This window comes from Microcaecilia unicolor, chromosome 3 (genome assembly GCF_901765095.1).
Source record: "Microcaecilia unicolor chromosome 3, aMicUni1.1, whole genome shotgun sequence".
In the NCBI taxonomy this organism is placed as follows: domain Eukaryota; kingdom Metazoa; phylum Chordata; class Amphibia; order Gymnophiona; family Siphonopidae; genus Microcaecilia; species Microcaecilia unicolor.
Window position 1 is genome coordinate 214,377,111 of NC_044033.1, and position 72,089 is coordinate 214,449,199.

Consider the following 72,089-nt stretch of genomic DNA (forward strand, 5'->3'; position numbering starts at 1 on the left):
GTATTTTAGAGGCAGATGCACTAAAGCTAAATGAGCCTTTAATGACCCTCCAACGAGGAAAATTTGATCCGTTGCATGCATCAAAGGGCTTTTACCGAGGAAGCCAGCAGCTAATGAAAACGGAATGGAGATGAGCAATTAGTGTGAAAACCCCATTGAAACGACATGCACTAACCTTTTCCGATTGCCTTTACGCAGGAAAAAGGCAGGAAATCTAACGAGAGGTCTGGACCTCTCGTTAGGACAGCTCTGTGCCAGGAAAAATCATTAAGTGAAAAAATAAACAAACTTTGAGCCAATCCCAGCGCATTAGCAGAGCTAAAAGCGCTGTGATTGGTCCAAAGGACGTCAGAAAACACATCAAATAAAAAAATTAAAAAAGGATCGGGAGGGGGCAAGGGCGCTCATCAGGAGCGTCCTGTATGGACGGCCTTGCCCCCCCCCCCCGCTGCTCCCCACTTTCCGCCGCTCCCCCCCCCCCCGAAAAAGCAAAATTCTAGCAGCCCCGGCCCCCCCTCCCTTCCTCACTACTCTGTCTCCCCTCAGCTCCCTACGTAGGTTACCGACGTCAGACAGGGGCGGGCCCAGGAGGAGAGAGACGCGCGACAGAAGCTGGGCGAAGGCAGGCATCAGCTTTCTTCTTGCCCGTGCAGCGCCTTCAGACAGAGGAGAGAGGCGCTGCACGGGCCCGGTAAGAGGGAGGGGGGCCCGATGGAGGAGGGGAATGGCGGTGACGACCCCAAGAGGGGACGGGGCACAGGGCGGAGGATGTCGGGAGGCGGAGCTGAGGGGAGACAGAGTAGTGAGGAAGGGAGGGGGGCCGGGGCTGCTAAAGGTACGTTTGCTTTTCTTCTTGCTTAATTTAGAATGCAGGGGGAAGTGGGGCGGGGGGAACGGCGACCACGGGTGGGGGGGGCAAGGACGGCCATACAGGACGCTCCTGACCAGCGCCTTTGCCCCCTCCCGACCCTTTTTTTTAATTTTTGTTTTGATTTGGGAGCCATGTGCTTGTGATTTGACTGTGTTTTGACTGTTTGTGGCATGCGCAGAGCAGCTAACATAACGCTTGGCTGCTCTGCGCATGATTTGGGGGCCGATTAACGATGTGTATTGTGATACTTTGATACATTGTACGTTTCAATACCGATCTCAGCATGTGTGACTTTTTTTTTTGGTGCATTTTTCGTTATTTTAAAATCGTTAGGGACTTTAACGATTTAGATTTTTTTACGTTTGGTTGCTGCATCTGCCTCTTAGACCTTTACAGTTGGGGAAGTGAAGATTAAGGAACGTGCGGGATGATTTTTTAGCATTTTTAAGCATTTTTCCCCCCCAAACCCACCTCCCCACTCCCCCCGTTTTCTATTTCTGTTGATGGCTCTGTTTAAAATAGCGAGGGAATAGCGAGAAGAAAAGAAGATTTTAAACACAGAACACTGTTCACTGGGAGACATGGAGTAAACTCGGCCCAGGCATCTACTCAGTAAAGATAAGTGAAGATTTCTTCATCTTAAACATTGGTTATGGACTGTTAATAGACAAAGTGTATCTTACTGGGGCAGCACAAGATCTGTTATATTTAAAAACAAGGATAGGAAGGAAGGACTTGTGCTGTGATGTTTGGCAGCTGAGGTGGTCTTACCCCATATTTTATGGTTTAAAAGGCACTTCAGCACGACTGAGCACTGCAAATTTAAAAACAAAAAATGAACCAGTGTATGGTTTGATTGAATATAGGATATTCTGGTGTAATTAGTATCAGTCTATTAATAACCGACACCAGGTTATATTTAACTTTGATCCCTAATTGAGAAAGTGACTCTCCTGGTAGTGCCACAGTGATCAAAGAGCAGAGCCAAGATGGAGCAAAATGGCTTAATTAACTTTCCCAGATAGTTATCAGGGTGCCCGCACCAAATACCAGCAGTACACTGCTATTGAGATAGGCATAGGAAAGCCACTGTTTGTCCTGGGAATAGGGTGGGGAGAAATATTTATTCTTTTTAACTTTGTAGTATGAGCATTTTAATTTTCTAATCATGTTAGTCCCAGTTTCATTATTCTCTTTCATTTGTCAGATTTTGGGGTGGGGAGGAAGTTGCTGGTTGCTATGTGTACCGCCTCTTAGTTGCGAAGAAACATTCCTCTACTTATTGCCTTGTGACAGCGGCACCTTGTGATTTAAATGTAAAATGCATCCTTTGAAATCAGTTTACATAAGTTTACATAAGTAATGACATACTTTGAAAAGACCAAAGGTCCATGGAGCCCAGCATCCCATCCCCGACAGCGGCCAATCCAGGTCAAGGGCACCTGGCAAGCTACCCAAACATACAAACATTTTATACAAGTTATTCCTGAAATTGTGGATTTTTCCCAAGTCCATTTAGTAGCGGTCTATGGACTTGTCCTTTAGGAAACCATCCAACCCCTTTTTAAACTCTGCCAAGCTAACCGCCTTCACTACGTTCTCCGGCAACGAATTCCAGAGTTTAATTATGCGTTGGGTGAAGAAATATTTTCTCCTATTTGTTTTAAATTTACTACAGTGTAGTTTCATCGCATGCCCCCTAGTCCTAGTATTCTTGGAAAGCGTGAACAGACGCTTCACATCCACCTGTTCCACTCCACTCATTATTTTATATACCTCTATCATGTCTCCCCTCAGCCATCTCTTCTCCAAGCTGAAAAGCCCCAGCCTTGACTGTGACAGCTAATGGTTAGCTATATTTTTGCACTTGGTTTCATGTTATTCTTTCCAAACCAATGGAATGTTTAGGAACCATTTCATTCAAACCATCCCTTCATCTGCCTTCCAGGTCAAAGAGACACACAGAGACTTTATTAGAGACAGATACACACACACACACACACACACACACACACACACACACACGAACACACTTTGAAAGAATTCCATGAACTGTGCTGTGTTTGAATCACTTTTTTATAATACTTTTTTCTTTTCTTTTATTTAATAATGAATAACAGTAAGAAAAACTGAATATAAGAAATTAAGAATAGAATATACATAAATTGAAACAAAATATAAAAAAGAATCAATCATTTCTTGTATAGCACTCATTTGTTTCACCATAGAAGATCCAGGAAAAGAACATCCAGGAGCTTGAATTATAAGGGAAAACAATCCAGAAGAGCAACATTTTGGCTACTCCAGTGTAAACAGAGAAAGATTTATCCCTTTAAATACTTCACCAAACAAGAAACATTTTCAAATGTGAGGGCTCACAAAAATGCAGTTTATAAAGGTAACGTCCCAAAGAGATGGCTATATAAAATAACAGACATCTCGCTTACTATCAAAAGAAATATATTTCAGTGGACCGTCATATAAATAAAACCCCTATTTTTGGAGATTTCACAACTCAGTCTCCAAATACTGAGAAGTTATGGGCAGAAAAGGGGAACCAAAGTAGTGTTGAAAAGAAGTATCCCACCCTGATGCTCAGCGTTGCTCGAAATGTGATCCCGTCGGTGTTATCACTTCATTTAGAAATTATTTAAAATGCTGTTGGATTTTGAGGTCTTAGGGCCCCATTCTATATATGGTACCTAGAATCTAGGCTTGTCCAATAGAAAGTGCCTATAAGACATGCCTAAATTCAGACACGGTATATAGAATACACTTAGGCTGGGTGGACCTGAAAAGATTTAGGTGCGGCCAATTTACGCCAGTGAAAAGGTGCTATGAATGCCCATGCCTACAGTCAAATTCTACAACCGTGCATGTAGATTCGATTGATAGACCTACATTCTTAACCACGCAGGGCCGCCGAGAGACTGAGCTGGACCCAGGGCAGGGCCACTGCCACCCACTCCCCAATCACTGCCTCCCTGATTGCCGCTGCTCCTGCCCCCCAGGATCGCTGCTGCTGCAACTGAGGTAGGTACCTTGGGGCTGGCAGGGATCCCAAGACCCCACCAGCGGAAGAATCAGGCGCTGCTCTTCCCTTCATGCCCTGCCCTGCCCCTGCGGCTGCTTTTTTCTCTCCTTGCGCATGCTCGGTTTCAAAACCAAGCATGTGCCTGAGGGGGAAAAGCAGCCGATTGGCACAGCGGTAGAAGCGAGCGAAGAGCAGCGCCAGAGTCTTCTCTCTCCTGCTCCTGTCGGGACCCGATCGGGGCCTGTCAGGAGCAGGAGAGAGAGAGAGAGACCCTGGTGCCGGGCCTCCCTTGGAGGCCGGGCCCAGGAATGATGCCTCCCCGCCCCCTCCTCTCATCGGCCCTGTAAACACGTCCTCTTTATGGCTGCATGCATTGGAATTTACACACTTTGCTTTATAGCATACTCCTAGCAAACAGCGAGTGCAAATTCCATTTATATTATTATTATTATTACATTTGTACCCCGCGCTTTCCCACATAATGCAGGCTCAATGCGGCTTACATAGTAATTTGAAATACAAAGAAAACAATGTAAAGTTGGGCTTAGTAGTGTATGATAAGTTGAGCTAGATAATATATGACTAGGATAAAAGAGGGTAGACAGGATAGGATAGTGTAATTTGGGAGAAGGGTAAGGAGGGATAAAATTAAGGAGAGATGGAAAGAGAAGGATGGGAGGTTGGTATTTAAGTCAGAACAGAATTGGGATCATGTGATGAAGCTACAATGTAGTAAATTTAAAACGAATCTGTGAAAATGTTTCTTCACTCAACGTGTAATTAAACTGTGGAATTCGTTGCCAGAGAATGTGGTAAAGGCGGTTAGCTTAGCAGAGTTTTAAAAAGGTTTGGACGGCTTCCTAAAGGAAAAGTCCATAGACCGTTATTAAATGGACTTGAGGAAAATCCACTGTTTCTGGGATAAGCAGTATAAAATGTTTTGTACTTTTTGGGATCTTGCCAGGTATTTGTGACCTGGATTGGCCACTGTTGGAAACAGGATGCTGGGCTTGATGGACCTTTGGTCTTTCCCAGTATGGCAATACTTATGTACTTATGGATGTATCGTTAAGCGATGCCCACTACTTGTAAAATGCTATTAGTTGTGCACTTCGCATTGTGAATTTAAGTGCACCAACGTACACCAGGCCATTGCCCTGATGTCAGTGCCTATATTTTGCTGCATCAGTGTGGCTTTGCACTAGTATTTCTGTAATGGCTTAGGTGTGTCCTGAAACCGTTACAGAATTGGCACTAAGTGTGCCCCATTGTAGCACCTGGTGAAGAAGCAGGACAGTGAGTAAAAAATGACAGTAGCAACGAGTAAGCCAAAGAAAAAAGCACATAGGGGCCGATATTCAGACTGCGGAAGGTAGCTGGATATTTAATGCTATGCTGCTTCCGGTCACCAGCATTTAATATCCAGTTTAAATTTGGTCGGTTTCAACTTAACCAGCCAAGCCGATATTCAGCGCTGGCTGGTTAAGCTGGAGCCGACCAAAGTTATTCCACCAGTTCACACGGCCAAAGATGGCCGCCAAACTTAGCCAGCTTTGTGCTGACAATTATGAGCGGATAGCCGGTTGTATCATGTGATATCATATAAACGGTTTTCTGCTAGGAGCTAACGGTCGATATCCAGCTGTCCCTGGCTGAATATCACCAGATAGCCAACTAAGTGCCATTTAGGCGGCTAAATTGTTCTGAATATCAGAGGGAAGGCTTTAAAGATTATTCCAACTGAGAAATTTAATGGTCCAATGTAAGCAGTATAAATTCGTCCTGAAGCTACAGAGTCTGTGGCATAAAAAGAATCAGCCTCGACACGGCCGTGTATCAGGAGTCATTCAATGTCACTTTCACAATACAATATAAGCTTCTGCTAAAAGCATACCACTGATGCAGATCACGCTAACACCCCTTCACATAGCGCACACCTTCTCAGATCCGAATATTTTCGGTTGCAGAAGCTTACTATATTATGAAACTGACATCATTCATTGGATTGTATGACTCCTGATGCAGGCGTTTCTGCCGAAACACGGCCGTGTTGAGTCTGGACCACCCCCACCCCCACTCTTCTCTCTGCTAGCAATTGATTTATCTGGGCAAAAGCCTGCCTTGGGAGCCATTCAATTAGCACATCTGATAGGGCCTGTCCTAAAAGTTGGGCTCCAGGCATGTGCCTAGTTTGCCTATACCTTAATCCTGCCCTGAATGAGGGAGGGTTAGAGGTACAATAATCTAGTGGAGCTGAGGGTGTCAGAGGGAAAGACATGCCTGGGATGTTCCTTATACCCTGCGGAATATGATAGGTTGAGATGGAAGGGAAAGACATGCCTGAGATGCTCCTTATACCCTGCGGAATGTGATAGGATGGAATGGAAAGGAAAGACATGTCTGGGATGTTCCTTATACCCTGCGGAATGTGATAGGTTGAGATGGAAGGGAAAGACATGACTGTGATGCTCCTTATACCCTGCGGAATGTGATAGGATGGGTTGGAAGGGAAAGACATGCCTGGGATGTTCCTTATACCCTGCGGAATGTGATAGGTTGAGATGGAAGGGAAAGACATGACTGGGATGCTCCTTATACCCTGCGGAATGTGGTAGGATGGGATGGAAGGGAAAGACATGACTGGGATGCTCCTTATACCCTGCGGAATGTGATAGGTTGAGATGGAAGGGAAAGACATACCTGGGATGTTCCTTATACCCTGTGGAATGCGATAGGTTGAGATGGAAGGGAAAGACATACCTGGGATGTTCCTTATACCCTGCGGAATGTGATAGGATGAGATGGAAGGGAAAGACATGCCTGAGATGTTCCTTCTACCCTGCGGAATTTGAGAGGAAGAGATGGAAGGGAAAGACATGCCTAGGAATGTTCCATATATTGCAGAATGTGATAGGATGAGATGGAAGGGAAAGATATGCCTGGGATGTTCCTTTTACCCTGCTGAATGTGATAGGATGGGATGGAAGGGAAAGACATGCCTGGAATGTTCCTAATTCCCTGCAGAATAAGATAGGATGAGATGGAAGGGAAAGACATGCCTGGGGATGTTCCTAATTCCCTGCCCCTATTGGTATAGGCCCTGACTGCTGTCTCCAGATGCTTCATAAAGTGAAGGGTGTCAGCAGAAGAGGCTTCTGCTGGGTTTCTCTCTACATTGTTATAGCGTGTTGCAGAGGTCTGTAGTGCAGCACTCATGACTGATGTTGTACTTGACTCCCATGATACGGTCTTCCAGTGTACTGTTGCATTTCTCGGCTTTCAGGCAGCTCTGTTTCTGCATATTTATTTCACCTGGAAAAATCAAAGCAAAGCGATTTCAGAACCCAGACACAAAGTATGTGTGTGTGGGGGGGGGGGGGGGGGGGGGAGCATTTTGTTTTGGATCTCAGTGTATCTTCTGGACTGGATAAAGTTTGAGAGGGAAGTAAAGCAAAGTCCATTTTAAACTATGCTTCAGTTCTAATCCAGATGTGTGGGTCATACTTCTAAGACGAATAGGAAGAAGTATTTTTTCACTGAATGAATAGTTAAGCTCTGGAACTTGCCAGAAGATGTGGTAACAGTGGTTAGCATATCTAGATTTAAAAAAGGTTTGGATAAGTTCCTGGAGAAAAGTCCATAAATTGCTATTGAGATAGACATGGGGGAAACCACAGTTTGTCCTGGGATCAGTAGCATGGAACCTTGTTAGTCTTTGGGTTCTGCATGGAATCTTACTACTCTTTGGGATTCTGCCTGGAATCTTGCTACTCTTTGGGATTCTGAATGGAATCTTGCTGTTCTTTGGGATTCTGCCTGGAATCTTACTACTCTTTGGGATTCTGCCTGGAACCTTACTACTCTTTGGGATTCTGCCTAGAATCTTGCTATTCTTTGGGATTCTACATGGAATCTTGCTACTGTTTGGGGTTCTACATTGCATCTTGCTACTTTTGTGGGTTGTACATGAAATCTTGTTACTCTTTGAGATTCTACCTAGGATCTTGCTGTTCTTTGGTTTCTGCATGGAATCTTGCTGTTCTTTGGGGGTTCTACATGGAATATTACTAACCTTTAGGATTTCAGAACCTTGGTATTCTTTGGGGTTCTACATGGAATGTTCCTACTAATTTGGTTTCTGCCAAGTACATGTGAACTTGATTGGCCACTGTTGGAAGAAGGATACTGTGCTAGATGGACCATTGGTCTGACCCAACTTGGCTATTCTTATGTTCTTAACTCCAATGTGTTGCCAATTAATGTCAGTTATTGATTAACTTGAGCTTTACACATATAAATGTTTAGAATAGCAGCACATATGTGCAATGTGTGCACTTAAACACATATACATACAAAGGTGCTATTCTGAAAATACCTGCTGAACTTTCATACCTCTAGAGTCTATCAACTGCGCTCAAAGTTGCATATGATAATGAGTTGTGCATGAACTAAATTAACTAACGAGCCTATCAGTGGCAATAATTGGGTGCTAACAATCAATTAATGATGTTATTTGGCAACATTTTCGATATGCGTGTGCTTCTTGCTAAGTGCTATTCTACAAAGATCCACGCACAAATCTTATGGCGCCCAATTCAAAAATGGGTGTGGCCATGGGAGGGTATGGGCGGGTCAGAATTCTTGGGATCTGTGCCCAACTTTGGCACTGGCATTTATACCAGGTTTCAGCCAGCGTTAAGTCCAGCGCCCAAAGTTTATAGAATAGCGCTCCATGCCGATTTTTCAGTGCCCAGAATCAACCCCATAGCATTTATTTTATAGTTGGGCATACCCAGGGCAGGAGCACAGGCAGGACATGGGCGGGGCATGGGCGGGGCTTCCACTTATGTAAGCTGCTTATAGAATAGTTTAGTTCAGCTGCCATTGAGATACTGCCTTTGCTAATGCACAGCTCAAAACAGTTCTACTACATAAAGGGAAGACATAAGGGGCCTCATATTCACACAGCGGTGATGAGCGATCACTAAGAACATAAGTATTGCCATACTGGGACAGACCAAAGGTCCATCAAGCCCGCTATCCTGTTTCCAACAATGACCAATCCAGGTCACAAGTACCTGGCAAGATCCCAGAACAGTAAAACAAATTTTATGCTGCTTATCCTAGAATATGTGTTATTCTCGGAAAGTCAATGCCGGGTCGTATCTGCGCTCTGGCACTGAATTTATAGGTATTTATTTATTTTATTATTTATTTAAAAAACTATACTCTGCACTATCACCAGCACTGTAGGCAGATTACATCATTCAGATACACAATATATTACATAGACAAAACAAAACTCATTCTAACATATAAAGCATTTATACCACATCTTCCTACCTTACCTCCTTTCAATGTAAATTAATTCTCAAATCTCTTTCCATTAAAACTGTTTATATTCCTCTTATCTTTACACTCCTTTATATGTTTGCCTATGAAATCCACAGGCAACCATGTCCTGGCCTTACCTTCTGCAACTGTAGACACGCTACACAGATGTCCCACTTCACATTCAAGTTTCTTGGTGGACTCCTTTGTAGCTGTACAGATGTAGCTACAGTCGTAACATATGAGCGCTCGGCCTGGAAGAGAAGACCATGGATCAGGTGGGATGGGGGAGGGGGGGTTGGAGAGAGAAGAAACACATTTCTCAGTTCCCTGCGTCAGTGTAACTTTTGTATAGTTTGTTGAGCAAAGAAATAATTGTCTTGTCTTGTCTTTTTATATTTTTTATGTGATTTGCTCCCCGCTTAGACTTTTATAGATATAACGGGTTATAAATAAAGTTTTATTATTATTAGTGTGTAACTTTAAACTCTGGACCCTAGGGGAGCTTTCAGATATTTCTCACATTTCACATGTCAACTTTATTTAAATAAACCACAAATAATAATACAAATATCTAAGGTTAAAACAGGCACCTTTTTGAGGTTGGATAGATCCTCTGTTATTAAAGTGCAAAATGAGCTCACCCTTATACAAAGTAGCTAAGGGCCAATCAAGAGAAATAGATTAGGGCCAGAAAAGAATTGAAAAGCAAAATTGGAAGCCCAGGAGAAAGACAGGAGGACTGTAAGGTGAGATGACAAGCCAGAGCAACTACTGCAGTTGCCAAATGGTAACGAGTTATATATAATCTAATTATAATTATTACTATCTGATGCAATATCATTTAACATAATTAATTTTAGAGCCAGCCTAAGATGAGAACTGTAATGTTTCCTGGTTTTCCAGAAACTGTCTGGAGTCATTTTGAAGCTGCTTTCACAGGGGAAAGTTTTAAGGCTTCAGAGGCAGGGATTTGTTATAAAGTTCCCAGGTTAAGTGGCTCTTCAGACTCCTGCAAGTCAGAGGCAATCCCAGAAAAGGAGGTCAGATAGTTATGAAAAGGGAGGGGGGGGGGGGGCGCGGGGGAGGAAACATGCCAAGAAGGTAAGGGAAGAGGATGGAAAATTATTCCAGAGCATACACATGTTTATGGAGGTCCAACAAGTGGGGAAAGCATGCAGAGCATGCTTCACGGAATTCTTTCTAACCTGTGTGTGTTTGTTTGAGAGTGTGTGCTGGCAAACACACCTGTCTGTGTTTGGAGGGGGGGGGGGGTAATTTGTGGGTGCTGGAGTAGTTGTAGGGGGAGTAGGTATAATTTTGGGTGGGTTGAAACAATTTGGGGAGTGGAAACACCAATGTGCTTGTTTGTCTAAGACCCACCAATGAGCTAGTACTATCCTGGGCATAGGTGACTGGCTGTGGGCTCAGATAATAAATGCTGTGCAAGGACCCTGTTTTGATTCCCAGGTCAGGAATTCTGTCCTTGGCTTCCCTCAGGGTCAGAGATCCTCTAAAGGTAGCCCAGGGACAGGGGCCACTGCTGGGCATTATTGCAGGGGAGGGAAACCCAAATGCAAAAGCTACAGTTTTAAGGCTCTGAAGGGAACCAGGCTTACATGACCCCCAGCCCAAGGAGATCCCTGCAGTGCATTTAAGAATTATTTTTTTTTTTGAAGGGGGAGGGTTATAAATACAAATTCCCCATATGTTGTGAATAAAGGCTTGGCTGTACTAGATCCCAGCCCAATTCTGATTGAGCTGGAGAGAATTAGAACAGGACAGCATTTCCAAAAAGAAAAAAAGCAAGGAGCGGAGGAACAGCCTAATGGATCCAAAGATTCACCCCCCCCCCCCCCAACATCACATACAGTGATTTAGAGACAGAGCAGAGATTTGAAGTGAGACACCTGAGGTCACAGACAGACCTGGGATTCTGGGATTATGATTTATGGTTTATCATTCTTGATATAATGCCCTTCCAGCAGACATAACTGAGCAGTTTATTTAGTAAAATAGGAAACAGAATTGAAAGGAATACCAGTGCTTGACAGAACAGAGGATTAGAGCTCAAGGACATGTGCCACTCAGTAAAATAAAGAAATAAAAGTTATGAAAGAAATGTAACAACATACCCAGAATGAAGCAGAGCTGGACCGCAAGGATGGAGAGAAGAATTCTGTGCATCCTTCTGGCAAGTGTGATCGCTGGGATCCTTCAGCCCTGTGTCTCAAGAGTAGCTGCTGAGTGACTCCTCTCTCTCCAAGTGGAAGTGCCCTGGTGGGAGGAAGATGGAGGGCACAAAGCTAGCTGGACGATTCCATGAGCCATGACTACTGAATTAATTGGGGCAAACCAATTAGGGATGTAACAATACAAGGAACTACGTCCCTGGATTGGGACAGCGCCCAGAAATCTGTTTAGAAGTTGCTGGTCTGGTCGTGTCAGGTTCTGGTACTCTGGAGACGAATGACTGCTTACGTAGGAATTATTAGGATAGAGATAGAAAATGAGATAAAATGCTGTATTGCCTCTGTATCGCTTTAAGGTGAGGCCTCACCTTGAGTATTGTGTGCAATTCTGGTCACTGTATCTCAAAGAAGGTACAGCGGAATTAGAAAAGGGTCAACGAAGGGCAACCAAATTAAGGGGATGAAATTCCTCTTAGATGAGTAGAGGAGTATGGTAGCCGTGTTAGTCCACTCTTAAGGTTATCAATAGAAATCAAACAAAATAAAACATGGAAAAGAAAATAAGATGATACCTTTTTTATTGGACATAACTTAATACATTTCTTGATTAGCTTTCGAAGGTTGCCCTTCTTCCTCAGATCGGAAATAAGCAAATGTGCTAGCTGACAGTGTATATAAGTGAAAACATTCAAGCATTACTATGACAGTCTGACAGGGTGGGAGGATGGGGGTGGGTAGGAGGTATGCATCAATGATATGCTTTGATGTCCCCATGCATACCTCCTACCCACCCCCATCCTCCCACCCTGTCAGACTGTCATAGTAATGCTTGAATGTTTTCACTTATATACACTGTCAGCTAGCACATTTGCTTATTTCCGATCTGACGAAGAAGGGCAACCTTCCAAAGCTAATCAAGAAATGTATTAAGTTTTGTCCAATAAAAAAGGTATCATCTTATTTTCTTTTCCATGTTTTATTTTGTTTGATTTCTATTGATAACTCTTAGATGAGGAAAGGCTTAAGAGGTTAGAACTCTTCAGCTTGGAGAAGAGACGGCTGAGGGGGGATGGGATAGAGGTCTACAACAACCTGAATGGTGTAAAATGGGTAAACGTGAATCGATTGTTTACTCTTTCAAAAATTAATAAGACTGCTAGGGGACACTCAAGGAAGATACCTGGTAATACTTGTAAAATGTACAGGAAGAAATACTTTTTTCACTCAATGAACTCATTACCAGAGGATGTGGTAACAGCGGTAACTAGGTCTAAAAAAAAGTTTGGACAAGTTCCTGGAGGAATAGTCTGGCATTGAGGCTGACATGGGGGAAGCCACTGCTGTCCCTGGGATTAGTAGCATGGAATGGTGCTATTATCTTGGATTCTGTATGGAATCTTGCTATTATCTTGGATTCTGCATGGAATCTCTTTGAGATTCTCCATGGAATCTTGGGGTTCTGCATACAATCTTGCAGCTTGTTGGTATTCTGCCAAGTACTTGTGAACTGGATTGACCACTGTTGGAAGCAGGATACTGGGTTAGACGGACCCTCAGTACGGTTATTCTTATGCTCATATAGATGTCAGAACTTCTACATTACCCAGTTCCAGGAGGAAGATTTTAGGCCAGTACTGGATTTCTGCCAGCCTCAACCTGGTGCATTATGAGACCTAAAGCGCTAAATTCAATGGGTTGCATCAAGGATTACAAATCCCACATTGCTTTGGGATGTAATTTTAAACCCAGGACTGACCAAAAAGTCTCCCTCCTAGAACTGGGTAACTTGGCTGCTCTGCAGATGTATTACTAGGGAGCAGAGAAGGAAATTTCAGAGATTGAGCAGGTATTGAACAGGCTTTCTTTTCTTAATCTGAGATCTTGTGGGGGAGAAACCTTTCCTGCTATCTCCACTGGCCCCAGTGAAAAGCCTTTCTCACGATGATGATGGTCTTCAGCGCCGCCAAGAAAGGGAGGCAGGACAGCAAAATTCCCCAAACCTGGCCGCCCAGGGTCTGTCTCTCTCCTGCTCCTGTTGGGTCCCGGGTGAGTGCGTTAACGTGATTACCCAGTCCTGGCACACAGGAGCAGGAGAGAGATAGCTGCGTCCTGAATTTGGGGGGGGGGGGGGGGCTGCGGTGGATGCGTCCTGAGTGTTGGGGGAGGGCGACTGCCCCTGGGCCCAGCTCTGTCTCTCAGCGGCTCTGATGGTCTTACCCTAGCACATTGGTGGAGTCTCTTCTGTGACAACTATGGTGTGTTTTCATAAGACCAACCTGTTCAATGAGACTTACTACAAAGGTCCTTCATAATTGAACTGACACCAAAACATTTACCCAAACAAATTATCTATGATCTCTTATTATCTGTTTAATATATTTACTATGCTATTTGTTTACTATAATCAATATATCTTTATTGAATGTTACATATTATCCGAGTTCTCTTACACCTGAAATGATTTATATATCATTTATTCTAATTTATTTTATATTTCTCTACTTTAAATGCAATAATATTCTGTATCTCTCCTTTCGGTAATGGCGCTTGCTATTACAGCATAATGTAAGCCACATTGAGCCTGCAAAGAGGTGGGAAAATGTGGGATACAAATGCAATAAATAAATAAATAAATAAATGTGACAGAGATCAGGGCCGCCAAGAGACTGAGCCGGCCCCCCCCCCCCCCCAGGATCATCACTGCTGTCACCCCCTAAGATTGCCACCGCTGCCAACCCCCAGGATTGCCACTGCTGCTGCCCCTCCTCCGCCACACTTTCAAATACCTTGGCTTGTCTGGCGGGGATCGGCTAGGCCCTGCCAGCAGAAGTCTTCCTCCAGCGCTGCTCTTCACTCTGCCGCATTGCCTGCCCTGTCCCTGCCTGCCATGCGCGGCCTGAGGGGAAAAGCAGCCACTTGGCAGGCAATGCAGCAGAGTGAAGAGCAGCGCTGGAGGAAGACCTGCTGGAGGGGCCTGGGGGGACCCCTGCCAGCCAAACCAGAGGCCTTGGCCCGAAGCCCTGCTGTGTCTGCTTCTTCCCAGACTCCAAGGGGAGCCTGGCGCCGGAGTTTTCTTTCTCCTGCTCCTGTCGGGACATGATTACCCGGGTCCCGTCAGGAGCAGGAGAGAGAGAGAGACCCCGGTGCCGGGCCCCACTTGGAGGCCAGGCCCAGGGAATTTTGCCCCCCCCTCTCAGCGGCCCTGACAGAGATAATGTCTCCCTCTTGTGACACTGCCCCAATTTCCTCTAGCTGTCTCTATCCTGTGACCATTCTTCTCCTACAGGGTGTGAACAATGCATTGTTTGCAACCGTAATTACTAGTGCAGAGATACCAAGGGTGGCCCATCCCAGTGCTGGAAATTTACCCCCGCAATGCTGGAGATTGAAGATCAAATGAGTAAGATTTTTCTCACGGGCCCCAGCCATGTCTAAAATTAGTTCTGGCAGATTCACGTTCCAAAAACTGACATTTTCCAATCAATAAAGAGAAAATAAAATTATTGTTTCTACCTTTGTTGTCAGAGATGCCAGGGGTGGCCCATCCAGATGAGAGACATGTACCATTCCAATAAGTAAAATTGAAGGTCAATGAGTGACATTTTTCTCGCAGTGTATTCAATCTATAAATTTGAAATGGTGACGAAGGGATTGAATAAGCCCATGAAAGGGCTGCTGTCTACACTGATTGACAAGTAATGCCTTCATGAATGACACATTACATATTTTAAACACAATGATTTCAAACACTTAACACTAAACCACATACAAACCTATGGAAACAATTCAACTGTATTTAAAGATCCTTCATCATGCTGGAAACTCTTAAAAATTGCTCCCCTTTGGCTGCTCTGCACTAAGGATGCCAGCTATCAAACAAGGAACTAGTCCAGTAAACACTTTTTCAGGGTCCTGTTCATGAGATTACTTGTTTTTAAGTCCATCTTTAATTTTCCCCGCCTTTGTATTTCAGCATTTTTGGTTGTCCTGATTGCTTTTGCAAAAATATATATGGTTGTTAAAATAAGTCTGATAAAAATGAGCAAAAAAGGAGGTTCGGGACCCAAGATAATGGCTGCTAGAAGGATGACCTACTACTAATCATTTCTATAGTGCTACTAGACATATGCAGCACTTTATGCATTACATACAGGCACTTTCTCTGTCCCTAGAGGACTCACAATCTAAGTTTTTTGTATCTGGGACAATGGAGAGTTAAGTGACTTGCCTAAGGTCACAAGGAGCTGCAGTGGGAATTAAACCCAGGTTGCCAGGATCAAAGCCCCCCCTGCACTAACCATTAGGTTACTCCTCTGTGTTGCTCCCTTTTGAGTGAAGCCAAAACTTAAGTTGATATGGACAAGCGTGGGGGGAAAAACTAAGCTTTCCTTATCGAGTACTCCCACAGTCTCTCAGACTTCTGTGTTGCAATTGTTTCCCTCAGCTTCGGCTTCCATGGGGGCAGCGGGAGGCTTGCTTGCTGTGGTAGAGAGGGACGCTCTCCCACCCTTGAGGAAGGCATGTCGGTAAGTCCTCCAGCCCGTGCTCCTCCACAACCTGCCACTGTAAGCTCTCCCCTGTTGCAGGGGGATGTGCTGCTGGAAGCCGGACGGGAGACAGCAGTTGCATCAATGGGTCAGAGTTCCCTGCGGGAGGAAACATTTTGAGGAGCAGTGTTGCAGCTTCAAGCGCTCCATGCGAATGGACCCAGCAAACTCTGTTAGGGCTGCATAAAGGCGGTTAGCTTAGTTTAAAATAGGTTTGGACGGCTTCCTAAAGGAAAAGTCCATAGACCATTATTTAAATGGACTTGGGGAAGATCCACTACTTATTTCTGGGATAAGCAGCAGCATAAAATGTATTGATCTTTTCTGGGATCTTGCCAGGTATTTGTGACCTGGATTGGCCACTGTTGGAAACAGGATGCTGGGCTTGATGGACCTTTGGTCTGTCCCAGTATGGCAATACTTATGTAATATGGAGCCGTCAGAGACCCTGACGGGATTTCCAGAGGGGCCAGCAGCCCTGTAGAGTGGGAGTACTATGCCAAAAATGCCAGTAACCCTTGAAACTATCTGGCAGGCTATTACAAAGTTGGATTTATCTGTAAGTAAAATACTTTTTCAAGTAGAGAAGGATTTGGAGCGTATAGAATATGAAGGGACTTCATTGGGTGATTTAACCTCTAGGGAAGACCTAGGCAGGAAGATTGTTGGAGTACAAGAAGTTCAAAGGAAGATAATTCAGGACTTATCAGGATTGCATTGGAAGCATGAAACACTGGAAAAAAATATGTGGAAGTTAAATTTACGGTTTTTTGAACTTTCCTCGGATACCCTATATGACATCAAGGTATCTTTTTAAGAAATACTTAGGAGAAAATTTGAAGCTGCCACTTGAGGCATTATCTCCACTGGATAGGGTTTTCTATCTACCCTATAAGAAAAAGCAAGCTATGGGTGAAGGGACATCTGTGGTTTTGCCAATATGGAGGTCTGTAGATATTTCCAATATAACTGATACATTGGAGACCTCTATAGAAGTAACGGAGGACCGAGCAACTCTGCTTGTGTCATTTGTTTTTGAATCTGCTAGAAATCGTGTTCTAACATTATTTTTTCAACATAGACTTGAATTGTTTTGGGATCAAAATGTATGGTGTTTTCCAGATGTTTGCAAGGAGCCTCAGGAAAGGCGGAAGCAATTCCTGAGTTTGCAAACAAGAGTGATTCAGTGTTCTGACCTCTGACAGCCTCGCACTAGTTTATAATGTGATCCTAAAATGTGTTTAATGCTTTTACTGTTATTTTCACTTCTAAGGATTTTCATTGCTGCAGTTCTCACTGCAAAGATAAGTGAGCAATGCATTGTGTGTAATGTAGTTCACAGGCAATGTAGCCACTCCTGTCTGTCTGTACAAGAACTGTTACCATTGGTTTGTGCTGCTGTCCAGACCTCCTCTCTTTCTCAGCCAAGCTTGGCTCTTTTGTCTACCTGCTATCATTTCCTGGTCATTCTTACTATCTCTATCCTGAGAGGTCAGCCAGGTACAACCTTTCCCTCCAATCGAGGGCTGTCCTCTAGGACCACCCCTTGTTACCCGATGGCAGGCTCTGTCCCCATTGGTCTTTACCTCCTCCTCTCTGGGCCTGTGTGAGCCTTCTTGACCTCCCTGTCCCTCTCGCCATGAGGCATTCTCCATCTTACTTCAGACAGCACTTGTCCTGCTTCAAACTCCCTGGAACGAACTTGAATGAACCTTGAATATATATTCTTAATGAGATATTGCACTCTCCAGTCACCCAGCTCTGAGATACTTCTATCTGTTCAACTATTTCTTACCTCTGCAATAAAGCTGCCTCTCTTCAGATTTCTACCTCCAACCACTGATACAGCTCTCAGAATTACGGAGTCTCTGTGCCCTGGGGCAACACTTCTGAACATCATGACTGTGAGTAAATTATCTGTATTTATTCAATAAAAAGAAACTTCAGAAAATAATAGAGACTTCAGGTGTGCTCTGGTGTGCCAAGGTTATACTTCAAGATATTAGGACTTTACAGTAACAAGTCTTAAGAGGCTTGACATTCAGAACAATGGTCTTTTCTTCTTGAGATTTCCTGTAAACTGTATGGTGAAAGTTGATATATTTTTTAATGACCCTAAGCAATTGCAGCAGGGGCGTAGCCAAGCAACAGATTTTGGGTGGGCCTAGGCAAGAATTGGGTGGGCACCAAGTTTTCTCTCCCCCCCCCCCCCCCAACCAAAAAATATCTCAGCTGGTGGGAAAACGCTTCTTTCCACCTTGACAGTCTGCAGCAGGCATGTGCTGAAAACTGAGCATGCGCAGGTGCCAGTATCGTGGAGAGTTGCGTTTTCGTTAACATCAGGAGGAAGTCTTCAGCTGGCAGAGCTTGAGATCCCCACTAGCTACCGCTAAATGTGTGCTACTGTTGGGTGGGCCTGAGCCCTAAGTGGGTGGGCCCCGGCCCACCCAGGCCCACCTGTGGCTACTCCACTGAATTGCAGTCATTTCTTGACAATACATTTCCTCAGCTTGTAAACCCTAGCTAGTTAGGTGACAATGGATAATAATACGGGTTATATTTATTAGGTCTGGATTGGGGTCTTTTTCTTTTCCTGAGGGATTGAATTATTTAGTTTTTCTTGATTATTCCTTCCAAGTTTTCTGAGGTTCTAGGTAATGGGAAGGGAGCACTAATTGATTTGTTGTGCGGAGGGGGAGTTCCCCTCCTTCCTTTTTTCTTCTGTGAATGATGTAACTTTTGATTAGTTTCTGTGTTCATTCCTTTCCTGACTTCTGAGCAAGTGCATTCCTTGTATTATTTTGTTAAATTTACTATAAATAAAAAGAGAAAAAAAAAAGACTGGCAAAAAGCCAGAGACATTTCATTAAGCTAACAAATACATTTAAGAGGCAAACAGACATAGGAGGCAGAACTCCATTACCGGCTAAATTTAAACCATGCAGCCTGCTTGAGTTTTTAAATAATCCACATTTGCACAGTAAAGATAATTACCTGTAAAGTGATCTTTTGCAGGATTTCAGTGTCCCTTTTTCCTCTTGCTGCTGCTAGCGGCACAGCTTCAATTGAATTAACCCACCTCGGGGCTTTGGGCCTGTAATGCGACCCACCCTCAAGGAAGCAGAAAGTTGTGAGGGCAGGACGTGTCATAGGGAAGGCCCGACGCCCTGAGGCAGACTGATTCAATTGAAGCAGTTCTGCTAGCGGTGGCAAGGGGAAAAAGTGGCAGAGACCACGGAGAGAGAGGGAGAAGGACAGATGCTGGAACTGGGAAGGGGGGTAAGGAAAGGGGAGAGATACTGGAACTGGGATGGAGAGGGAAAGAGAGGTGCTGGTCTGGATGCAGGGAGAGTGATACAGGCAGATGCCAAAGTCACCTCCTCTCAATGGAGTGTGAACTAGAGTTGGGGACCCAATGCATATGTAACACACCAAATGCTTATGACTTGGTATGTCTGTTAGTGTGTCATTCTTCCTTTTTTGCAGACATACCAAGTCACACGCATTTGGTGTATAACACATGCATTCGGCCCCAGACTCCAGCTCACACGCCAAAGACCCCTCCTCTCAAACATTGGAGTCCCTGGACCTACTCAAACAATGCCCTGGTGGTCTAGGGTAGGTTGGACAGCAGCAATCCCCCAATCGTTGCATCCCGTGCTGGCTCCATTGTTCTAAATAGTGGCCACAAACCCTTGTGAGACTGCCATGAGGTCGCAGTGACATTTGAGACTTGGAGCCAGCACAGGCAGCTGCGACTGGGAATCAGTGCTGACCAACCTACCCTGAACCTCCAGGGCATCATGATTGGGGGGGCAGGGGGGAGAGAAGGCAAGGAGGGAGAGAGGTGCTGCATCGGGGGTCAAGGAGGAAAGAGGTGCTGAATGGGTGGGCAAGGAGGGAGAGAGGGGCTGCTACAGAGTGGGCAAGGAGGGAGAGGGGCTACATTGGTGGTGGAGGGGCAAGGAGGGAGAGAAGTGCTGGACAGGATGTCATATAGGGAAGGGCAGATACAATGAGAAAAGTGAGGCAGAAAGAGGACACAGAGAGGGGAAAAGGTGCTGGAGTTTGGGGGGGAGGACCTGTGGGAAAAGAAGAAAGAGGAGGAGGTGCTGACCCTGCAAAGAGGAGACAGAATAGGAGTGAGGGAAGAGAGAGGAACACTTGCTGGACCCCTGCGGGGGAGGGAAGATGGAGGGAGAGATGTTGGCCAGGAGAGACAGACAGGAGGGAAGGAAGAGAGAGAGAGAGAGAGAGAGAGAGAGAGAGAGGCTTGCACTGGGGGGGGAGGGGAATAGGTACACAGAGATGGGAGATGCTCAACATGGCGGGAAGACAGGGGTGATGCAGGGTCAGATAGATACGGATGCAGAGAGAAGATGGATGGTGGACATGGAGAGAAAAGAAGTGCCAAATGGACAAGGAGACTCTGGCAAGGTAGTTAAGAGAAGACAGAGGAAAGCAGAAACCAGAGACTGGGACCAGTGGCATAGCCACCCAGTTTGAACTGAAGCCCACCCAAAATTCTAGTACCTTTGTTATGGCTGGCAGTGATCCCCAAGCCCCGCCAGCTGGAAGAGGTACTTTGGTGGCCAGAACAGCTCATTCTCCTACTGCCTGCAGCCAACAGCACTGTCCATGCATTACCACTGTGCTACCACTCCCCCCCAACCCATGTAGGCTCATGCAAAAACTGAGCATGTGCAGGAGGGGAGATGCTGGCAGAATAGAAGCATGTGATCAATGCTGCCAGCTACAGCAAGTAAGAGAATGACTTGTTCTGGCTCCCAGAGGACCTCTTCCAGCCAGCGGGGCTTGTGGATCACTGCCAGCTCAGATATTTATTTGTTGGGGGGTCACTGGTCCAGGAGCAGGGGTGGGAATAGAAAACATGGGGGGGGGGGAGGTGGATCATGTGCCCACTCACTTTGGGCTCAGGCCCACCCAAAATATCATGTCTGGCTATGCCTCTGACTGGGACCAACACAATAAGAAAAATAAAATGACCAAACAACAAAGGTAGAAAAAAGAATTTTATTTTCTATTTATTGATTGAAGCATGTCAATTTTTGGAATGTGCATCTGCCACAGCTAGTTTTAGACATGAGACTCGTGAAAAAAACCTCACTCATTAGCCTTCAATCTCCAGCATTGGAATGGGCCACCCTTGGCGTCTCTGTTATTGGTCATTCCCTTGCATGTGACCTCCTCCCCCCTCCTCCCCCCCCCCCAGCAGAGCCTGGATCTGTCATCACTCCACTGCAGATTGTTGGCAGGTCTCTCATCAATGCAAAAGGAAGGAAGTCAAAGAGGCTTCTCCATAGAACATAGGTGTTAAAGATTTTATAATATATCTAACAGACAAATCTTGACTATACTGTGTGTCACAAAAAGATAAAATCAAAGGTTCTTGTATTCAACAAATTTCCCTTTGCTTTGTATCCAATAGATAAAGACAAGGACTTGATACCAGGCCATGTTTCAGTGGAATCGCCTGCATCAGGAGCCACACAAAGCAACGCTATCAAATAAGTTGCTCTGTTTGCTCTTTCCTTCTCTCTCTGCTGTCTTCTAAGTCTTCTAGTGAATAAAAAGGACAATTCTATAACATAACACCTCTTGTGCATGTACAGTTATAGAATACTAGCATTTTCAGAGGTATATGTACACTTGTCACCTAGACAAAGGTCAGGGTCATACATTTGATATACCGTCTTTCTATGATGTAGCCAAAGCAGTTTATTCTGTAAGGGCATAGAGGAAATTCTATAAATAGCTCTCAATAATGGGCACTGAAAAAGTGGTATTCTATAAAGGGCACACATCCTTTACAGAATAGCTTATAGCGTCAATTGTTGCACTTAACTTTAGAAGATAGACTTACACCCGCTGAAACCTGGTGTAAATACTGGCGCCCAAGTTAGGCGTGCCTACCCGGTATTCTAGAACTATGTGCGTAACTTTCCAGAATTGCCCCTGACACGCCCATGCCCCTCCCGTGGCCTTACACACTATGGGAGTTAGGCACCTTGCCTTATAGAATAGTGCCCAACCAGATGCACATACAAATTGTAATGATTGCCAATTAAAATCAATAATTGGTTGTTGGTACCCAATTATTGATGGTTAAGTGCTTGTTAACCAATTAATTTATGCCCTTATCTCGGTAGCACCTCCAAATTTGGGCACCATATATGGAATCCAGGGGTTGGCATATAAATGCAAGGGAGTGTAAACATGGGTGGAGAATGGGTGGGCAGTGGGTGGGACTACCACTTACAATATTCCGTAAGTTATTTGTGTTACACGCGTCCTTGCCACATTTACGTGACCGCAGTTATGACAGGTCTATGGCTGGCCGTGCTGAGGCTGGGTTACACTAGTATTCTATCATAGAATGCAGTCTCCCAGATGCCCTTATAGAATAGGCTTTCACTGCGAGGCATCGGGATGCCTAAATGTTAGGTGCACTGATACTGGATTACACTAATATTCTATAATGGAATCCAAGCACCCACTTACAGAATTACCCTCATAGGGCTTTATTCTATAACGGTAATTGGTCCTAAATATACGCTCCTACATGTTATGCTCCTAAATTTATGTGCATACTCTGTGCTCCAAAATAAATTATGCTCATCATTTAGGAACACAAATTTGAGTGTAAATTATGCTCATAAATTAGGAGCATAAATTTTAGAAGCGTAAATTTAGGAGCATAACCTTTATAGAATAAGGCCCATAGTGGGTCATACTGTAAAGTCCAGTGTTGGTGCTTCTGATTCAGCAGATATACAGAAGAACAAAAGCCTTCGCAGACTCAAGAACACACAGAAAACAAGCAAAGATGACTCAGAAATAAATAGACAATGCTTCAATGGTCCAAAAAGATTTATTGTCCAACAACAAAGACTCGACACGGCTGTGTTTCGGCCAACTGGCCTGCCTCAGGAGTCTCCTACTGTTGTCTGTATAGAGCTGTCTGTATCAAATGCTGCAGAACAATATGTAATAAGCTACTCTTTGTTGCTAGCCTGCAATTTGGAGGGAAGCACTGCTGAGAGCACTGCGCCCCAGAAAATGGTCAACCTCTAAAGCACTTCTCTAGATTGTAGGCGAAATGTCCATAGTCTGGTTCTGGAGGAGCCACCTGTGGAGGATCCCCGCTCAGAGGGAGTAGATTCTCTCACTTGGGGGTCTGTCTTTTATAGGGGAAAGAGAACCTTGATTTCATTTCCAGGACTGAACCATCATCTATGTAGGTGTAGCGAGAAGTGTGTTTCAGGTACCTATCCAGCAGGCATGAGGGTTGTAGATTTGGTTCCCATCGCAGATGCGATCCAGGCTGGCCCCCACCCCCACCCCACCTTTCCTAAAGACAGCAACACCGACGTTGATTCTTGCAACCTCCCCCCTCAACAGAGGAGGTGAAGAAGAGTGGACGACTGTGGCTAGGAAGGTGTTGCTGCTTCTGTTTTCTGTGCTATTGGGTAGAGAAAGAAGGAAGAAAAGAGTTTGTGGGGGGCTAAATTAAAGAGAATGGATTCTTATAGTCTTGGGGGGGGGGGGGAGAGAGGAATTGGTGACCACAGGGGTTTGGAAGGGACAGAGGGGAGGGAATGATACTGGGAAGAGGCTATGATGAAAGACCACTGGGAGTGGATGGTGAAGAAGAATGGGTAGAAAAAGAGGACCCTGGGTGTTCAGCACAGTTGGGTGGGGCTTGAGGACCACTGTGGAGCCTGAGATCCAATTTGCAGGAAATATGTGGTGACTGAAAATGGAGGACCTGCAAAGGGGGGGGGGGGGCGGGGGGGGTGGCAATGAAGGGAGAGGGGATACAGATATGATTTCTCTAGCTCCTAAAATGTCTAGTGAGGGCTGAGGGAGAGGAAGAAGCTAGACAGGAATGAGGATGTGAGAAGAAGAACCACACTAGTACTCACCTCCTTATCAATTCATATTTCCCTTTAATCCTGAATTCTGTCCCATACAGGTCCTAGAATCTTATCCCCTTCCCCCACCCCCGCCTCCTTCCCCTCCTCTTCCCACCCTCAGTCCTCTTCTCACCTCCCCGTCATTTTTAAAATTTTTTTTTATTTATAAGCATTTCAAATTCACATCATGTTTCAAAACAGTGATTAAAGAAAAAGTGAAAGGAAAAGGAAATATATCAATTCACAATTAACTACAAATTGCTCATCCACTCTAACAGGGGACAAGTAAGGAAACAATTTTAAATTGGGGAAAAAGTAATAACATGGTTAAGGAATACCAGGAAAAAGTCCTGCAGCTAGTATTCATAGAGCACCAATATTTTGGGATGATATTTCAAGAGATTTAACCCCTTCCTGTACTCTCACAAATTTCCCTGCAATTGCTTGGTTATATTTGAGGGTAATGCTTATTTGTTTTTCAATCCCAAACAACTCCCTGTCTTTAATATCATCCCCTTGTTGATACTTGAGATCCCTTTGCCCCCTCCCAAATAACATATTGTAAATCGTACACAGACAAGCAAGATTGGAAAACTACTTATAATGTGATTCCAAATTAACATTATTTAATATGCAAAAAGCTGTGCATATGGGGTTATTTTAATTAAGATATTTCCAAAAATTGCTTACCAGACCCCATGAGTAGCATGGAAAGGTTCCAGTGGAAAAGCTATGGGGAGCTCTGGGCCAACCTACTTTGGGCTTAGCCCCTCTTCCAAATTGTGGCACCATTGCTATGGTTTGTGGAGGTTCCCCCCTTCAGCGACCAGAAACTCCTCTATGATTGTAGTCGGCAGTGCTTTCCATGGGCCGCCACCGCACCAACCCCTCCCCCATACATGTATGAAAACTGAGCATGCATGAAGGAAGGGGGTGGGTGTGGTGGCCATTGTTCCTTCTAAGCTGAGCAGGAGTCCTCTATCTAGAGTCCTGCCAGTGGGGTGGGGGGGGGGGGGTGATGTTTCACTATCACATTTTCAATAGTGAGGGACAGGCAGGACTGCAGGGAACCTGCCTGTCTCTAGCAATTTCAAAGCACCGCCCCCTACTGACAGCAATGCAGTTGGAGGACTCAGCTTAAAGGGAACAGTGGTGGGGGCAGCCCATGGAAAGTGCCACTGATTGCAAACGTAGGGGAGTTCCCGACCACTGGGGAGGATGTCTCTTCTGCTGGTGGGGATGCCCGCCAGCTTTGGGGTGGGGACATAGAGAGCAAGGAGGGGGCAGAGAGCGGGGGCAGGGCTAAATTTTGTGCCCACCCGTTTTGGACTTAAGCCCTCCCCAAAACTACACCGCTGTAGTTAGACAATCCTGCTTTACATGTACAAAACCTCTGGCTAGATTATTTCAAAGACATGCATCCTACCTTCTTTTCCTCTTACTCCCTATTCTTCTCCATAATGTCCAGAAATACAAATACTAGAGCTGTGAAAAATATTATTCGGCCGAATACGAATATGAAGCATTGAGCTCTAACATAACAAATAATAAAAGAAGCAACGTGAAATCAGAGATCAAGTGTTTATTTCAGTAGGATTTAGCCCGGGATTATTCATATTCAAATTTAAATTGCTATTTGGCTGAATACGAATAATGTATTCAGGGCGCTATTTGGGGCTGAAACTAATCGAATACGAATATAAACACACACATAGGCATTCGTTTATTCAACGATTAGGTATTTCCAGAGGTTCTCGATTTAGACAGGCGATACAGAGGACCAGGTTTGTCTTTAAGTAAGAGTCAGCAGCCACAAGCCGGCCACTGCTAAACAGACCAGCAGGGAGAGTTGGAGCAAGTGACCAGAGTTACAATGGTCCGTGTTACAGCAGGAGTGGTAATAATCGGACAGGGTGATGGTCTCTCTGGTTTCACATTTATTGGAGTCCAGGCAGCCGCGTTTCACCAGTGTACCTATGATGGGAGAAGAGAACACAGTAAGGACAAAAGTTATATTACTATATTAGAGTCAGCCTGCTGGGTAAGTGATTACAGTACAGCTTTAGTAAGTTCCTACTGTGAAGAACATAGGGTGTGAAGGGGTACCCAAGACCTGGGGAAGTAAAGGGACTGCACACAGAGTCAGTGACTGAAGTGGGAATGAGAACTGAAGCACAGGGAAACTGGATTTTGGTACTGGATGGAAAACACCTCTACAGATTAGAGGGTCAGTAGTCAAATGAGTTGGCAGGAGAGGCCCCTGTCCAGTTAAACCACACTGAGCAGGCCTTCATGCTGTCCCTGCTCCATCCCATCAATCCCAATCCCCACCCTTCCTGCTTGTTCCTCCATTTAGGCCCATTCCTCCTTCTTACCCCCTTCCATCAGCCACTATCCTCAGCTTATTTGAAGCTCCTTCCTCTCATCCCTTCACCCTTAGGGTTACCATATTTGCTCCCCCCCCAAAAAAAGGACACATGCCCTGCCCCTGCCATACCCACCCCGCCCCACCCCACCACACCACACCACACCACACTACACACCACCCACACCCCGCCCCCTTTCACACTCCCCACCCACCCCCTGTCACATACCGCCCCACCCCTTTCACACACCCCATCACACCCCCTAAGGGGGTCCTATCCTCCCCTCCCCTTACCTTACCATACTGCCCTGGTGGTCTAGTGACCTCTTTGGGGCAGGAAAGAGCCCCCTCTTTCCTGCCCGGAATGCTGCCCTACATACTGTTCCTCGCTGACGGTCCCAGTGCCGATTCAAAATGGCCACCGAGAGTTGAAGCGGAAGTCTCGCGAGGCCGCTTCAACTCTCGGCGGCCATTTTGAATGAAATCCGGACAAACGGGCAGGCTGGCAAAACCCGCCCGGTTGACTGGCCATGTCCTCAAAAAGAGGACATGTCCGGGTAAAACCGGACATATGGTAACCCTATCCACCCTCCTTATTGCCTTCTCTCAGCCATGAAGCATGGCTCTCCCTGGAGTGTTCATATCCCCAAGCTCCCTACCCTCAGCCCTTCCCCTTTCCCCAATGTCCCCTTCCCCCAGCCATCACCCACCATTGTTGGCCTTGGAAGTGACGCACTTCTGGTTATCACTGCAGGTCGCGGTATGGTTCTGAATTGTGAGGTCTATACACAGGTCACAATGGTAGCACTTTAGGCCATCTCCTGGAAAAGCAAATGCGATACAAGTGAGACAAACAGGTAGGTGTAGTGGATGTCCAGAACGTTCTCCCAGGGAAAGTGGTGGGGACCTGTGAGGGAGTCTATAACACACTACTGCTCCCCCTTAATGACACTCAACAGTGTCAGAACCTCCTTAAAACTCACAATCCCTCCCGGCAGGGAGGAAGTGACACAGGAGGGGTGGAGCCAAGAGGCTGTGGCCCAAGAAGTATAAAAGCCAAGGGCACAAGCAGGTTTAGGAGTTCCAAATCCAGAGTGAAGCAGTGAACTGCAACTGCAGCAGTCAGGTAGCCAAGTTCAACTTGGGACCTTGCAGACTTGTATCTTTGGCCTGGCTGGACACAGGCTAACCTTTGTCATTTGCTAAAATTTATACTGGTAACTCTGTGAATCCAGACCAGAGTCAAGCAGAGTGCACTGTCTTGCTGAGAGACAGTAGTGCACACTGGACATTTTTACATTTAAGAACTAGTTTTCTGTTTACTTTCTCCCCCACTTGTGAATTGAACAAAAAACCCCTACCTGACACCTTTAATAAATATTATTTCTGTTCACTTAATCCACTGTGTGGCCCCATTTTATCCAGGCTCCGAGCCTGCCCTCATTCACGTTACCACAGGTCCAAAGCAGTGATGGAATTCGAAAAGGCATGGGATGTACACAGAGAATTAGTAAAAGGCCAAAGGACGGAAACTGAGCGTCTCAGCTCAAAACAGCACTGATCAGTCTTGTTTTGCCTGTGGATAAGCCATTATATATTCTAGGCATAGACAGAAAGCTGCTGGTGGCCAGACATACAACTCACCTAATTCAGCATTTACTGTCAGCTGCTAGGTAAAGCCTGGGACATTTTTGGTATGGAAAAGTTAACTGTAGAATTACAAAAAAATTAGATTGTGAGCTCACTAGGGACAGAGAAAGTACCTGTCTTTCTTAGGATTTATTTGCTGTATTTTGGACGACAGAAAAATAAGTCAAACATAGTTAATAGACAATTACAACAGTAAAAATATTCAAATCACAATGCACAATAAGGCGTAGTATACTACTTACAATGTCAACACAACACCCAATAAAACATCGTAATAGACAGCAAAGAGTGTAAACGGAGATGGAGCATTTAGACAGATAAGACAGAGTAACAAAAGTTAGAAAATAAGGGGACTAACTTTTAAAGAAAGTTGCACATGAATTCAGAAGGGTGGTTGACTATTATCTGTGAGGTGTCCAAGGGAGTAGGGTAAGTGGATGGCTTTCCTCCAAAAAACAAGGGATACTCCAGTGGCGTAGCCAGACTGCCAATTTTGGGTGGGCCTGAACCCAAAGTGGGTGGGCACAAAATTTTCTCTCTACCCCCCCCCCCCCTCCCCCAGCAAAATGTAGTCACACTCAGATGCATTTGTCACACAGGGTAAAGTGCTGCTTTTCAGCGCATCAGATTTCAGACAATTTATTTAATAGCCTAATCCTTTTCAGTGAGCTTTCAGAGGCCAAAACCTCCTGCCTCAGGTCAGTATAATGCTGTTACGGTATCCTCTCCTGACCTAAGGAAGGAAGTATTGGTCTCTGAAACTTTATTAACACCATATTACTTTATACTAAATTAAAAATAAAATTATTTTCTTTACCTTTGTTGTATGGCCATTTACTTTTTCTCATTGTGTTGCTCCCAGTCTCTAGATTCTGCTTTCCTTCGTTTTCGCTTAACTCTTCTGCCAGGGTTTCCTGGCCATTTGTCATTTTTCTCTCCTTTTTCTTTGCTTTCTTCAATATTTTTCTGCCTCTCTCTGTGTCCAGATTTAATTCATTCTTACTATCCATTCTTTAATTTCCTTCATCTACTTATGGCTTTTCATCTTTTTCTCACCCTTGTTCTCCCCATGCCCCTTCCTCTTATTCTCCAATCTTTCACTACTCCCCCTTTCCATGCAGCAGCTCTCCTCTTTCTCTCCCCATCCTTCCAGTGTCTCCCCTCTCTCTCCCCATCCTTCCAATAGTCTCCCCTCTTTCTTTCTGCATCCTTCCATCCAGTGTCACCACTTTCTCCCTACCCTTCCATCCAGCGTCTTCCCTCTTTCTCTCCCCATCCTTCCACCCATCTACCCTCTCTCCTGATCCTTCCATCTAATGTCTCTCTCCCTCCTTCTAACCAGTGTCTATCTCTCTACCCTTTTCTGTTTAGTGTCCCTTCTCTACACATCCTTCCAGTCTCTCCCCTTTTTCTCTGCATCCTTTCATCCATCTCCCCTCTTTCTCTGCCATCCTCCCATCTGTTTTCCCTCTTTCTCTCCCCATCCTCCGTTTTCCCTCTTTCTCTGCCATCCTCCCATCTGTTTTCCCTCTTTCTCTCCCCATCCTTCCATTTTCCCTCTTTCTCCCCATCCTGCCATCTGTTTTCCCTCTTTCTCTCCCCATCCTCCGTTTTCCCTCTTTCTCTGCCATCCTCCCATGTTTTCCCTCTTTCTCTCCCCATCCTTCCGTTTTCCCTCTTTCTCTGCCATCCTCCCATCTGTTTTTCTCTCCCATCCTCCGTTTTCCCTCTTTCTCTGCCATCCTCCCATGTTTTCCCTCTTTCTCTCCCCCTCCTTCCGTTTTCCCTCTTTCTCTGCCATCCTCCCATCTGTTTTCCCTCTTTCTCTCCCCATCTTTCCATTTTCCCTCTTCTCTGCCATCCTCCCATCTGTTTTCCCTTTCTCTCCCCATCTTCCATTTTCCCCTCTTTCTCTGCCATCCTCCCATCTGTTTTCCCTCTTTCTCTCCCCATCCTTCCCTTTTCCCTCTTTCTCCCCATCCTGCCATCTGTTTTCCCTCTTTCTCTCCCCATCCTCCGTTTTCCCTCTTTCTCTGCCATCCTCCCATGTTTCCCTCTTTCTCTCCCCATCCTTCCTTTTTCCCTCTTCTCTGCCATCCTCCCATCTGTTTTCCCCTCTTTCTCTCCCCATCCTTCCATTTTCCCCTCTTTCCTCTGCCTCCTCCCATCCTGTTTTCCTTCCCTCTTTCTTCTCTGCCCCATCCTTTCCATTTTCCCTCTTTCTCCCCCATCCTGCCATCTGTTTTCCCTCTTTCTCTCTCCTCCCCTCCTCCGTTTCCCTCTTTCTCTCTGCCATCCTCCCATGTTTTCCCTCTTTCTCTCCCCATCCTTCCGTTTTCCCTCTTTCTCTGCCCATCCTCCCCATCTGTTTTCCCTCTTTCTCTCCCCATCCTCCGTTTTCCCTCTTTCTCTGCCATCCTCCCATCTGTTTTCCCTCTTTCTCTCCTCCCTCCTCCGTTTCCCTCTTTCCTGCCATCCTCCCATCTGTTTTCCCTCTTTCTCTCCCCTCCTTCCATTTTCCCTCTTTCCTCCCATCCTGCCATCTGTTTTCCCTCTTTCTCTCCCCATCCTCCGTTTTCCCTCTTTCTCTGCCATCCTCCCATGTTTTCCCTCTTTCTCTCCCCATCCTTCCGTTTTCCCTCTTTCTCTGCCATCCTCCATCTGTTTCCCTCTTTCTCTCCCCATCCTTCCATTTTCCCTCTTTCTCTGCCATCCTCCCATCTGTTTTCCCTTTCTCTCCCCATCTTTCCATTTTCCCTCTTTCTCTGCCATCCTCCCATCTGTTTTCCCTCTTTCTCTCCCCATCCTTCCATTTTCCCTCTTTCTCCCCATCCTGCCATCTGTTTTCCCTCTTTCTCTCCCCATCCTCCGTTTTCCCTCTTTCTCTGCCATCCTCCCATGTTTTCCCTCTTTCTCTCCCCATCCTTCCGTTTTCCCTCTTTCTCTGCCATCCTCCCATCTGTTTTCCCTCTTTCTCTCCCCATCCTCCGTTTTCCCTCTTTCTCTGCCATCCTCCCATCTGTTTTCCCTCTTTCTCTCCCCATCTTTCCATTTTCCCTCTTTCTCTGCCATCCTCCCATCTGTTTTCCCTCTTTCTCTCCCCATCCTCCGTTTTCCCTCTTTCTCTGCCATCCTCCCATGTTTTCCCTCTTTCTCTCCCCATCCTTCTGTTTTCCCTCTTTCTCTGCCATCCTCCCATCTGTTTTCCCTCTTTCTCTCCCCATCCTTCCATTTTCCCGCTTTCTCCCCATCCTGCCATCCATTTTCTCTCTCCCACATTCAGGCCCACCAGCCCCAGCTCCCATTGCCGGCCACTGCTGCTTTTCCTGATGAGCAGCAGGGCCGGCGCTACAAAAAGAAGAAGCGCTCAGCTGACTGAGCTGAGCGCCAACGCGTCGTTAACCCGACGAGAAAAAATGTTTTTAAAAAACGCGGCACTGCAGGCAGCCTCGAAGCATTGGCTGCTGGCTCTGCAGGCTCCTTCCGGTCTCTTACGTCACTGCCCCTGCTTCGCTACAGGGGCAGTGATGTAAGAGATGGGAGGAGCCTGCACAGAGCCAGCAGCCAATGCTTCGAGGCTGCGTGCAGTGCCGCGTTTTTTTTAAAACATTTTTTTCTCGTCCTTAGCGACGCGTTGGCGCTCAGCTCAGTCAGCTCAGCTGAGCACTTCTTCTTTTTGTAGCGCCGGCCCTGCTGCTCATCAGGAAAAGCAGCAGTGGCCGGCAATGGGAGCTGGCGCTGGGCGGGCCTGGACTGAAATTGGGTGGGCCTGGGCCCACCCAGGCCCACCCGTAGCTACGCCCCTGGGATACTCATGACATGGAGCCGTGTTTCGGCTTAGCCTCCTGCCTCAAGGTCTGTAGAACTATAAAGTATGGTAAAGCAATTATGTGGTGAATAATGAAAACACATTAGAATCATCAAAAATTACCAAGTGCTTCCTGTAGCAGTCTGTATGGAAATGGTTTTTCCGAGGTCATGGGGTGGGGGGGGGGGGGGGGTTAAACTTCACAGGGGTGAAGTCACATCCCTAAACAGAGATGTAGAGGTATAGTTAACCTGCATGGAGCAGCGGTTACAATCTTAATTACCTTACTAGGTGGACTGGAAAGGCCATTTTGATCTGTATCTGCTGTCATTTACTAGGTTACTATCCAGCTTATTTGCGAATGAGATCGCCGGCCATCTTCCGACACAAATCGGGAGATGGCCGGCCATCTCCTAAAGCTGGCCAAATCGGTATAATCGAAAGCCAATTTTGGGTGGCTCCAACTGCTTTCTGTCGCGGAGCCGGTGAAAGTTCAAGGGGGCGTGTCGGCAAGCTAGTGAAGGCGGAGGGGGGCGTGGTTTGAGATGGCCAGCTTCACCCGATAATGGAAAAAAGAAAGCCAGCCCTGACGAGCATTTGGCCGACTTTACTTGGTCCCTTTTTATTCATGACCAAGCTTAAAAAAGGTGCCCCAACTGACCAGATGACCACCGGAGGGAATCCAGGATGACCTCCCCTTACTCCCCCATTGGTCACCAACCCCCTCTCACCCAAAAAAAAATAAAAAAAAACATTTTTTTGCCAGCCTCTATGCCAGCCTCAAATGTCATACCCAGCTCCCTGACAGCAGTATGCAGGTCCCTGGAGCAGTACTTAGTGGTTGCAGTGCACTTCAGGCAGGTGGACCCAAGCCCATCCCCCCTACCTGTTACACTTGTGGTGGTAAATGTTAAGCCCTCCCAAACCCCCCAAAACCCACTGTACCCACATGTAGGTGCCCCCCTTCACCCCTAAGGGCTATGGTAATGGTGTACAATTGTGGGGAGTGGGTTTTGGTGGGGATTTGGGGTCTCAGCACCCAAGGTAAGGGAAGTATGCATCTGCGAGCAATTTTTGAAGTCCACTGCAGTGCCCCCTAGAACAGGGGTAGGCAACTCCAGTCCTCGAGAGCCGCAGGCAGGTCAGGTTTTCAGGATATCCTCAATGAATATGCATGAGATAGATCTGCATACCATGGAGGCAGTGCTTGCAAATCTATCTTCTGCATATTCATTGTGGATATCCTGAAAACCTGACCTGCCTGCGGCTCTTGAGGACCGGAGTTGCCTACCCCTGCCCTAGGGTGCTCGGTTGGTGTCCTGGCATATGAGGGGGACCAGTGCACTACAAATGCTGGCCCCTCCCACGACCAAATGGCTTGCATTTGGCCGGGTTTGAGATGGCCGGCTTCGGTTTCCATTATGGGCAAAAACCGAGGCCGGCCATCTCAAACCCGGCCATCTCTGACATTTGGGCGGCCCCAACTGTATTATCAAAAAAAAGATGGCCGGCCATCTTTTTCAAAAATACGGTTGGCTCCGCCCATTTATGGAGCTGGCCCCGGAGATGGCCGGCCATGGAGATGAGCGTCCCCGTTCGAAAATGCCCCTCTACTATGTTACATTTACTGATGACAATATATGACAAAGGAGGTAATTCTATAAGGAGCCACCTAGTTTTAGGCAGGAGCAGGGGTGTAGCCACGCGAAGACTTCAGCTCACCCAATTTTGGCTCAGGCCCACCCAGCAGCAGCACATTGTTGGCACAGTTGGCAGGATCCCCAAGCCCTGCCAGCAGAAGACATCTGCAGCCCTCCATAACCCCTGCCAGACGGCTACTATAAATATAATTTGAAGCTTCTCTTGCCTGAGTAGAGATTGGGCTAAGCGTATTTTTCTGGATGAGGGTCATCAGGGGGATAAGAAAAGATTGAAAAGTGTGGGGGCAAGGATAGAGCCATGAATGACTCCATAAGGTAGCACTTAAGTCAGGAGAGGGCAACCACTGTCCTCGAGGGTTTTCAAGATTGCCACAATGAATATGCATGAGATCCATTTGCCTACAATAAAAGCAGTACATGCGAATGAACTCATGTGGAAATTCTGAAAACCTGACTAGGTTGTGGCCCTTGAGGACCAAGGTTGCCCTCCCCTGGCCTAAGTGCTATAGCACATAATTGGAAAAGTGTGTGCACATGGGCAGGCCATGGGCGATTCATGCATTTATGCACAAAGCTTATAGAATACTGTATATTACACATGTATTTGCCAATATTTAGGCATGTGCATTTACATCTGCCATAGACCAGGCAAAAGTGGTGGTGCTTAAATGTTGAAACATAAATGAAGACTTACACTAGCCTTTTATAACAGAATCTGGTTGTGCAGACGCTATGATGAAATTTTTTAAAATTTTTGTTACATTTGTACCCCCGCGCTTTCCCACTCATGGCAGGCTCAATGCAGCTTACATGGGGTAAAGGAGGGTTAAGTGACTTGCCCAGAGTCACAAGGAGCTGCCTGTGCCTGAAGTAGGAATTGAACCCAGTTCCTCAGGACCAAAGTCCACCACCCTAACCACTAGGCCACTCCTAATGCCCACTGTTTGGCTCGCATTTTTGGCAATCTGTACAGAATTGCTCCTCAAAGGTGCATTGATCGGGAATGAAACTACCCCTGCAAGGCCAACCAGATTCGAAAGCTACACTTATATCAAATAGGTCATTCTTCCCTCCATCAAGACGGGGGGTGGATCTCACTGACCACAAGAACTGATTCAGTTCTATAGTCCATATGAAGCCTATATTATTTGGGTGAACAACAATGGCGGCAATTCTATAAACTGGTGCTTCATTTTCGGTACCACAAACAGGTGGGCTTATCACCGGATTCAATATAGGTCGCCATAAGTACATGCGCGTGCAAATTAAATAGTTAATGAGGTGTCAACAATCAATAGTTGCTGTCAAGTGGCAATTTTGAGTTATATGCGCATCTGCCCTAGACACCAAGGACGGACTGACTGTGATCTGGGCCCCCGGGTAGTAAAGGTCATTGAGCCCCCCCCCCCCCCGACCACTGCCCACCGCTCCCCCACAGCCCCCTCCCACTCACTACAGCCTCCTACTGCTGCAGCTGCTGCCCCCTTTCTGTACACTACAGTCACACATCCTCAGTAGTGGGCCATTCCAGCTCCTACCTTGAAAGGCCCTGGTGGTCTAGTGGCTTATTCAGGGGCAGAAAAGAACCCCAATCTTTCCTGCCCACTACCGCTATTCTGCCTGGCTCCGCCATGTTTTCAAAATGGGTACTGACACTTCCCACGGTAGTCTTGCAGGTCTCGATAGTCTCGCGAGACTGATGCAGGAAGTCTCGGCAGCCATTTTGAAATCACCGTGGCGCCAGGCAGAATAGCGTCAGTGGGCAAGAAAGTGTATTGTCCTTTCCTGCCCCCGCAGAGGACACTAGACCACCAGGGTTCTTCAAGGTGGGACCGGGAAGCGCCCACTGAGGCTCATCTGCAATTTTAATCACCTCACTCGTCGTTCTGATTTCCATATCATTTATAAATATGTTAAATAGCACCAGTCCCAATACATATCCCTGCGGCACTCCACTGTTCACCCTCCTCCATTGAGAGAAATGACCATTTAACCCTATCCTCTGTTTTCTGTCCAATAACCAATTCCTAATCCACACCAGACTCTTTAATTCTCACAGGAGTCTCTCATGAGGAACATTTTCAAAAGCTTTCTGAAAATCTAGATACACTACATCAACTCACCTTTATCCACATGTGTATTCACGCCTTCAACGAAATGAAGCAAATTGGTGAGGCAAGACTTCTCTTGGCTGAACCCATGCTGACTTTGACCCATTAAATCATGTTTGTCTACGTGTTCTGTCATTTTATACTTTATAATAGTTTCCACTATTTTGCCCGGGACCGACATCACCTTACTGGTCTCTATCTTCCTGGATCACCCCTAGAACCCTTGAAAACAATGGTCATTATTGACCTGATAGGTTAAAGTCTACCAAGGTGCAATAATAGGTGTGCCAGGACACACAAGGAAGGTCAAGAAGGCAGTATGGCAGCCACAAAGCACTTTATTGGAGCAGATCATTAAGGAAACCTGACACAGCCACATTTTGGCACTGCCTACATCAAGGGATTAAACAAATTCTTCAATGTTGTCCCAGTGGAGTTTCACCATGCTATGTTGATACTCTGTACCTTCACATGTAATAAGATCTCACATCTAGCGATGCTCTGTCACTCAGGACGTCGAAGGATTTGTTCATTCCTCTGATGCAGGAAATTTACTGAAACGTGACCAAGTTTTCCTTGATGATTTGCTCCGATGACGTGTATTGTGGTTGCCATACTGCTTTCTTAACCTTCTTTGTGCATCCTGACACTCCTATAGATGCAAACCTTTATTCTTCATGAAGTCTAAAATAAATATTTAGTCTCCAAATGTGGTGGCAAGGAAACATCTTTGAGCAAGCTTTTTATTGATTCCTATGTGTTCAACACTGCCCCATATGTATTTTTATTAAGGAAGCAAAATCCTTTTGGTATATTGTTTTTATTGAGATTCTTGGGACTCGGTTTTGAATTACTCACTGTTCTAGTATGGTTTCATTTTCTTATAGTTCAATGGAGAAAGGTAGTTAGTGTTTGAGTTTAATCCGATAATCTTTTCCGTGATCCTCTTGTTGCGTTCTTTTGTATTTCTTGAACAAAGTCTCTTTTGCTCTTATTTTTTCAGCTACTTGTTTGGAGAACCAAATAGGCTTCCTGCTTCTCTTGTTTTTGTTTACTTTCCTCACAAAAAGATCAGTCACCATATTTATAGCAGCCTTTAGCTTGGACCACTGTTTTTCCACTTCTCCTACGCCTTTCCACGCCAAAAGCTCCTTCTAGTAGTTAGTGGGGTTCCCCAGGGGTCTGTGCTGGGACCGCTGCTTTTTAACATACTGTATTTATAAATGACCTAGAGATGGGAGTAACTAGTGAGGTAATTAAATTTGCTGATGACACAAAATTTTTCAAAGTCGTTAAATCACGGGAGGATTGTGAAAAATTACAAGAGGACCTTACGAGACTGGGCGTCTAAATGGCAGATGACGTTTAATGTGAGCAAGTGCAAAGCGATGCATGTGGGAAAGAGGAACCCGAATTATAGCTACGTCATGCAAGGTTCCACGTTAGGAGTCACAGACCAAGAAAGGGATCTAGGCGTCGTCATCGATGATACGTTGAAACCTTCTGCTCAGTATGCTGCTGCAGCTAAGAAAGCAAATAGAATGTTAGGTATTATTGGGAAAGGAATGGAAAACAAAAATGAGGATGTTATAATGCCTTTGTATCGCTCCATGGTGCAACCGCACCTCAAATATTGTGTTCAATTCTGGTCGCTGTATCTCAAAAAAGATATAGTAGAATTAGAAAAGGTGCAGAGAAGGGCAACGAAAATGGTAAAGGGGATGGGACGACTTCCCTATGAGGAAAGGCTAGAGTGGCTAGGGCTCTTCAGCTTGGAGAAAAGGCAGCTGAGGGGAGATATGATAGAAGTCTATAAAATAATGAGTGGAGTTGAACGGGTAGATGTGAAGCATCTGTTTACGCTTTCCAAAAATACTAGGACTGGGGGCATGCGATGAAGCTACAATATAGTAAATTTAAAACGAACCGGAGAAGATGTTTCTTCTCTCAACGTGTAATTAAACTCTGGAATTCGTTGCCAGAGAATCTGGTAAAGGCGGTTAGCTTAGTGGAGTTTTAAAAAGGTTTGGATGGCTTCCTAAAGGAAAAGTCCATAGACCGTTATTAAATGGACTTGGGGAAAATCCACTATTTCTGGGATAAGCATTATAAAATGTTTTGTATTTTTTTGGGATCTTGCCAGGTATTTGTGACCTGGTTTGGCCACTGTTGGAAACAGGATGTTGGGCTTGATGGACCCAAATTTGGTCTTTCCCAGTATGGCAATACTTATGTACTTATATTATTATACTGGTTTTAGTTATGTGACTTTTTCATTTTATTGTATATAACTTATATCTTTCTTTCTTGTGTATGTACATTTTTTACTTTATGATATTTGATACTGATTAACATTTTTGAATTTTATTAATATAATTGCATTGTGACCCCAGAAGGAGGTGGTTTTAAAGCCGAAACACGAACATGTCGGGTCCAGTTACTGGTGCTTTGAAAAAAGGACCCTTTGGCTTCATCCCGTTGGCTAATTGTGTTTTCTGCCGTCCTCTACTCTTGCTTTGGACTACACATAGAGGTTTCTACCTGTTTTGTGTTTTTGGCTTTGTCCCGATTTTGGAATGCTTGAAGACATCAATGGAATGCAGCATGTAATCGGAATAAGGAAATAACTGCAATTTTATAAACTTCTATTTCTTTTAATTATTTTTGAATGAATTTGCATCATTTTTTCAGTGATTTTAATTGTATTAAGCTTGATATGCCTTTCATTTGAAGAATGTTATGTTTTCCTTGATTTTGGACACAAAATTTCATCAGGTCATTTTTATCTAAGTAGTGTTTTTTTAGCGCAATTTTAATTATTTATTTTCTCATATTGATTTTTTTTTAATTTATAACCATTTAAATTTTTACAAGCAATAAAACAACTTGCCAGAAATACAGAGAAAGTAATATATAGGAATTATTTCAGTCAGGTAATTCTATTCTCTTCCTTAGACTACTAAATAGGGAGAGAGAAACAAGATAAGGAGATCAATTAAATAGTAAACAGAAAAAAAAAGTGGCATTAACCTGATTATCCCCAGATATTACTCGTCTAATTCATTATTCCACATTGATCATCTGGTTGGCTTCTTCAAGGCCAATATGGTGTATAGTCAAATCATTTCATTGAAAACATACTTATTGTCCAATATTAGTTAGAAATAATACATCTGATTATATTCTTTCTCTTTTAAAAACCAGAAGTTATTTAACAATACATGTACTTAAGTCTCTAATTCAATTCCCACTGATTAAAGTAATCCCAGTTTTCACATTCTCATATTGATTTAATGAAAATATATTTAGTTGCCTCATGCTTTTTGAGGTTTTTTGGGGGGGGGGGTTTTAAATAATGACCCTTAACCTCAGCAGGAAGCATTATAAAAGCACTCTTGTAAGTACACATTGCGGGGCCCTTTTACTAAGCCGTGCAAGCGCCTATGTGCACCCAACGAGCACCAAAATGGAGTTACTGCCTGGCTACCACGTGGCTCTTGCGCTAATTTAATTTTTGGTGCGCGTCCAATACGTGCAACCGAAAAATAATTTTTATTTTCAGACACGCATATCAGACGTGTGCCAAGTGGCATTTGACACACGTAGGTCATTACCGCCCGGTTACTGTGTGAGACTTTACCGCTAGGTCAATGGCTGGCAGTAAGGTCTCAGACCCAAAATTGACGTGAGGCAATTTTCATTTTGCCGCACGTCCATTTTGCACAAAAATTTTAAAAAGGCATTTTTTGCAGCTGCGCTGAAAAATGATTCTGTGCGCACCCAAAACACATGTCTACACTCCCAATTTGACTGCCCCTATCGGACCGACCGTTCACTTGTCTATTAGATTGTAAGCTCTTTGAGCAGGGACTGTCTCTCTTTGTTAAATTGTACAGCGCTGCGTAACCCTAGTAGCGCTCTAGAAATGTTATTTAGTAGTAGTAGTACACTACTGCAGGCCATTTTTCAGCACGCCTTTGTAAAAGGGCCCCTGTTTTGCCCTCACTATCAAGATTGCTGAAATGCTTTGTGAGGCTGCCATCTTCTGGAGAGAGTTGGTAACAAGAATGTGTTTCATGCTGTCATATGGATACAAATGCTTGGGATATTTTATTTTAAGCTGCTTTTTTTAAACTGGTATTTTCACCTTTAACCAAGGTGAAACGTTTTTTTATTTTTTTATTTTTGCTGTACGTGTGCTATGAGTTAGTTGTGATTATGTTCATATTTTGGTATGTATGTATGTATGTATTTATTTATTGGGATTTATTAACCTTTTTTGAGCACACTACCAGAATCCTCATCCACACTCTTATCACCTGTCGCTTAGAGTATTGCAACTTGCTTCTCACAGGTCTCCCACTTAGCCATTTCTCTCCTCTTCAATCTGTTCAAAATTCTGCTGCACGACTAATATTCCGCCAGTGTCGTTATGCTCATATTAGCCCTCTCCTTAAGCCACTTCACTGGCTTCCTATCCGTTTCCGCATACAGTTCAAACTCCTCTTATTGACCTATAAGTGCATTCACTCTGCAGCTCCTCAGTACCTCTCCACTCTCATTTCTCCCTACATTCCTCCCCGGGAACTCCGTTCACTGGGTAAATCTCTCTTATCTGCACCCTTCTCCTCCACTGCTAACTCCAGACTCCGTTCCTTTTATCTTGCTACACCATATGCCTGGAATAGACTTCCTGAACCAGTACGTCAAGCTCCATCTCTGGCCATCTTCAAGTCTAAGCTAAAAGCCCACCTTTTTGATGCTGCTTTTAACTCCTAACCCTTATTCACTTGTTCAGAACCCTTATTTTATCATCCTCACTTTAATATTCCCTTATCTCTTGTTTGTCCTGTTTGTCTGTCCTAATTAGATTGTAAGCTCTGTCGAGCAGGGACTGTCTCTTCATGTTCAAGTGTACAGCGCTACGTACATCTAGTAGCGCTATAGAAACGATAAGTAGTAGTAGTAGTATTAACCGCCTTTATGAAGAGATCCAGCCAAGGAGGTATACTGCAGGTATAGTTTAACATAAAACTTACAATTTTGTTAACAGGGTAGCAATAGTAAAAATGACCAAATATAAACATAAATACAATAAATGAGATAAACTTGAAAACAGCAAATTGAAACCTAATAATAGGACTACCATGAAACAGCATAAAAAATATACACCGCATTGAAAATCAACAGAGATATAATACAATGTCAGCATAGTGTAATAGAATATCTAATAAGCACACAATTAGAACACTCAGATAACATTGCTATGATACTAATGCTTTTCTGCAATACAGCTTACCATATAGCTGAGGGGCCAAGTGCAGATACACAGATGAGGACGAGATGGGTGGTAGAGTCAGTTGGGATAAACAGATGGGTGGCTAAGCTAAAGGTAACTTCTTTGCACAGTTAAACAAGCTATAAGGAGTTGCAGTGGTGTTCCTAGGGGGGGGGGCGGTGGGTGCAGTCCGCCCCGGGTGCACGCCGCTGGGGGGGGGGTGCTGCGCGCGCCTGTCCGTCGTTCGTTCCATGCTCCCTCTGCCCCGGAACAGGTTCCTGTTCCGGGCCAGAGGGAGCATGTAACGAACGACGGGCAGGCGCGCGCGGCACCCCCCCAGCGGCGTGCAGTCGGGCGGGGGGGTTCTTTCGCGGGGGGTGTGTCCTTTCGCCGGGGGGATCACGCTGCATCCGGGGGGGCGCTGCACCCGGGGGGTGGGGTGCATCGGCGATCCGCCCCGGGTGTCAGCCCCCCCTAGGAACGCCACTGAGGATTTGTAATATCGAGTATTGCCAAAATTTGGGTTTCTGCCAGGTACTTGTGACCTGGCTTGGCCACTGTTTGGAAAACAGGATGCTGGACTAGATGGACCACTGGTCTGACCTAGTATGGCTACTCTTATGTTCTTACGTTATGGTCTAAGTTACAGTGTGTGTAGCAAGCTAGTCCAGATACAGAGTGGTGGATGTTTGGTTTTAGTGAAACTCAGCATGCATGACACTTCACACATGCTCAATTTCATTAAAATCGACCATGCGCAATGTGAGAGGAAACAGGGCAGGCAATTTAAGGAGAGCACTGCTAGAGAAACGCTTCAGCTGGCGGGGGTTGTGGACCCCCGCCAGCCAAGGAATGCGGCGTTGTGGCGGGGTGGGGGTGGAGAACTGTGGGGAAGTGGGCCAAAATGTGCCCTCTCACTTTGGGCTCTGGACCCCTACTTTGAGGTCTGGCTACATCCCTGGTTCACATGCTAATCACACATTAACCCATTAGCACTTGACACACCTAGAAACATAGAAACATGACGGCAGATAAAGGCCATATGACCCATCCAGTCTGCCCATCATCTGTAACCCCTAATTCTTCCTGTTCCTAAGCGATCCCACATGCTTATCCCATGTCTTTTTAAATTCTGGAGCAGTCCTAGACTCCACCACCTCCACCGGGAGGCCATTCCATGCCTCCACCACCCTTTCTGTGAAATAATACTTCCTTAGGTTACTCCTAAGCCTATTCCCTCTTAACTTTGTCATATGCCCCCTCATTCCAGAGCTCTCCTTCATTTGAGAAAGGCTCTCTTCCTGTACATAAATGCCCTTGAGATATTTAAACGTTTCTATCATGTCTCCTCTCTCCCTTCTGTCTTCCAGCGTATACACGTTGAGGTTCATAAGCCTGTCCCTATAATTTTTGCATTCAAGACCGCTTACTAATTTCGTAGCCACCCTCTGGACCGACTCCATCCTGTTTATATCTTTCCGTAGGTGCGGTCTCCAGAACTGCACACAGTACTCCAAATGGGGCCTCACTAGAGACTTTTACAACGGCACTATCACCTCCTTTTTCCTGCCGGTCATGCCTCTCTTTATGCACCCAAGCATCCTTCTGGCTTTGACCATCGCTTTTTCTACCTGTATGGAAGCTTTAAGGTCATCAGACACAATCACCCCCAAGTCCCGCTCTTCCTTCATACACTGAATCACTTCACCCCTTTACTGTACTGTTCCCTCAGATTTTTGCGACCCAAGTGCATGATCCTGCATTTTTTGGGATTAAACCTTAGTTGCCAAATATTGGTCCATTCCTCCAACTTCGCTAGGTCCTTGTTCATGTCATTCACACCCTCCAGGGTATCCACCCTGTTGCAGAGTTTAGTATCATCTGCAAGAGACAAACCTTATCAAACAGCCCTTCCACAATATCACTCACAAAGACTTTAAAAAGAGCTGGCTCTAGGACCGATCCCTGCGGTACTCCACTGACGACATCCTTTTTCTTCAGAGCAAGCTCCATTTACCACTACCCTCTGTCTCCTACCATTCAAACAATTTTTAACTCAATCAGTTACTCTAGGTCCCATACCGAGGGCACTCAATTTATTTATCAGTCGCCTGTGCGGAACTGTGTCAAAGGCTTTGCTGAAATCTAAGTATACCACATCAAGCGCCCCTCCCACATCCAACTGTTTGATCACCCAGTCAAAGAAGACAGTCAGATTCGTCTGACACGACCTGCCACTAGTGAAGCCATGCTGCCTCGGGTCTCAGATGCTAAAAACAAGATTTAACTTACATAGACATCACTTGGGATGCCATTGCCAGCCAGGATGCCATGCCTGTGGGGCAACACTTTACAAAAACAAAACACTGTACTAGTGATTTCATAGTAAGAATCCTGAAAGGTAACTTTAAAACAATACAGGAACGTAAGACCTTTGAAGTCAGAATGATTAAATATTTTGACACCCACCAGACAGGACTTAACAGAGATCTGGGCTTTCTAGCCCATTATAAGCCATAAAATTGTAAATTGTAATGCTTTGTTTGTCACTCTCCTGTTTCCATGCATATCCCCCTGTCTCACCCATCCACCTCCATTCCCACCCTGTTAGATTGTCACTGAAATGCTTTGATGTCTAACTTATATATACTGTCATCTACCAAGATTTGCTTATTTCCGATCTGACGAAGAAGGGCAACCTTCGAAAGCTAATCTTGAAATGTACTAAGTTATGTCCAGTAAAAAAGGTATCATCTTATTTTCTTTTTCATGTTTTATTTTGTTTTATTTCTATTGATTACATGTAGTTCAAGAAATCTCACAATCCTCCTCTTTAGAAGCGTTTCCATTAGCTTACTCACCACCGAGGTCAGACTGACAGGTCTGTAATTCCCAACCGCCTCCTTACTTCCACTCTTGTGCAAAGGAACCACATCTGCCCTTCTCCAGTCCACCGGGACCACTCCAGTTTCTAAGGAAGCATTGAAGAGGTCCGTCAGCGGAGCCGACAGAACTTCTCCGAGTTCCATAAGCACCCTCGGGTGTATCCCATCAGGACCCATCGCTCTGTCTACTTTTAGTTTGGCAAGCTCCTCACGAACACAGTCCTCCGTAAACGGGTCTTGGTCTACCATACATCCATCCCCTTTAGCCTTTGTTTTCTGCAGCCCTTCCCCCGGTCTTTCATTCGTGAACACAAAGCTAAAATAATTGTTAAGCAGTTCAGCTTTATCCTTATCATCTTCCACATATTTCTCTCCCTCAGCTTTGAGCCTCACTATGCTATTATGGCACTTCCTCTTGTCGCTTACATACCTGAAAAAGGTCTTATCCCCCAATTTTACCGTATTAGCTATCTTTTCCTCCATTTGCCGCTTCGCTTTCCTGATTGCTTTTCCAGCTTCTCTTTTCTTATTTAGGTATTCTCTCCTGTCTTCATCAGGGGCATAGCCAGACCTCGCCGGGAGGGGGGGCCAGAGCCCGAGGTGGGGGGGGCACTGTTTAGCTGCCCCCCCGAGCCGCCGCCGTCGCCGCAGCCACATTTGACCCCCCCTGTCGGCCTGCCCCACGATCCCCTTGAACTCCCCCTCCTGCCACCAACTCTCCCCCACCATCGCCGCCCGCCCCGCCGCCGCATCTGCTACCTTTTTTGAAGAGAGCGACTTTCTTCCACGCTCCAGTAGCACCTTTCTTCTACGAAGTTCTGGCGATCAGCTGTTTCGACGCAGCGTTGAAACAGCTGATCGCCGGAACTTCGTAGAAGAAAGGCGCTACTGGAGCACGGAAGAAAGTCGCTCTCTTCAAAAAAGGTAGCAGATGCGGCGGCGGGGCGGGCAGCGACGGCGGGGGAGAGTTGGTGGCGGGAGGGGGGTTCAAGGGGATCGTGGGGCAGGGGGCCAGGGCCAAATCTACAGGGGCCCAGGCCCCCTCAGGCCCCACGTACCTACGCCACTGGTCTTCATCTTTCTGAATCATCTTATAACGTGCAAAGGCTAGACTCCTTACCTTTATCTTTTCAGCTACTACATTCGAGTACCAGAGAGGCCTTCTTTTCCTCTTATTTTTATGTAATTTTCTAACATAAAGGTTAGTTGCCTTTAATATAGCTCCTGTCAGTGTTGTCCATTGCTGTTCTACATCCTTCAGCTGTTCCCATCCCGCTGTTCCTTGAGAAATTCCCCCATCTCGGCAAATTTAGTTCCTTTGAAATCCAGGACCTTCAATCTCGAATGAGCCCTCTCTTCTGTTTTAATATTGAACCGTACCATACGATGATCACTAGATGCCAAATGGTCTGCCACCTTGACGACAGAAATGTACTCTCCATTCATAAGCACCAGGTCCAGAACAGCTCCATCCCACATCGGTTCCGTTACCCATTGCTGGAACAATTCTTCCTGTAGGGAATCTAAGATCTCTTTGCTTCTAGACAACCCCGCAGCCAGGACACCCCAATCAACATCCGGCATATTGAAGTCACCTATCAGTAGTACTTCCCCTTTCCTAGCTATCTTGCGGATGTCTTCAATTAAGTCCCTGTCCATTTCATTCGACTGTGAGGGTGGTCTATATATGACTCTGATATAGATACAATTTCCTTTCCCTCTTTCCAGTTTAACCCACAGCGCTTCTTCCATACCCCACATGTCCTGCAGTTCTGTCACTTGGATATCATTCTTAGCATATAATGCCATACCTCCACCCTTTTTTCCTACTCTGTCCTTCCTGAATAGATTATAGCCAGGTATAGCAACATCCCAGTCATGGTTCTCCGTGAACCACGTCTCCGTGACTGCCACTAAATCCGCTTCCATCATTGTAGCCTCAAGATCTAGAAGTTTGTTTCCCATACAGAGAATGTAGTAAAAGCAGTTAGCTTAGCGGGGTTTAAAAAAAGGTTTGGATGACTTCCTAAAGGAAAAGTCCATAGACCATTATTAAAATGGACTTTGGGAAAATCCACTGCTTATTTCTAGGATAAGCAGCATAAAATGTATTGTACTGCTTTGGGATCTTGGCAGGTACTTGTGACCTGGATTGGCCACTTTTGGAAACAGGATACTGGGCTTCATGGACCTTCAGTCTATCCCAGTATGGCAACACTTATGTACTTATGTACCCCCAGTGCTATAAAATAAAATCTATTTTTTAGCATGTGGGAAGCATGCACACAATTACCTCAGGATACCTGAACGAACCCTACAGTAAAGCCTTTTTTGCTGCAGTTAGCATGTGTTAGTTTACCACAAATGACCCCTAGGTTTCTACATTACCATGTTACTTTACAACTTTCTTAAAGGGTACTAATTATTACTTATTATAGATGTATGAGCATAATGTGATCAAAAAATAAAATGGTATAGCCAAAAATCTATTTATTTATTTATTTATTACACTTGTATCCCGCACTTTCCCACTAAAAGCAGGTTCAATGCGGCTTACACAGTAGTAGGTAATACAGAATTTTTAGATATGGTAAGAAACTAAGTATAGCATAGTGATAGTATGAATGGGTAGGTGGAGATAGATGATGGAGAGGGGGTAAGGTGGGAGATAAGGATGGTCAGTGTTGTTGTCTCTTCGGTGTGTGTTAGGTAGATGGATTTATAAGGTTAATCTGGGTCTTTTGGGTAGGCTTGCTTGAATATGTGGGTTTTTAGTGCTTTCCTGAATGGTAGATGGTCATGGATTGCTCGGATAGGTCTAGAGAGTGCATTCCAGAGTTGGCTGCCCAGGAAGGAGAAATTGGATCCAAAATAAGTTTTGTACTTGAAACCTTTACAGTTTGGGTAGTGCAGGTTGAGGTAATGTCGTGAAGATACAGACATGTTTCTTGCTGGGAGGTCAACCAGATTTGTCATATAGTCCGGAGATTCACCGTGTAATATCTTGTGGATTAAAGTGTGGGCTTTGAAGTTAATGCGCTCTTTGATGGGGAGCCAGTGTAATTTTGCATGAAGAGGAGTTGCACTCTCAAAGCGTGATTTGCCAAAGATGAGTCTCGCTGCTGTATTTTGGGCAGTTTGAAGTTTTTTTCAGGATGTGGGCTTTGCAGCCTAAGAAAATACTGTTACAGTAATCAACATGGGTAAGTACCGTGGATTGCACCAAGTTCTGGAATGTTTTCAGGGGTAGATATGGTTTTACGCGTTTCAGTATCCACATCATTGTAAACATTTTCTTTGTGGTGGATGTGGCGTGGTTCTCGAGGGAGAGGTGGTTGTCTAGTGTCACTCCAAGGATTTTCAGGTTGTCAGAAATGGGGACTGTAGTGCCGGAGGTGGTGATATTGGATGGGGGGAGTGCGGAGTGCTGAGATGAGAGGATTAGGCATTGTGTTTTTTCTTTGTTCAATTTCATCCTAAAGGCGTTGGCCCAAGAGGTTAGGATGTTCATATCCATAGATATTCTGTCAGAGATTTCTGTTAGATTTGATTAAAAGGGGATGAATATTGTAACGTCATCAGCATAAATGAAAGGGTTTAGACCATGTCTGAATAGGGCTTTGGCTAGTGGGATCATCATTAGATTGAAGAATATCGGTGATAAGGGGGATCCCTGAGGTACACCGCAGATTGGTGACCAAGGGGGTGAGATATCAGTGGGTGATTTAATTTGGTAGTATCTTGAGGTGATGAATCCTTTTATCTAATTAATAATATTACCGCCGATTCCAAGTTTGTCCAGTAATTTGGTTATTATGTTGTGATCTACCATGTCAAATGCACTGGATAGATCGAATTGTAGAAGGAGGATGTTGTTTCCAAATGCATTTTTTTCTTGTTTGAATTTGGATATTAGGGTGAGTAGGACAGTTTCAGTGTATGAGCATAATGTGATCAAAAAATAAAATGGTATAGCCAAAAATCTAATAAATTATTTATTGCTATCAAACCTTTGTCTGGTAATCAATAGAAATAAAACTATATAAAACATGGAAAAGAAAATAAGATGATACCTTTTTTATTTGACATAATACACTTCTTGATTAGCTTTCAAAGGTTGCCCTTCTTGTCAGATCGGAAATAAGCAAATGTGGTAGATGACAGTATATATAAGTGAAACATCAAAGCATTTCAGTGACAGTCTAACAGGGTGGGGGTGGATATGTGAGAGGAGGGTGACAAACAGAGCAATACAACTTTATGGTTTATAATGGGCTAGAGAACCCAGATCCTTGTTAAGTCCTATCTGTTGGGTGTCAAAATACTCAATCATTCTGACTTCAAAGGTCTTACGCTCCTGTATTGTTTTAAAGTTACCTTTCAGGATTCTTACTATGAAATCACTGGTACAGTGTTCTGGTTTTGTAAAGTCCTGCCCCACAGGGGTGGAATCCTGGTTGGTACTGGCATTCTTCATGTGATGTCTATGTAAATTAAATCTTGTCTTTAGCATCTGGCTTGTTTCTCCAATATAGCACCCTTCGTTACATTTTTTACACTGAATGATGTATACCACATTGGAAGATGAGCAAGTAAAGGATTAATTTATGTTGAATATTTTTCCTTTGTGAATGACTGTGGGGTCCTGTGAAATGTTTTGGCATAGCTTGCAGCTAGATATATTGCAAGGATATGTGTCATTCTCTTCTTTTTGAGTCTGTGTTGGCAGTTTACTTCTGATTAGCTTGTGTTTTAAGTTGGGTGGCTGTCGGAAAGCAAGCACTGGTGGGGATGGGAATATCTCTTTCAGTAATTCATCCACCTGGAGTAGAGGCTGAAGATCTTTTATGATTTTTCTTAATTTTTCCAGCTCTGGGTTTTCTGTCACTATAAGGGGGATTCTGTCTGTGGCTTTCTTTTCTTTCTACTGTAGCAGATTTTCCCTGGGTGTTTTGAGGGAGGAGGCAATATTTTTGGAGATTATTTTGGGGTTGTAGCCTTTCCGTTTGAAGGATGCAGTCAAGATTTCAAAGTGTCTGTCTCTGTCCCTTGGGTCAGAGCAGGTAAGGTGGTATCTTGTGGCTTGGCTATAAATAATGGATCTCTTTGTATGTGAGGGGTGGAAGCTGGAGTTCTGGAGGTAGCTGCATCTGTCTGTGGGTTTCTTGTATATAGATGTTTGTATATAGCCATGGCTGATTGAGACCGTGGTGTCCAAAAAATTGACTTTTTCTGGGGAGTAGTCAATTTTGAATCTGATTGTAGGATGGTAGATGATAGTATATATAAGTGAAACATCAAAGCATTTCAGTGACAGTCTAACAGGGTGGGGGTGGATAGGAAGAAATATCTGGGCTCAGAGGGAATTCTGAAACCCCTCGTGCACAAAACAAACAGCTTCATACAAGACACCACAGACTTTCTGAATAAATTGAAAAATATCAAGCAATAACCACCAAACACTCTTCTGGTCACGATGGATGTAGAATCACTATACAGCAACATTCCCCATGCGGATGGCATAGCTGCATGGGGGAGACTCCTAAAAACATCCACACTGGACCATGAATACTCACCAGAAACTATTACAAAATTAATCAAATTTATTTTAACTCATAACTATTGAAGGAATAGTAAAATTGTTTCAGAGTTTCTTCCCCCTCCGTTCAAATCATAAAAATGTCATCGATGTACCGGTAGTATTTTAGAGGTTTGGTCTGGTATGCAGTGGCGTACCAAGGGGGGGGGGGCGGTGGGGGCGGTCCGCCCCGGGTGCACGCCGCTGGGGGGTGCTGCGGCGCACGCCTGCTGCGAGAATTCGCTAACTTCTCTCGTTGGCTGCAGCTTCCTCTGCCCCGGAACAGGTTACTTCCTGTTCCGGGGCAGAGGGAGCTGCAGCGAACGAGCGAAGTTAGTAAACTCGCAGCAGGCGCGCGCTGCGGCACCCTCCCCAGCGGCATGCACCCGGGGGGTGTTTCGCAGGGGGGTCTTTCGCCGGGGGGGGTCCGCGCTGCATCGGGGGGGTGCTGCACCCGGGGGACGGGGCGCCGCCCCGGGTGTCCGCCCCCCTAGGAACGCCACTGCTGGTATGTATTCAGAAATGTCTCTTCCAGTTCAGCCATAAAAAGGTTGGCATATTGGGGTGCTGTCCTGGTGCCCATTGCAGTGCCCATTATTTGTAGATAGATATCATTGTTAAAGCGGAAGTAGTTATGAGTTAAAATAAATTTGATTAATTTTGTAATAGTTTCTGGTGAGTATTCATGGTCCAGTGTGGATGTTTTTAGGATTCTCCCCCATGCAGCTATGCCATCCGCATGGAGAATGTTGCTGTATAGTGATTCTACATCCATCGTGACCAGAAGAGTGTTTGGTGGTTATTTCTTGATATTTTTCAATTTATTCAGAAAGTCTGTGGTGTCTTGTATGAAGCTGTTTGTTTTGTGCACGAGGGGTTTCAGAATTCCCTCTATGAGCCCAGATATTTCTTCCTATCCACCCCCACCCTGTTAGACTGTCACTGAAATGCTTTGATGTTTCACTTATATATACTGTCATCTACCACATTTGCTTATTTCCGATCTGACGAAGAAAGGCAACCTTCAAAAGCTAATCAAGAAATGTATTAAATTATGTCCAATAAAAAAGGTATCATCTTATTTTCTTTTCCATGTTTTATTTTGTTTTATTTCTATTGATTACCTTTAAAAGTGGACTAACACGGCTACCTCACCTCTCTACTCAAACCTTTGTCTGAAATCATTCAAAAGTACATGTAAGCAAAGATAGTAACATAGTAAATGTCGGCAGATAAAGACCTGTATGGTCCATCCAGTCTGCCCAACAAGATAAACTCATTTACATGGTATGTGACACTTTATATGTATACCCGAGTTCGATTTGTCCTTGCCTTTCTCAGGGCACAGACCGTAAAAGTCTACCCAGCAGTGTTCTTGTACTAAGCTCTGGAGCTAATGTCAAAGCCCCTTAAAATTTACACTCCAGCCCATCCCTATCTATTGAGTCACAATCAAGGCATAGACCGTAGAAGTCTGGCCAACTCCTGTTTTGTTTCCCAATTTCCGGCTTCGCCACCCAATCTCCGCGGAACCATTCCTTCTAAACAGGATTCCTTTGTGTTTAACTCCCTCCTCACACAAACCACCACAGTTATAAACACAAGGCATGCAAAAAACCAGGAACCAGCGATTTTGAATGTCAAATGGGCAAATGTGCATTGCGTTTCAAGCTGGGTCTCACAAATCCCCACTATTTGTTTTATTTATTTATTAGGATTTATTTACTGCCTTTTTGAAAGAATTCACTGAAGGCAGTGTACAGTAAGAATAAATCAAACATGAGCCCTAGATAATTACAGCAGTAAAAATATTCAAGTAACAATACAAAGCCTGTAAGTCCTCATCAACAGTTTAGCAAGTTCTTCACCCAGACATATTCGTGTGGATCCTTAAAAAGAGTTAAAACATCAAAAGCAAATGGCCAGACTCTGCTCTTTTCTATTTGTGTCAGGCTTTCAAGGAGAATCCGGACTTGTGAGCCCTTGGACCACTGCCAAGGAGCGGCAGTGGCAGGCAAAACCACCCCCAAACCAGAGACAAGGCAGAACTCTGATGGGCTGATAGAAACAGGACTGGAACTGCTGGACTGGAGTTGCAGCTGAGGCAAACAAGGTGGAACAGGCAGGGCAGGAACAGATAGACTTCACCTGCACTTGACCACCATTCCCCCGGGGTTGAGCCCTCAGATGCAGGTGGCCGGCAGGACTTACAGGACACAGTGGGTGAAAACAAGCTAGGCCAAACAGACACTGAGGGTCAGAGGGAAAAGAAACAAACATGGGAGACAGGGCAGGAAATTGGGCTAGAACTCACAGACAAACAATACACCACAAGACAGAAAGTGGACAGGCTAAAGGAGCAGGACTGAAAGCTGCAAGCAGCCACTGAGAAGGGTACAAAGACAGGTAACAGCAAAGACTGGAATCTGCCAAGCAGCCACTAGGGAAAAAACACAGACAGGCAACAGAGCAAGAATTAAAAGCTGCCAAGCAGCCACTAAGACAGGAACTAGCAATAAATGCTAAGCACCTACACACAGACTAACCAAGGACCAGACAAAGAAATACAAACAAGAAACAAGACTAGGAAACAAGGAATAAAGTACAAGCTAAACTACACAAAGACTAGACTAGAACTAGGCAAGGATAACAGACTAGGCAGAAGTGCAACAGAGCACACCAACATACCCAGAGACCTTAGGCGATGCAAAGGCAAACTCAGAAGGTTTCCAGGTGGTTAATAAGCCCATCAACAGCTGAAGCTCAGCTGCAGGAATCACGAGGCAGCTACGGATGAGGCTAGCTGCCAAACTTCAAGTCTGGAGGGCTAAAATATCAGGACCAGCCCAAAAAGAGAGTCTGGAAAGTCTATGGTAGCCACTGGTTCTGGCCACTAGAGGGTGAGAGGAGCACAAACCAAGAAAAGGTCACAATCATGACAATTTGAGTAAAGTCTGAGCAATTCCTTTATAGATGCCAACCCTGTAGATGCAGTGCAATGCCCCCAAGACAGAGCAAGTTCCATCATTGAAATACCTCCAAGATAGAGCAAGTTCCATCAGTGAAATACCCCCAAGATAGAGCAAATTCCATCAGTGAAATACCCCCAAGATAGAGCAAGTTCCATCAGTGAAATACCCCCAAGATAGAGCAAGTTCCATCAGTGAAATACCCTCAAGACAGAGCAAGTTCCATCAATGCAATGCCCCCAAGATAGAGCAAGTTCCATCAGTGAAATACCCTCAAGACAGAGCAAGTTCCATGAATGCAATGCCCCCAAGATAGAGCAAGTTCCATCAGTGAAATACCCTCAAGATAGAGCAAGTTCCATCAGTGAAATACCCTCAAGATAGAGCAAATTCCATCAGTGAAATACCCTCAAGATAGAGCAAGTTCCATCAGTGAAATACCCTCAAGATAGAGCAAGTTCCATCAGTGAAATACCATCAAGATAGAGCAAGTTCCACCAATGAAATACTCCCAAGATAGAGCAAGTTCCATCAGTGAAATACCCCCAAGACAGAGCAAGTTCCACCAGTGCAATGCCCCCAAGACACAGCAAGTTCCATCACTGTGTCCAAGGAGGGGTAATCTGTGTCGAGTCTGGTACCCTCCATCAGTGAAATACCCCCAAGATAGAGCAAATTCCATCAGTGAAATACCCCCAAGATAGAGCAAGTTCCATCAGTGAAATACCCCCAAGATAGAGCAAGTTCCATCAGTGAAATACCCTCAAGACAGAGCAAGTTCCATCAATGCAATGCCCCCAAGATAGAGCAAGTTCCATCAGTGAAATACCCTCAAGACAGAGCAAGTTCCATGAATGCAATGCCCCCAAGATAGAGCAAGTTCCATCAGTGAAATACCCCCAAGATAGAGCAAGTTCCATCAATGCAATGCCCCCAAGATAGAGCAAATTCCATCAGTGAAATACCCTCAAGATAGAGCAAGTTCCATCAGTGAAATACCCTCAAGATAGAGCAAGTTCCATCAGTGAAATACCATCAAGATAGAGCAAGTTCCACCAATGAAATACTCCCAAGATAGAGCAAGTTCCACCAGTGCAATGCCCCCAAGACACAGCAAGTTCCATCACTGTGTCCAAGGAGGGGTAATCTGTGTCGAGTCTGGTACCCTCCAATTGTTTTGAAAAGGTATCTTCTGTGCGTTCTTATAACTAAATTCTTTTAGGAATCCTACCATTCCTGTTTCCACAGTGCCAATACTGATAGAACAGCAGATATATGCTATCAAGGGTTATTACAAGGCTCATATTCTAGTATATGAAAACTGCCCAGATTTGAGGTGTTGATACTGGATGCCCAACTTCCATTTCTTCCCCTAGGTGTGAAATATTATCCTTGGGTTCTGCCTCTGGGTCGCATCTGAATGTGGTTAGACACCAGCTGATGCAAACTACCAACTGGTGGGGCAACTAACAGCTCCTTGGCAAAGCTCAGGTCCTGTTTTAGATTTCCCAGTTCCAATTAAGCTTGAAATTTTTGGCCATGAATGATATGATAATTGGATGGATGGCAAGAAATCTAGACAGACAAATGGACAGAAAAACAGATAGAGATAAGAATCCTGTAGGCAGGCGAACAGATGGAGGGATGGACAGAGAGATGCAAGACCACAGTACTGCTTACCTAAGCTGATGCACAGAATGGCTAAAAATGCTGCAATGATGAAAGTCTTCATGGTTGCAAACCCTTTAAAAAACCACAACAGCAAGAACAAAAGAAAGCCCTTGAAACTCTGAGATCCGATGGCTGCCCCTTCCTGCAATCCCTGGTACTGTGGTGCCCCTGTTGCTCCCCAGGCTTGCGGTGCAGTCTTATATACCGCACTGCATAGTGGCAAACGATAGGGAGGGTCCCTCGGACCAGTGAGAGCCAGATACGCTAAAGCCTATAATTTTCCTACAATGAAGTTATTAACATCTTCAGGTTCTGGGCAGGCAAATAATTAAATTGCCATGCATAGACATGCACTGTGAGAACAGCCTAGGAGCAAGGGCCAATTTGCATGGTGAAAAAGGTATGTACACCGTTCTACCGTGGAACAGGTGCCTCACAGGAAACAGCATTGCAAGCTTCTCTTTTCTGATCTAGACAATCTCTGCAAAATTGGGCTTTGTATGTCCTCTTTTTTTTGTTTGTTTTATTTTTCATTTTAAGAGGGATAGTTGTCAAGCTGTCTTAGGGCACTAACCTGCGTTATTTTCCCCGTAACGCATGTTAAAGGGTAGTAATTCTAATTGTGGTTACCCCGTATTAGATAGTCATGAGATGTAAAACATATTCGATTTGGTTCGGCCCCGAATACGAATAATCTGGGGCTCTACTGTACTAAATCCTACTGAAATAAACACTTAATCTCTGATTTCACATTGCTTCTTTTAATATTTCTTATCTTAAAACTCAATGCTGTTATTTGTATTTAGAATTCTTGTTCGGCCAAATAATATTTTTCGTCATTTGTATTCAGCCAAATAGTAAAGTATGCTATTTGGTACAGCTCAAAAAAACATGCAAATGTATGTAAAGCAGCTCATTACTATGAAAATACTATATCATGGCTTGTAGTGTCAAACTGTGACACACAGATAAACCTTGGGGGTTATTATACTACCTAAAAGCATTGGGCCACCAAACCACAGCATGATGCTCCTGGGCTGTCTCTTAAATAGACTGACACCCATTGTTAAAAGCAGTGTCTCTAGAGCACACCCCGAGGCAGAAAGCTCCTCTTGAGCTCCACCCTGATCAAGCCTCCCTTTGTGCCATCTCTAACTAGAATCCCCAACCCTAAGGGTCCCTTTAGTGGCTGACCCCACCCCCACCCAAGTTGCTCCTGTCCTCACCAGCCCCTTCTTCCAAAACTTTGATCTCTATTGGTGTGATCCCTTGTAGAAGTACAGTGAGACTACCACTAGGGTGCAATTTTGGAAGATGTGAGAATGATTGGGAAGTGTGGTTGGGGATGGTATATGAGCAAGTGGGGTTCTGTCACTAAGGGGGCCCTTAGGACTCAATGGTTCTAGTTGGCGGAGTGCTCCAGCCACTGCTTTTAATGATGGGCGCCGGTGCCTTTGAGAGACAGCTCAAAAGCATTGGGCTTTGACTTGGCAGCCTAATGCTCCCAGGCAGTACAATAACCATAGGCGTCCAGTATAAGAGGCTTAGCCTCCCCAGCCCAATGGTCGACTTCCGGGTGTTGCGCCCGCCCTACCCGCCCCCCTCGTGCGTGCGGTTTAATTGTTTTAGTTCTGTGGCAGCGACGTCATTGACGTCGCTTCCACGGAGAATACGGAGGTCAGCTCCGCCCTCTTGGCAGAGACGCGACGTCATTGACGTCACCACGGAGGTAAGCTCCACCCCCTTTAGCCTCCCCAAAACAGTTGGCTACCGACCGTCTATGACAATAACGCTGCTTGCGAGGTGGCTCAGGAGCAGAGTTATTGTTTTACCATGGGAATCAGTTTCCCTCATGGAACTGGGTAACTTAGCAGCTCTCCAACTCTAACCATTAAGTCACGCCACTCAATATATGTGCTTACTTACAAGCCGATTCTCAAAACCTACCGCCGGTGGTAAGACCAACTAATGCGGAAATAGTGCAGATATAAATCTGCGTGGAATGCTCAGAGGGCTTTAGCGCAGGAAACAACGTGTGTGATAGTGATGGCAGCAAATTGTATTTAAATGTAGTCAAATGCATGCTAATGACATTGTTTGCTATTCCCTCCCAATGCTCAGAGAACATCGCAAAACAAACCCCGTTCTTACTGCTGGAAAAATAACACCAGCTCGGAACTGACGGTGGAAGGTTTAAAGAGAGGATTTCTTTTGATTTCCACTTTAAAATTTGCTGGTTTTGATTTCTTTTGGAAGTGGATTAAATAGAAATAAAACGAAGCATAGAAAAGAAAATAAGATGATACCTTTTTTATTGGACTAACAATACATTTTTGATCAGCTTTCGAAAGTAACCCTTCTTCTTCAGATCAGAAATAAGCAAGTGTTGATAAATAACAGTATATATAAGTGAAACATCAAAGCATTTCAATGACAGTCTCACAGGAAGAGGGTGGGGTGGGTAAGGTGAGAAACATGGGAGCTGGGTGGGTGAGTGAGAGACAGGGAGAGATGGATGGTAGATAAGAAGGTGGCAAAGTTATAGAATTTTATGGTTTATAACGGGCTAGAAAACCCAGATCTTTGTTAAGTCCTGTCTGGTTGGGTGTCAAAATATTTAATCATTCTGACTTCAAAGGTCTTACATTCCTGGATTGTCTTAAAGTTTCCTTTTAGTATTCTCACCATAAAATCATTGATATAGTGTTCTGGTTTTGTAAAGTGATGTCACACAGAGGTGACATCCTGGTTGGCACTGGCATTTTTCATATGATGTCTATGTAGGTTAAATCTCGTGTTTAGCATCTGGCTTGTTTCTCCAATATAGCACTCTTCCTCGCACTTTTTACATTGAATAATATATAATACTAGTAAAAAAAGGCCCGTTTCTGACACAAATGAAACGGGCGCTAGCAAGGTTTTCCTGGGAGTGTGTATGTTTCATAGAGTGTGTGTGAGAGTGTCTGTGTGAGTGAGAGTGTGTCTGTTTCAGAGTATGTGTGTGTGACTGAGAGTGTGTGCGAGTGCGTATGTGAGGCACAGTGAGTGAGAGAGTGTTTCACACAGATACAGTGTTTGAGAGACTGTGTGTGTGAGACAGAGTGTGAGAGAGTATGTGTACGATACACATACTGTCTGTGAGATCGAGTGTATGAGATTGAGAGTGTTTGAGAGTGACTGTGTGACAGAGAGAGTGAATGTGATACAGTGTGAGACATAGCGTGTGTTGTAGAGAGTGTATGAGAGTGAGAGAGACACTGACTGTGAGTGAGTGAGAGAGAGAGATTGTGTGAGTGACAGAGATACCTCGCCCCTGCCTCTCTGTGTTGGGTAGACCCGCTCCCCCTGCCTCTTCCGCTGTGTGGTCGCAGGACCCCTCCCCCGTGCTGTGTGGTGTGTCTCCTGCCTTTCTCACAGGTCTCCCTCCACCCCTCCTGTCAGGTGTCTTGATCCGCCCTTCGTCTTTGCTCTCAGGACCCCCTCCCCCCCCATCTGTGGTGTGAAGAGCCGTTGTGGACCTCATCCTCCCTATGCCCCCTCCCTCTCATGTTTATTTTCCCCCTCCTGTGTGATGTGAGGACCCCCTCCCCTGTGGCCTGAGGACCCCTTACGCCTCTGTAGTCTGAGGTCCGACCCCTGCCGCCACGCCCCTGCCGAAGTCGCAACCGCTGATCTCCCCCCCCCCCCCCCCGACAGGGTGCCATCGCGCCTCCCCCCTCTTCTTTCTTTCCATGCAGCTTCTCCCCTCTCACCTCCATCCAGCATGTCCCCTTTCTCTCTCTCTCCCTTACACCAACATCTTCCTTCGCTCTCCACCTTCTGTCCAGTCACAAACTGAACAGCTCAAGGGCACAGTGGGGCAAGAGCTGAGGCGGTAGAGACGTACGTCCTGTCGAGGTATTATTGTAGTGAAATATGGGGTTTCACAGTGCCGAGGCCTTATAGTATGCTCCGCATGAGGTGGCACTGGTCTGTACCATCCTTCTGTCTCTCAGCAACTGGGCCCTGTCGCCTCTCTCGCGATCCTACCTGACTCCACGCTGCCCTGCAGACACTCGGCTCCTGGCACTCTCCATCTGCCGTTGCTAAGCACTTGGCTGCTCGCTCTTCTGTGTCCCAAAGGCCGCCGCATTCAAAGTGAAGGCAACCACAGATACAGTCCCGTTTGAATCCTACCAACCGCACCCTGCAGCAACAGCACACGCCATTGGCCAGGAGCGGAGCCATGAAGCGTCAAAGGCGATTGGCTACTGCACGAACAGAGCGTTTGTGTATGAGGGTTTCTAGGCTATTACTGAACCCCTCCTCGTTACAGTGAGGTGAGCATCCTTGAAAGAAGAGAGTGGGGGATTTTTTCATGTTGGATCATGAATGGGCGGGCCAGCAAGGAGGGTGAGGGAAGATGGGATGAAAGTTCCTGCACGCCACGGGGGAAGGGATGATGGGGACCGGAATCGCTGTGCTGCTGCTGGGCGGACCTGACCCCAAATTGGGTGGGCCCAGGCCCACCCGGAGCCGCACGTGGCTACGCCCCTGGGACTCATGCGGCTAGTGGGGGGAGGGGGAGTCTATGTTTGGCGGCTCCCTGATACTTACTCCGGTGCAGTGACAGCTGATGTCGAGACAGTGGGAGGAGTAGGGAAACACGCAGAGTGTGTTTCCCTACTCCTCCCCTTTGGTTTGGAATCAGCTGTCACAGACGTCAGTGCATTGTAATCTGTGTAGGAGACGACATGTACGTTGTGAAGCTGACTGTGGGTGGGCACGACGTCACCGCGTTTTCACGCGAGGGCGGGGCACTTTAAAAGTGGCTACAGAGCTTCGAACTTACGAACCCTGAAGCCACAAAGTGTGCCTTAGAACGTTGAGGGTGCGTTTTATGTACAGATGGGGCGTGGCTGAGGGCGGAGCTATGAGTGAGGGTGAGTGTTCCTGATACCGTAGCCTACCAAGAGTCCTACCAAGAGTGCAGGAGTTCAGTGCTTTACTGCCACGGAGTGAGCTTCAGAACGTTCGAGGTGGGTTTTATTTATATAGATACCACATTGGGAGATTAGCATTTATGTTGAATATTTTTCCTTTGTGAATGACTGTGGGGTCCTGTGAAATGTGTTGGTATAGTTTGCAGCTGGATATATTGCAAGGATGTGTGCCACTCTCTTCTTTTTGAGTTCCTATCAGGAGCTTGCTTTTCACTAGTTTGTGTTTTAAGTTGGATAGCTGTCGGAATTTGGAAGAAAGCCTGTGGAAGCCTGTAAGCGCCGGTACTGAAAAAGAAATATGCGTGAGGCTGAGAAAGCCTGAAAGTGAAAGCACGCGTTGGCATCTGTTTTCTGTGCTTATGTATAAGCCTTCCAAGTTAAAAAAGCATTTTTTGAAAAGTTCTATTTAAGGGCACAGAACTATAGCACTGATGTGTGTTGCATGGTCAGGTTTGCCTGGCGCATGCGCAGAAGAGTTTCATAATAAGTATATTTCTCCCCTTTGCTTTTGCTTTTACAGTGTGCATAAAATTTGAATAGGTTACCATATTTGTGGAGACAAAAAAGAGGACACAAAATATATAGCGCCCCCTGCAACAATTTTTAAAAGCAGCATCCATAATGAAAAATTGATACGGCAAATGAAGTTCTACAGGAGTAGGAAACGGTTCAGATTTTGAAAATGATAATAGACCAGAAAAATTTGAACAAAATGAATATTATTACAGATGATTAATATCGAGATTGTTGTTTTCCCAGAGTTCCGGGTATGACTCCTAAAGTTTTTTCCTCTGAAATGATTCCTCTTAGTATATTTATTCAAAAGGAGTGAAGCCTGTGAAACTGGGATTACCTTAATCAGTGGGAATTGGATTAGAGATTCAAGTGTTTGTATTGTTAAATAATTTCTGGTTTTAAAAGAGAAAAAAATTAAATCAGGTGTATTATTTCCACTAATATTGGACAATAAGTATGTTTCCAACGAAATTAATTGACTATACACCGTTTTGGGTTTGAAGAAGCCAACCAGACGATCAATGTGGAATAATGACTCAGATAAATAATAACTGGGGATAATCAGGTTAATACCACGTTTTCTTGGTTTACTGTTGTTTAATTGATCTCCTTGTCTTGTTTCACTCTCCCTATTTATTTTGTGGTCTAAGAAAGAGAAAGATTGTATATAATCCATTTATCTAGTTGAGATTGTTTTCCTCTAATATTGCATTAATGTACAGTCATCTCTGTATTACTGTTTGCAAGTGACCCTTGTAAAATGAAAAATTATAAATAAATGATTAAATAAAAAGCAGCATCCATACACATTTGGGGGAGGACTGTAGGCTTTTCTTCACACTTACCAGCAGTGTCAGCAATTGAGTCACCCAGTCCTGGCCGGCTCCTCAAGTGTTCTCTCTACCACGTCCCGCCTGTGCGGTAACAGGAAATGACATCACAGGAGGTGGGATGCAGCACAGAGAAGACTTGAGCAGCTGGTGGGTGCCAGCAATGTATCCGAGGATTGGAGGACTGCTGGAGGAGGGGGAAGGAGGAGGTGCCTGTCTGCCAGACTTTAGGGGGAGGGTGGGCCGGAGTTTTGAGAACTGGCCTGTTAGTCATCTCAAGTAGCCTCTGCACTTTGCTACTTCTAGAGAGGAAAAATGGGGGCCTGGCGGATGGGAAAGCTATGAATGAACATCTGATAGGGGGAGGAGTCAGGGACTGGGGATCCATGGTAAAGGTGCTCCATAAAGCTATGCCTGCCTAGGGCCCAATATAATGTTAATCCAGTCCTGGGTACACTTGGAGATAGGCAAGTTAAATGCTAGGAGTAGTAAAAACATGAAACATTATCAGAAATATATGTTTTGAAACAGCACAGTAGAACATTCATATGATAAACAACAGCAGAAAACAGATGATACTCCATAAAAGGCAGCATGGTAGAACATTGATGTCATCATTATACAAATAAAACACCTTAAAAGGTAACACATTAGAACACTGAGACCGGAGTAGGGATAGACATTTGGCATCCAGTGAGTCATGTAGGATCCAAGGCATCGTGTTTTCACCAGAAGGGAGGTCATATCAAATGAATCCGACCAATGTCTTTGGTTGGGTGACCAGAGAATTAGATGATGAGAAGGCCCTGGACACTGCCTTGAGTAGATCTTACCTTGGTTAGGTCTCTTCATAAAGGTGGTTAATCAATCCTAAGAAATAAAATAAAAATAAAATGTGGTATAATTGCATTTTTAGCAAAACTCATTCTGTTGTCCCATACAGAAGACTCATAAATAACTGAGGGCTATTCTCAACCCAGTCCTCAGGACACACCAAGCCAGGCAAGTTTTCAAGATATCTACAATATGCATGAGATAGATTTGCACGCACTGCCTCCTTGGTATGCCAATCTACCTCATGCATATTCATTGTGGATATCCTGAAAACTTAGCTGGTTGGGTGTGTCCTAAGATCTGGGTTGAGGGGTGATTGATTGGCTAGTAATTGGCTGAGTGATAGACAACGGAGGTGGTAGTAAATAGAGTTTAAACCACATCTTGTCAAAATGAAGTTTCAACCACATCGTGTCAAACCAATCTGATTGATTTCTTTGATCGGGTGACCAGAGAACAGTATCGAGGGCGCACACTGTATGTGGTCTATTTGGACTTCAGCAAAGCCTTTGACACGGTTCCTAATAAGAGGCTTGTGAGCAAATTGAGTGGGCTGAAGTTAGGACCCAGAGTGGTGAACTGGATTAGAAACTGGTTGACTGACAGACGTCTGAGGGTGGTAGTGAATGGAATTCTCTCTGAAGAAAGAAAGGTGAGTAGCGGAGAGCCCCAAGGATTAGTAACGGGGCAGATTCTATTCAACATAGTTGCAAGTGACATTGCTGAAGGGGTAGAAGGGAAGTTTGCCTTTTTTGCAGACGACATGAAGATTCTCAACAGAGTGGACATCCCAGAGGGAGTGGACAACATAAGAAGTGATCTAAAAAGATAGAATCTTCTAATGTTTAGCAGTTAAAATGTAATGCAAAGAAGTGTAGAGTGATACCCATGGGGTGTAGAAACTCAAAAGACTCGTATTTGCTAGGGGGTGAGAAACTGATAAGCACAGACCGGGAGATGAACCTTGGGGTGATAGTGTTGGAGGATCTTAAGGCAGCAAGACAATGTGACAAGGTGGTGGCTGTAGCAAGAAGGACACTAGGTTGCATAGAGAGAGTCATATCTAGTAGCTGGAAAGAGGTGTTAATGCCTTTGTACAAATCATTGATGAGGCCCCATTTGGGGTATTGCATTCAGTTTTGGAGGATGTATCTCACTATGGATATCAAAAGACTTGAGGTGGTTTAGAGGAGGGCGACAAAAATGATGAGACTTGTGCCAAAAGACATGAAGAGAGACTTGAAGACCTTAGAATCTATGATAAACTATGATACACACATTTGAATGCTTAAAAGGTATTAATATGCAAACTAATCTTTCACAGAGATGAGGAAGCAGCAGAACTAGAGAGGCCATGAGTTGAGGTTCCAGGGTGGGAGACTTAGGAGCAATATCAGAAAATACTTTTTCACAAAAATGGTGGTGGATGCCTGGAATGCCCTCCCGTGGGAGGTTGTGAAGACAGAAACGGTGATGGGAAGTGGGGCTAGTGCCTGGTGCGCTTCTGCGATCTGCATCTCTTGGGTGGCAGAGGCAGGTCGAGATCAAGACCGGAGTGGGCTTTGACAGTGGACCAGTGCCGGGCAGATTTCTACAGTCTGTGCCCTGAAATTGGCAGGAAGGGATGGAGATAAAGTATAGCAGTATTTAATCATGAAGACGTGGAACCTGCACAGAGTGCCGGATTCAAATCTGGCCACCTTAATGTGCAGGCTGGATGGGCCGTTCAGGTCTCTATCTGCCGATATTTGCAATGCTTCTATGCAATCTTGGGAATTTCCCTATTTTGGGAGGCTACCTTGAGTGCCAGCAACCCATCCTTGATGAACTCTCGGGATACTATGGAACTTTGTAACTCTAAGTGCTTTGAAAATACGCCTCTCTATTATCACAGTCACCCATGATACCAGTATGTACTTTCTGTTAAGGGGGAGGATTCACTTCCAGGATCCAGATATAGAACCTGCTCTACTTATTTAAGTGCCAAATAAAAGTCAGGCTCCTGAATGAGTTCCAATATATACTTTGCTGGTTAATTTCTGCAATGGTAATTATCTGACGTTGGGTACATTTTCTTCTTGTGATGTGCTTTTTCGTACAAGCATAAACAATCCAATATATATGTTGGTGCTCCTCTGATTTCTTCCCTGTTCTATTCTTGGACTGTCCCTGGGCTCTGGGAATGGATGAATTCCCTTTCCATGCTTGGAACCCTTCACTTGCTCACTTGTAGTCTCTTGTCTTCTCATTTGGATCTTGTAGACAATTTATTCACCTTAATCTACTGAGTGTCCACTTGGATGGTGGTAGTTCTTCTCTCCTTCCTTGTAAGGTACCAGATGGTTATCCAGCTGTTTCTCATCTCCTGTGCCTAATTGGGCGGCAGGGTCTTTCACATGACGACACACCTGGGTAATTTTAACTTCTTATTTGGGAGAGAGAAGCTGGTGATCCTTATTTTCTAAGGCTTGATCTCCAGGTAGTTCTCAGATGAACCATGAAAGATGTTATTCTGTAGGGGGTGCTCTGTTCCTGGATGGTCATAGTAGCCCCCACCCCTACAAGTTCTTTCTGATACATCTGACAGCTGGAGGTGGGATCTCCTCAGGCTGTGATATCCAATTCTAGCCTTAAAGTGGCCAAGGACAAAGGTTTCATATTTTATTCCTGCTGAGGAGAAGAATAAGGGGTTTGGTTACTTACAGGGGTTGTCCATCCTCCATGGAAGAAAGATTTGAGTCTGTGAAACAATCTTTCTTGTTTGCAGTCTTTCATTCCAGCAGTAGCGTAGCCATCCCTGCAATTTTGGTGGTGCAAAGGGGTGGACTAGGGGAGCAATGCATTCCTCCCCCCCCCCCCCCCCCCCCCCGTGCTAGCCATACTTTTGCTGGCGGGGATGCCAAGGCCCTGCCAGGTGCCAGCCAAATAAATACAGTGCCACCGCCGCTCCCCTCCCCCTCGTGCTTCTTCCTTCATGCTCTAAGCATGCATGAAAAATCCTAGCATGCTCAGAGCAGGAAGGAAGCAGTGCAAGGAGGAAGGGAGGGACGGCACTATGTTTATTTGGCTGGCTTCAGGTTGAGTCCTCTCATGTTAGCTCCAGACTAGTATCCCCTGGATGGGCCCAAGGTGACCTTCCTGTGGGAACAGTATGCAGAACAGGACAAAAGCATCCATCCAACAACCAATGAAAAGCAAGACAAGGAGAAAATTCTTAATTCTCTTCTTTGAGTACCGAATTAATGGCTACTTTACTCCAAGGACGTCACCCCCTCAACTAAAAGCTAGCAGGACTGTGTTGCTATTATGGCAGTGGAGGGTTAAGTGACTTGCCCAAGATCACAAGGAGCAGCAGCGGGATTTGAACCGGCCACCTCTGGATTGCAAGACCAGTCCCCTTGAGACCTGCTTTGCTCACATCTCAGATAAACATAACCTTTGACCCTATTGGTCAGTTCCAGAGCCTCTGGCACTTTGATCAATCTTTCTGCCTCCCTCCCCAAACACAGAAAATCTTCATCACCTCAAGAAGTTTGATCACGTTACGTCATGACGTAACGTGATCAAATTTCTTGAGGTGATGAAGATATGACTCGTATCTTATATCCTCTCGCTGGCTTCCAATTTCTCACCATATTACTTTAAAAAATCCTCCTGTTAATTTTCAAAACTCATGCTGTTTCTGAACTCCTCTATCTTTTGAGATATCTCACCCCTTATGCTCAAACACGAGCACTGAGGTCATCGCAACTCAAACTTCTGTTCATTATGTCGCATACAGAACTTTTTCATGAACACAGTAGACATTTCATTTCAAGGCTCAAGGTTACAGAACTTCTTATCATCTCACTTCAGACAAATCAACTCTCTACCCCTCTTTAGGGCAGAGCTCAAGACATTCCTCTTTCAAGATGCTTATACTTAGATTTTTTTCAGATTAGTTCACTCTTACCTGATTGATAGATTCCCATACCTTTTGTTTTATTCCCTTCTCCCCAGGAACAGACTGACTATTCAAGCAATGGGGCAGTGCCTGACAGCCCAGAGCCTCTAGGAGCCCAGAGACTCTGCCTGGATGCCCGGAGCGCCATTGGTGATCTAGTGGCCTCAGCAGGGGGGAACATGTTTTTTCCTGCTCGGCCCGCTGGGCTGCCGTTATTGCCCCCTGCCCAGCACCACCATATTTTAAAAATGGCGGCCGAGATTCCCTGAGACAGTCGAGACGGATGAGACATCCGCCGGAAGTCTCAGCCGCCATTTTGAAAACACAGCGGTGACGGCAGGCAGGGGAATAGTGGCAGTGCAGCGGTCAGGAAAGAACATGCCCCCTCCACAGAGGCCACCAGACTATCAGGACCCCTCAGGTAGGACTGGGGCAGCGAGGGTGGCAACGGGGGTGTCAGGCATCAGCCGGGCGGGGAGCCCAGACCACCCTCAGTGCCCAGGGGCCCTGTCCACCCTCTGTCCGCCCCTTCTTCTCCCCCTGTTTCTATTGTAGTTCTTCCCCAGTTCCTTTTGTTTCATGTTAGTAATGTAAGTCAGTTTCTTCCCTTTTCTTTTTTTACATTGTAGGCCACCCAGACAGGGCCGCCGAGATGGGGGGGGGGGGGGCAGAGGGGACAAAATTCCCCAGGCCCGGGCCTCCAAGGGGGGCCCAGCGCCACAGTCCCCAGTCTCACCCGCCTGCCCTCGGCTCCATTTGCAGCCCCCCTCCATCCGCGACCAGGCCCCCTGCATTCATATCACAGCGCCTCATCTCCATGTGAAAGCCCTCCCTGTGTCCCGCCCTCGTCTGATGTAACTTCCTGTTTCTGCTAGGGTGGGACACAGGGAGGGAAAGCCCGAAGGGAGGCAATCTGCCGCTGGAGATTGGGGACTGCGGCGACCTCAGGGGGGATGGCAGCGGGGGCGGGGCCCCGGGCCCAGTCTCTCTGCGGCCCTGCACCCAGATGGGTTATTCTGTTTGGCAGGTCAGAAAGTCTTTAATAAACTTGAAACTTCTTCTCTGCTTCGGCCTAGCAAGGCAAGTCTCACAAGCCTCTTCTGTTTCTTTTTATTAATTCATAGAGGTCTTTTTATTGAGGCATTAACCTTAAGCAACAAACAGTAAGCAAACAGTACCAAGTAACATTCTTCACCAACAAGAAAAAACGACTCACCTCGTAAAAATAATCATGTTTATGTTTTTTTTTCTAAGATTTGATATACTGCCTTTGCTAATAAAAGGTAAAGCGGTTTACAATACAAATTCTAGATAAAAGGGAAAGGAGCTCCAATTGAATTAGGAAAGAGCACATACCAGAGGCATCGCTGGGTGGGTCACCAGGGGAGCGGCCGCTCCCCCAAACGGACTTCCGATGGCACCAGCGCCTATTTTTCACGTGATCTGTCAGGTTTAAAATACACACTAGTGCCGTCGGTGGTCTGTTCTCTGCTGCCCCCGCGCCCTCAACCTGGCTACGCTACTGGCACATACCTATATTTTAAATAAGCGTAAATATATTAACAATGGTGGTTGGGAGGTGGGGATAGTGCTGGGCAGACTTATACGGTCTGTGCCCTGAAGAGCACAGGAACAAATCAAAGTAGGTTATACACAAAAAGTAGCACATATTAGTTATCTTGTTGGGCAGACTGGATGGACCGTGCAGGTCTTTTTCTGCCGTCATCTACTATGTTAATAGATACTGAGGACTGCATCTCCAAGAGGTCACCTTATGCCTGGAACTGTCTTCCCGAACCCATACGTCTAGCTCCTTCTTTGCCTGTTTTTAAATCTATGCTGAAGGCTCACCTTTTCACTGCTGCCTTTGGCTCCTAACCGCTACTCATTTGCCCTCCTCCTCCCTGTTCCTCTTTACCCTGTAATTTCCTTGCCCGTAATGTCTTGTCTGTCCATTTTACCTAGATTGTAAGCTCTTTGAGCAGGGACTGTCTCTCTATGTCAAGTGTTCAGCACTGCGTGCATCTGGTAGCGCTATATAAATGCTATTAGTAGTAGTAGTAGTAGTAGTCATGCAGGCCCTGGATGGCAACATCTAAGTGGTGGGCGGATTAAATGCCAGCTGGAGATAGTGAGCTATTAGTATTGATCTGAATCTTGGCTGGGAAAAGTTTGGCTCTAATATCATTGGGAAGATTATTCTAGAGACTTGCCAGCTGATATTTAGCGCTACTTCACCGGCCAGGAATGGCTCCTGGCTCAGCAGTTGGGGGGAAGAGGGGGGTGGTTGGGAGGCGAGGATAGGGGAGGGCAGACTTATACGGTCTGTACCAGAGCCGGTGATGGGAGGCAGGACTGGTGGTTGGGAGGCGGGTAATACTGCTGGGCAGACTTATATGGTCTGTGCCCTGAAAAGGACAGGTACAAATTCAAGGTAATGTATACACATATGAGTTTGTCTTGGGCAGACTGGATGGACCATGCAGGTCTTTTTCTGCCGTCATCTACTATGTTACTATGTTACTATAACACTTAACCAGCTATCTGTGAATATTCAGTAGGGAAAAGCCACTGCAGTACCCACTGTGCTAGAGGTGACAGGCTCTGAATCCCTGCACCCATCCCCTCAGCCCCCCCCCCCCAACACACACAGTCCCCAGTGCTCTAAATGTGACAGGTTCTGTATCCCTGAGCTCATTCTCTGAGCCCATTCAGTCCCTGCAGTTCCCAGTACCCTATAGCTGACAGTGTCTCAATCCCCTGCCCATCCTCAGAGACCTCTAGCCCCCTAGAGCTGGATGGCTCTGTTTCCTTGTGCCCATCCTCTGAGTTCAGAGTTCCTGGTGTCCTGGAGGACAGATTTTGGATATGTATCACACCTTTTTTGTCAGAACAAATTCATTCTATTGCTATAGGGTCCTGGCTCCTTGAATAAAGTAGCATGTGACATTCCTGCATATATGGCCTGAATAACACACCTCCATGGTTATCTAAAGCCCTGGCCATGAATATTTGTTGGAACAGGGCGTGTGGCAGTGAGTGACTCACCTCTTCAGGGTTAGGTGTGCCCCCAGTGAGGAGGCTGACAGTCTGACTGAGGACTGAAACAGCCTCCCAGTTAGACACACCCTGGTCTTTCCTCCAGAGGGTGAGCCTTCTTTGTGAGTAAACACTATTCAGACACACATTATAGTCAGTCCCTGCCCCACTTAGTTTATAATCTGGTCAAAACAGAATGACAAAACAAACAGAGAAAAAGAAACTAAAGGGAGAATTGTATGAACAGTGCTCAAAATTTGGTGCTGGAAAAAATATTATTTCCACCAAAATCAATTCCAAATGTCAATTCAAGCTTATATCATAACTCAACTTGATTACTGCAAGTGTAGGTTACCATATGTCAGGTTTTACCCAGACATGTCCTCTTTTTGAGGACACTGCGGGGCGTCCGGGCAAAGCCCCTGCCCGTTTGTCTGGGTTTGTGGACAGACGGGCAGGCTGGCGGGCGGGCGGGCCTCAGGGTATCCTGTCCTCCCCTCCTCTCCTGTACCTTATTGTCATGTCCTGGTGGTCTAGTGGCCTCTTCGGGGCAGGAAAAAGATCCCTCTTTCTTGCCCAGCGGGCTGTAGACTCTCGCTTCCTACACCACTTCAAAATGGCTGTCAAGAGTTCAAGCGGTGGCCTTGCGAGACTTCCGCAGAAGTCTTGCAAGGTCACTGCTTGAACTTTCGGAGGCCATTTTGAAGCAGCGCCGGACAGGAAAGAGGGGTCCCTTTCCTGCCCCGAAGAGGGCAAAATGGCCATGTTCGCTAATGGATTTTTGGACGTATTCTACAAAATGTCCAAAGTCGGATTTAGATGTCATATCAAAATGCCCCTCCAGATGATATTTTTCGTAAGAAACTGAAAACTTATCTCTTTTTGAGAAACACTTATTTGGTTGATTAATTTTATGAAAGGTAATAAATGGAGATAATGTTGGAATAATGTATTGTATTTTACATGCATTGCCTGTCAGAAATTGTTTTTCTCTGTGATTACTCTGTGACCTCTGATGTGAATTACTTAGAGAGGTCACACCCATGCAACTTCCTGTGGGGGTTAGGCACAGCACATGGAGCTCATGATCTCTCCTAACCTGAGAGAATCTATGGTGGTGTGAGCATCCATTACCATCTAAGCACATGGAAAGAGCTGATAATCCAAATGTATAGTATTATGTATATATAAGCCTGTCTGAATATAATCTAACAACAAACTGTGAGTAAACAGATGTTTTGTTACTTCAACTTTAAAGTGACTCAGCAGTGAATTATTCAGGGGTGTATGAGAGAGATGAAGAAAGAAATTAACATTTCTAAAGCTGAAGCTGTGTGTATAAAATCTGCTAATTATTTACTACAAATAATCCAACAAAAGGGTTATGGGCCCAGGGCCAGGAATTGAAAAAGAAGAGAAATATTACCAGGCAGTAAAAAAGCCACATTTTTCTCTTAAGTTTTAAAAGAAAGATTCAGTCTGTCTCTCTCTCCCCCCACACACCAAACAGCAGGCAAGGCTAAGAAAATGGCTGAGGGAGGAAATTCACCATTTTTCCACTCTCTCAAGGTGCCTAAATTAACTGAATTTAATTATCAGCAGTGGGAACTAAGATTCATATGTCTCCTTCAAGCAAAGAAACTAAATATATGCTTAGACCAAAACAGAACAGCTGAAAATATGGCTGAATGGGACAATGCAAACTATTATGTGAAGTGCATGTTTTTGGAAGCTCTCTCAGAGAAACAAGCCATATTAGTGGAGGGAAAAGATACACCAAAGGACATTTTATATAAACTGAGAACTATGTATGCAACTACATATGCAAAACAGCAACCAATTTGGTTAGCAGAGTTGAATGAAACCAAATTAAGGGATAAAAGTAAATGTAATGATCACATTATGCATCTTATGTCTTCATTTCAAAAGCTAGAACTTTCTGGAATTCCCATGTGTGATGCATTGAAAAGAGCATTTCTTTTTACCTCACTATCAAAGAAGTTTGATGTTTTTAGGTCTGTAAATGAAGCCATTGAAGGGCAATCTTTTGAACAGGCAGCATCAAAACTAAGGCAGGAATGCATAATAAATGATTCTGAGGAGATGTGTTCTCAAAGCAAGTCAGAGAGAAATGAAACAAATTTCTTGGCAAAGAACAGAGGAAGGCGGAGCTATGGGAAAACTCCACCCAAGGGCAAGCTGATTTGCTATTCATGTGGAAAGGAGGGACATGTATCTAAATGGTGTAAGGAAACACAAAACACTCCCTCTAGCTCACCTAAGCCAATGGAACTAAAGAATTTTCCAAGCAGAAAATGTATGAAAGACAATGATAACATAAGGGCTTTCTAATGGCAGAAAAATCTTTGACTATGGTAAATAATAATTCAAATGAAAGTACTTGGATTTTGGATTCGGGGAGCACATGCCATTTAACCAATTCTAAGGATTTCTTTCAGGAAATGTGTCCAGAAGAAGGTATTCTTAATACTGCAAATGCAGGGACTGCTAAGATCCAAGCAAAAGGCATTGGATTCTTAAAATGCAAAGTGTCTAATGAAGTTAAAGAAATTCCTGTAAGTGATGTCTTGTATATTCCCCAAGCAGTTTGCAATATGCTTAGTGTATCTACATTAGATAAGAAGGGATTTGTGATTCATTTTGAAAACAGTAAGTGCACAATCTCTAAAAATGATGAAGTGTATGCTGAAGCTTTTATGCATAATGATGTTTATAAACTGAGCATTTCAGGTGAAGCCTCACATCTGGCGCAAGTAAGGAAGAATGATGGTAAATGTAGTCTGGAAATCTGGCACCGCCGCCTGGGACATCGTGATTTTAAGGTGATCCAGGATCTTCACAGTGGGCAACTAGCCACCGGCATTCAGATAAGTGCAGATGCTGGTAAAATGGAGAAATGCATAGACTGTGTTACTCAAAAAGGTGTGAGACCCTCATTTCCTGCATACACAGGAAATAGGAGTAATAAAGTGCTGGACTTAATACACAGTGACTTATGTGGACCGTTTAATATCCCATCATTGGGAAATAACAGATTTGTGCTAATATTCTTGGATGATTTCTCTAGATACTGTGTGGCCTATTTGCTGAAAGAAAAAAGTCAAGTCACAGACATGCTGAAGAAATACGTAGCCATGGTGAGCAATAAATTTGAAAGAAAACCAAAGGTTCTTCAGACCGACAATGGTGGTGAGTTCACTTCACAAAGCATGCGCACATTTCTAGAACAAGAAGGCATTCAGCATATCACAACAGTAGCTTATACACCAGAGCAAAATTCTGTTGCAGAGAGAAAATTTAGGTCACTTGTGGAAATGACCAGATGTATGCTGTCAGATAGCAATCTCCCTAAAAGACTATGGGGGAAGCCATTCTCACAGCAGTGTACCTACAAAACAGAATGCCAACTAAAGGCGCTGAGCGCACACCACATGAGACATGGCATGGTAGGAAGCCAAACCTGTCACACATAAGAACATTTGGAAGTACAGCATATGCTCATGTACCAAAGCAAAGAAGGCATAAGCTGGATTCCACAACAGAAAGGGGCATTTAGTTGGCTATGCTCCAGGACACAAAGGATATAGAATTTTGAATCTGAAAACTGGCATTGTTGGCATAAGACATGTTACATATTTTGATGAAAACAAAAGGGTTGATAAAGGCTGGATTATCCCAGATGAGCCTTATCATCCAGAATATGAAACTAGAACCATAATAGACATGCCAGTGCATATAAATGCCATACCAAGGCAGATGTCTGAAAGCAACTCATCTGTATCTAACGAGGAACAGGCAGAGGAAGCAGACACAGAAAGGATCATCGCAGGAGACAGTACAGTTGGAGAAGGGGAATCAATTGGAGAAGGACTCTCAGATTTAGAGGATGCGGAAAGGTCAGACCAACCTGTTGTCAGACGCTCATCCAGGGAAAACAAAGGTGTTCCACCCCCAAGACTGTCTTACCTAACAAAGTCAGCAGAAGCTCAAGAGCCCTTAACATGGGATGAGATTGAGAAAATGCCAGCAGAAGAAG

General features: G+C 45.0%; 1 protein-coding gene across 1 annotated transcript; it reads right to left on the reverse strand.

Annotated features, from left to right (window-relative positions):
* Nucleotides 1-25,502: 25,502 nt before the first annotated feature.
* Nucleotides 25,503-54,081, reverse strand: LOC115464960 (long neurotoxin 1-like). Its single transcript, XM_030195353.1, has 3 exons — nt 53,898-54,081; nt 26,988-27,098; nt 25,503-25,886 (listed from the first exon to the last, which is right to left on the reverse strand). Exons 1-3 carry the CDS (start codon nt 53,947-53,949, stop codon nt 25,705-25,707), a joined length of 345 nt encoding a protein of 114 aa, XP_030051213.1. The 5' UTR covers nt 53,950-54,081; the 3' UTR covers nt 25,503-25,704.
* Between the last annotated feature and the right edge of the window lie 18,008 nt (nt 54,082-72,089).

Coding starts and splice junctions, on each gene's coding strand:
- LOC115464960 (XM_030195353.1), bottom strand. CDS start 53,949: ATGAAGACTTTCATCATTGCAGCATTTTTAGCCATTCTGTGCATCAGC. Junction 27,099..53,897: donor CATTCTGTGCATCAGCTTAG/GTAAGCAGTACT, acceptor TTGCTTTTCCAG/GAGATGGCCTAAAGTGCTAC. Junction 25,887..26,987: donor CACTTCCAAGGCCAACAATG/GTGGGTGATGGC, acceptor CTCCCATCATAG/GTACACTGGTGAAACGCGGC.